General features: G+C 39.3%; 1 protein-coding gene and 1 long non-coding RNA gene across 4 annotated transcripts; one reads left to right on the forward strand and one right to left on the reverse strand.

Annotated features, from left to right (window-relative positions):
* The first annotated feature begins 36879 nt into the window (after positions 1–36879).
* LOC147557204 (uncharacterized) lies at positions 36880–39937 on the forward strand. Of its 3 annotated transcripts, none has more exons than XR_015233891.1 (7): positions 36880–37038; positions 37212–37303; positions 37667–37865; positions 38247–38365; positions 38643–38878; positions 39160–39239; positions 39733–39937. It is a non-coding gene; the product is annotated as an uncharacterized LOC147557204 (long non-coding RNA). The 3 variants fall into 3 exon arrangements; XR_015233892.1 differs by having other exon boundaries at positions 37731–37865; XR_015233893.1 differs by lacking the exon at positions 37667–37865.
* Positions 39938–45302: 5365 nt separating this feature from the next.
* On the reverse strand, positions 45303–48686 carry LOC147557205 (uncharacterized). The gene is made up of 2 exons (XM_086658775.1): positions 46250–48686; positions 45303–46180 (listed from the first exon to the last, which is right to left on the reverse strand). Exons 1-2 carry the CDS (start codon positions 48684–48686, stop codon positions 45303–45305), a joined length of 3315 nt encoding a protein of 1104 aa, XP_086514901.1.
* Positions 48687–60948: the final 12262 nt, after the last annotated feature.

The following is a 60948-nucleotide window of genomic DNA, read 5'->3' on the forward strand; positions in this document are numbered from 1 at the left end:
GAGTGGAGAGGTATTACCATAACCGAAGGAGATAAAAGATGAAACTACCAAGACTCATGTATAACGAGGTTGCAAGTTGATGCCAAGCTCACGCCATCCCCAAACTTGGAACAAACCACACCTTAAAAGTAAAACAAGTAAGAATTGCTCCTAAAATATCAACAAATATCATGAGAATGAAGCACATAAAAAGCACGACCATATAGAACTTTACCACTAAAGCGGGTATACACGATTGCATTGAGCTACGCAATTAGCATTTGATTCTCTTGTTTTCACACAAGAGCACGAGTTATGTCTCGTGGAGGGTTTTCAGAGATGTTACCCACAAACATCAAGGCCCCAACTTAGTCGGCCTAACGATCATATAACAAAAGACGGAAGATTTGAGGGTCAACCGAAAGAAAACTATATACACATGCTAAAAGTCTCACAAGAATATCAAACCAAAAAAGTGCACGTGAGACGAAAAGCGAAAAGAAGCCATCCCCAAACTTAGTGGATTCACGGTCCACTAAGTAAACATGAATGCTAGGGGCGACGACTAAGAAGTCGTCAAAAGGGTCGACATATAAGTGAAGTGAGAGGAGGTCGGTCGAAGACAAAAAGTCATCCTCATGCTTAGTGGATAGAACATCTATTAAGTCCTCACACATGCTAGGAAAGACGTCCGAAGTGCCCCGAAAGGGGTCAACAACCGAGTCTGAGATCATGTGGAAGGTCGAGCTAGGCTCTAAGGGTAATGCAATAGGCTCGGGGACCAAGTCAAGGTCCGTAATTTCCTTAGATAAATGGTCTGATAAACTATCCATTATGTCTCTAACTACTATGTCATCGATCGACGTACTTAAAGGCATCGAGAGCCTCAAAGTTAGGCATAACACCTTCCATTTCACACAACCCATCCAAATAATCACAAGTGCTAAAGATTGGAAAGTTCAAAATTGTGTGATTCCCAAGTTTACTCGTAGAGCTATCATCCTGAAAATCAATAACTAATGTAGTCGATGCATGGTGATATGACATGGTCGAGGGAGTGAGCAATAAGGGTCATTGGTCAGTTCATGCTCAAAGGTTCTATCAGAAGCTTCTTCGACATTTAACTTAAGACTAGAGTTAGGTGTATTACCCTCACTATCATTCATAGTCTCCTCTTGAGTTTGGGTGTGCAAACCCCTTCCTCGTCGATGATAGGTTCCGACTCAATGCTATCAACAATATTGAGAATCCGTTCCGTGATCTCTTTTATATCTCGATTGAATCTAGTTTGATACTTTAAAAATGCTTGGAGAGTATCTTCACACATCTCGTCGTAATAAGGCACATGAGTATAACTAGACAAAGACTCTCGCGGAACACGGATCATGAGACAATACTCGATCAAATGGTTTAAGCTCGCACAAATAGCACAAATCGGGCTAATGGTCTCCATGGTCCTTTCGTCACTAGCATGTAGATACCTAGACTCGACTCTTTGAGTGGAATCATCGAGTCGGAAATTGTCATCACTAAATGAAACGTTCATATATGATCGTCGATAGTCACGAAGACTTTGACGTGGTGGATCAATACTAATAGAACTACGATTATCATCAAATGACAAATCCATACATGAAGGTGTTGTCATCCCAAATTCTTGTCGATAGTCTCGAAGACTCTTACGGGGTTGGTTACCCTTATGCTCATAATCCCTAAGACCAGATCCGTCACGAGTCTGACCGACTCCAGTAATCTCATCTCTCTCTAATTCCAATCAATGGAAATCTTTCTTTTAATTCTTCTTTAACCGAGGTATCATCTTCAACCAAATCTTCTTTCTAAATGGAGCAATAGAGATAAAATCTCTTTCTCTATCTCTACTGTAAAAGACTAGAGACAACTCATCCACTCTATTATTTTATAAAGAAAATTGATTATCTCTCTCTGTCAAATATATCTCAGAAGATCTCCATCTGTTTTAATCCACCGAATCTCATCTTCAATCATTCTCTCTATCTTCAGCTAATCTTTCGTCTCTACAGAAATCAGAATCGAATCTCTCTCTCTTTCCAAGTCATCTTCTTTGTTATCTTCTAAAGAAAATCAATCATCTTCACCTCTTTCTAAATTCTTCAAGTAATCGAATCTCTACAAAACATCATCATTTACTCTTGGTTCATCTCTTTCCTTATCTAAAATCTTCTCTTAATTCTATTTCCATCTCTGTTCAGTTCCTTTCTTTTCCAGAGAGAACGTGTGTCTCTCTCTCTAGATTTTGATTATTAGAGCATCTCCAATGCAAGACTCAATCTTAAAATCTTAAGTGCCACCTAGGCCTTTAGAGTTTTTTTAGAAAAAACCTCTCCAATGCAAAACTCAATTGAGATCTTAAGATGATGTGGAAGCATTAAGTTTTAAGATGTCTCAACTAGAAACTCTATTTTTTAGATCTCTTTTGAGAGTCTTAAGTGTCCTAGTCATCAAATTTAATTTTTGGACTAATAAAAAGTCTTTCTTTCTCAACCACTTTTTCCTATTAAATGTATGTATGACGTGTGTATCTATTAGAGTTTTTTAGAGTGTTGTATTGGAGAAGGGCTTGAATTAGAGACACTCAAGTTAGCCACATAGGAAAGACAATCTCAATTGAGACGCAACACATAAGCGAAATAGAGTTTTTTTTTAAGTTTTGCATTGGTGATGCTCTTACTTAGCAAGAGATAAAAACGAGAGGAAGAGAGATATTAGGAAATATTCTCTTTTGAATTATGGGAATAACTAATAAGATATTAAAGGAAATGGTGATAAGGATGGATGGGAACTTCCTGTTTTGATTAGTTGGCTATCAAGAGAATTATAAGGTGTATCATGGGACATTGTAAGATATTACCACGGGACCCCACTGGATGAGCGCCAAGTGTCCTATAGCAAAAGGTCAATTGGTTTCTTTTTTACCTAAACTTTGACCCGCTCTAATTTGTTGATCCGGTCTCTGATTTGACTTCCGTTTTGGCCCACGAACTCGTCATGGACTCTTCTTTCACCCGAGCATCACAACTGGCCACAAATCGCCAAATACCCTTACCACCAAAATGACCAAAATGCCCCTTTTATCTGTTTTTTGAGCTCAATTCCGTAGAAGACACCTGAACAAGAGAAACACACAATTCATGAGAGTAATTGCTCGAACTGGACCAACTAACCCGAGTTAAGAGATTCATATGGGACATTTTCATGTCTCATCAAACATCCCCAAACTTTGATTTTGCTAGTCCTCGAGCAAAACAAAAAAAATACAACTCAACCCATTTCACCACTTTCGTACAGGATCACGATTGCACTAAGCTCGTGCAACAAGCCGTTAAACCTCTAGGTTGCCCTAAAGGAAGAGTTTTGTCTCGTGAGGGTTTGCAGTGAATTTATCCACAAAATTCAGAAATTTCAAAAATCTATAAGGGTCTAAATATGACATGGACTAAAAATGTTTATCTGGTAGACTTTCGAAAGTTAATAGAAATGAAATGCAAGTCGACCGAACCATACAAATGCTAAAAATCCCTTCACTAGTAATCAAGACTCGAAGTGCACGTGACCAGCCAATATAAGTATTATCTCGGTTCTGAACAGACAAGACCTCGATTACCTTCTTAACACATTTCGCGTCGACTACTGCCCCACGGTCATACACTCAATGTGTAGTATGAATATGAAGGAAAACTCAACACATGAAAAAGATGGACTAAAAGTTTAGTGAATGATTGATCTCTTAGAAAGGAAATAACCACTAATACGGAATGGGGAAGGTAACTAACTCTTCTCACCTGATCAACTATCTAACAATGCTTCCTAGAGGTAAATAGACTCTAATGATGGACTAGACCTCCCGAGAACTCGACGTCTTCAAATCTTCAAGAATAACTTTAAGGATAAACACTTACACAAAACTAAACGAACATTTTTTTTCTTTTCTCGGTTTTTTTTTTTTTTTTTTCACAAACAACTCCGGTAAAATACTCATAATTTCACCAGGACTTTCTTGATATTTTCTTTCCTTGGGTAAATTCCCTTCACTTTGTTTCATGCCTTATTCCCATGGTTCTAAATAATGGTGAGGTTCCTATCTTCCTCTAGTTGACACTATTTTCAAGTTTCCAGACTACAAGAGAAAGGTTTACTTCCTGATGACATCCCTGGTGGTTGTAAAATTCAAACTCAAGAGATCAACTGAGCTCTATTGAATATTTCGATGTTGAGTAGCATCATTCTACTCGGAGTTAGCACAGAAGAGATCACTCAAAACAAAAAGAAAGGCTCAGAATCTCACATCGGTTAAGTCTCCACTAATGATCAATAAAGTTCTCTCAGAAAAGTCTACTCTTCACTTATCTAACACTCACATGGCTAGTGGACAGACAACCTCAAGACTCGAAATTCGTAAAACAACCTTTAGTAAAAGCACAATACAACCAACTAGACTCTATGACCATTAACAAACAAAAACAACTAGACTCACTTTTTCAGTCCAAAAATTTTGAAATTTTGAAAAAATTTAAACCCTTTTGATTGTTTGAAATAAGGACTTAGCAAAAAATTCAATCCCCTATCCCCAAACTTAAACCGAACATTGTCTTCAATGTTCTGAAGACTATGCAAAAAATAACAGGGTGAAGGGAAAGATATCACCTGATTCCAACGTCCTAGCCGTGGGTTGCCTCCCAGAAAGTGCTAAGTTTAACGTCTTCAGCCAGACGAAATAGATGACTCGAAAAATCAAAAGAATTAACCTACTGGATTACAGATAATGTGATTAACTATAAACCAATAGTCGATACATCTGTGGGTCCACCCAAAACACAAAGTTTTCAGTGAACGATAGTCTCACATTTTTGTGAATTGCAGAGAGTGCATGTGAGACCATCAGATAAGAAGGGCAATCCCCAAACTTAGTGGATGCACAATCCACTAAGTAACTATAAATGCTAAGACTAATGTCTAGAAATTTATCGAAAGGATCGACATAATAATGAAGGGCCAATATATCCGTCGAAGGTAAAAAATCATCTGCAAGCTTAGTGGATAGAATATACACTATCTTCATAGACGTTCTTGAGGAGACGTCTGAATTGTCCCAAAAGGGATCAACAACCGAGTCTGAAACCATGTGAAAGGTCAAACTAGATTCTAAGGATAAGGCAATAGGCTCGGGGACCAAGTCAAGGTCCATGGTTTCCTTAGGTAAACAGTCTGACGAACTATCTAACATGTCCCTAACGTCATCAATGTCCTCAAAAACATCTAAAGCCTCGCAGTTATTCATAATATCATGCTTCCTAGCTTTTCATCTAAAGTTGACTCCTTACAAGTATCAAATGTCGGAAAGTTCAGAATAGTGTCATTCCTAAACTTGCTCATAAAGCCATCATTTTGAATATCAACGTCTAGTGTAGTCCTATCATGGTGAGGCGACACGGGTGGAGGAAACAAGACAACATCAGACCTTTCAGGCTCTAGGGTATTATCAGTAAATTCATCGACATTTAACTTAGTACTAGGGTTAGCCGTATTAACCTCGTCATCGTACCTAGCACCTTCCTGAGTTTGGGGTGGTGAAACCCCTTCCTCGTCGGCGAATAACTGTGAATTAAGCATTTTCACCTGTTGAGTCAAGGACTCGATCTCCTGCTGTGTCTGAGTCGCAAATTGTGACATCATCTGCCTGAGACGACTCGTGGACTCTTCAAGAATCTCCTTATAACTATTGTAATTAAATGAAGACTCTTGATCATAACTCCCACCGTACATATTAGGATCATACCTGCCTCTAAAGTCATTGGTCTCAGAATAGTGTGGACTATAAGGTCTCTCATATATATTTGATGTCGGACCATATCCATCACTGATCGGACCATCTCTACACATTTGTTGATAATCTCCGAATGTCATATGAGATCGATCAGGCTCATATGGTCTATTCCAGTCACTAATCAGACCATCTCTACACATTTGTTGGTAATCTCCAAATGTGATACCAGGTCGGTTAGGCTCATTTCTACACATTTGTTGGTATTCGCCGAAGGTCATACCAGGTCGGTTAGGCTCAACTTGCCTATTCCCCTCGTTAAGTCGTTGATAATCTCTTAGAGTCATACCAGGTCGGTTAAGCCAGTCTTTACGCAACTGTTGGTATTCTCTTAAGGTTATATCAGGTCGGTTGATGACGGGTCCCTTTAGATCAAGGTCATCATCATCAACAGGGTACGTCCAACCATTAGAAAAATGTGCCACGATAGTAAGGCACGATCACAAGATGAGAACTGACACTGATGTAACTAAACTTGACTCCTTTCTTTTGGTCCAATTTTTTTTTTAAACACGAACACCGAGGAAGCACTACGAAGATCCTAAAAGGAAAACAACCACAATCAAGCTGACCCAACCAAGTAACCTAAACAAAATCTAGACGACTGACAGGTTGGTCAATTTCACTTAAAAGTCTAGACAACTCTTATATTGTAACAAAGCCTGAACTATAATTGTTATGAGGGTTACTCCATTAAAGTTATACGGTCAAACAATTCTTGGAGATGACCAACGATGAACGTTGTGATAGCCGTCGTACCTTCGGTAACGTTTCCTCTTCTCGAGGTGACCTTTTAAAGAATTGAGTGACTTTTTCCTTTGAGGAATGCCCAAATAAAAATTAAGTCCTTGAATTGTTTCAAAGATCCTATGAGCTCGATACCCTGGAGGCTAATGTCTAAACCAGATTTTAATTTAAGTGAGGTTTGGTATTCGCAACGTTGTTTCCTAAATGGGCAAGAGATCGGTGATGAAATCCGACTCCTATCTTGTAATGGGGTTTGTGCCCTTACTAAAGACGATTAAACTAAGAAGTTCGTCAAATCAATTAGGCACACAAAACAAATACAAGGACCCACTTACAGGGGATTCGTGGGAGATCGGAAAAGTTACCTCCCGTTCAAAACGGGCGACGACCTTTGTAGACGACCCGGGCCACTCTTCCCTTAAGTATCCGAACCCGAGGCTTCGTTTAATTTTCGGTTACAATTTAAAAGCCCTCTAATTTAGGGTCAAAACTTTAATCCAAAAAATAAAATTAAGAAAGTCTAAAGTCTCTCTTTCTCACCAAAATAAATACAAAAAAATAAAAAATAAATAATGTAAATTTCTTCTTTTGAGGTCCTCCTCCTTGTTGCGCCTCCTCTTTAGCTCCTTAGTGCTCTACACATCAAAAATAAAAAAGCAAGTCAAAGTATTCAAAAAGTCAAAACTTACCAAAAATAAAAACTTTCCAAGTTTAGAAAAAAATTTAAAACTAGTCCCCGGCAGCGGTGCCAAAAACTTACCAAGTTGTAATATTTCCGGAAAGACCGGTTCGTTCCTCAGAGACTAGTTAAACTTATTCTAAAACTAGGAAGTAATAAGATTTTTCAAATGTTTTGATTTTGGTTTTAAAATGAATAAAATATTAAAATAAAATAACGGAAATGAAAATAAATACAAATGATACAAGGAACTCAAATGGGGGAGAGTCTTGGTTTTCTGAATTCACCACATAAAGTCATTTTTAAGAACAAATATTTAGACAAGTTAAATCACTTTCTTTTTATAACTCAGAATTTCGGATAATGAACTATCCTAATTCCGGGAGATATTTTCGTTAAAACTCGATTAAGATTTTGAACATGGTTTCATCATCTACCCTAGATAGAGAATTAGCTACTCATAATAAAAGTTTAAAACAAATATGACAAATAAAAGAGAAATAGGGAGGAAAACCAAACTTTTCTCACTGATTTTCCACTGGCAACCAAACGCGCCCCTAAGGAAAATAATTTTCTCGTCTTCTCGGAAGTATTTTCTTTCTGTGAAAATTATTTTCCAGACATTTTTCTCATCTTCCCCACTGATTTCTCTCTCTCTTTACTGTATTTAACTTCTTCTAATATTTCTCTTTCTCAGTTTTTCCTCTCTCTCTCACTAAAAGAGTCAAAACAGAAAGAAAAGAACACATGAAATGATAATCAATGTTTGTATTTGATCTTTCTCAACCTCTCTACAATCTATGTGTCTTTCTCTCCAATACATTTCATTAAAGCAAAGTCTCTGTTAATAAAAAGAAAAGAAAGAAAGTCTCTCACAAAACTCACTCTTCTCTCTGAAATTTTAATGAGATAAAAAGAAAACAAAGGATAAAGAATAAGGTAATGGTAGCTCTGTTTCTCTCTCTCTCTGATTAATAATTGAGCTCGATAGGAGATGATTCCCCAAGCCGAGATACCTTTCATTATGCTTGTTCTCTGTTTTATAGAAGTAGAAGAAGGTGAAGAAAAAGAAAGTAGTTGCCTCTCTGTCTCCAGCTTTTTCTCTCTAAAATCCCTATAAGAAAAATCATGTAATCTCATCTCTTTCTAATTCCAATCAATGGAAATCTTTCTTTTAATTCTTCTTTAACCGAGGTATCATCTTCAACCAAATCTTCTTTCTAAATGGAGCAATAGAGATGAAATCTCTTTCTCTATCTCTACTGTAAAAGACCAGAGACAACTCATCCTCTCTATTATTTTCTAAAGAAAATTGATTTTCTCTCTCTGTCAAATATATCTCAGAAGATCTCCATCTGTTTGAATCAACCGAATTTCATCTTCAACCATTCTCTCTATCTTCAGCTAATCTTTCTCTCTATAGAAATCAGAATCGAATCTCTCTCTTTCCAACTCATCTTCTTTGTTATCTTCTAAAGAAAATCAATCATCTTCATCTCTTTCTAAATTCTTCAAGTAATCGAATCTCTACAAAACATCATCATTTCCTCTTGGTTCATCTCTTTCCTTATCTAAAATCTTCTCTTAATTCTATTTCCATCTCTGTTCAGTTCCTTTCTTTTCCAGAGAGAACGTGTCTCTCTCTCTAGATTTTGATTAGAGGGAATGGATGAAAGATTCAAAATTGGGCCCAAAATAAGAGCCCAACCCAAACTTGAACAAAATTGTAAAGCAGGTCCAATGCGTCAGACCAAGAGATGAAATGTCCGGAAAGTCCTTATTCCTTTCGAAATTTACGAAATTGCCATCAAAAAGTTTCCCAGAAAAGCGAAAATTTCTGAAAAACTAGCTGACACACCAGGCTGTCAGACAGTGTACTCCCCACATATTTACAACATTGCCACCGAAAAATTTCCGAAAAACACGAAATTTTTTGAAAAATAGTCTGACGCACTGACATCAAACCTTGTACTTTCCCACAAAATTACAGAATTGCCATTACAAAATTACCAACTTGCCATTTTTGTTTTTTTTTTCATATTTATTTCTTTTTTTTTTAATTTTCTCCCACACATATTTCTCTCTCTAATCTTAACAAATTTCTCTCTCCAATCTCAACAAATTTCCTTCTTTTTCCCAGATTTATTTCTTATCTCTTTAAAATTAAATTTTCCTCATTTTTGATAGTTTTCCATTGATTTGTTTTCATATTTTCTGTGTACTCAGAATTTGGTTATGCACTAGAAATTTTTGTACTGGGAAATTTTCTTGTTTTCTGGAAATTATCTTGTGCACCGGAAATGGTTCAGTTTACTGGGAATCTGGTTATGTAATAGACATTTTTATACTAGGAAATTTTCTTGTTTACTGGAAATTGTTTTGTTTACTGGAAATTTGGTTATTTACTAGACATTTTTGTACTGGAAAATTTTCTTGTTTTCTGGAAATTGTCTTGTGTACCAGAAATTGTTCAGTTTACTGGAAATCTGGTTATGTACTAGACATTTTTATACTGGGGAATTTTCTTGTGTACTGGAAATTGTTTTGTTTACTGGAAATATGGTTCTGTACTAGACATTTTTGTAGTGGAAATTTTCTTGTGTACCGAAAATTGTTCTGTGTACTGGTCAACTTTAAACCAATTTCTTTTTTTTGTAACCAAATCTTTCCAAAATGTGAAACAAAATAAGAATGTGAAACAAATCTTTCCAAAACGTGAAACAAAATAAGAATGATGAAGAAGATCTTGGATGTACTGGTCAACTTTAAACCAAATATTTCCAAAATGTGAAACAAAATAAGAATGATGAAGAAGATCTTGGATGTATAAATCTGGAAAGATCTGGAAACAAAATAAATTAAAAAAAAGATAGAGATGAAGAAATAAATAAATCGATTGAAAGAGATGAAGAAGATAAATAAGAACATAAAACTTTAAGAGAGAAAGAACTGAAAACTTTGATGTTTTTAGAGATTGAAAGTGATGAAGAAATAAATAAATCGATTGAAAGAGATAAAGGAGATAAATAAGACCATAATACTTTTAGAGAGAGAAAGAACTGGAAACTTTGATGTTTTTAGAGATTGAAAAAGATGGAGAAGATAAAATGTGAAGCAAAATAAGAATGATGAAGAAGATTTTTGGATTTACAAATAGGATTAAAGAGGGAATTGAAACAGAATACTATGGGCGGGATCCAAAAAAAATGGCCGAAATTTCGCCAAAAATGGCGCCATTTTTGAAATTTCGAAAAATCTGAATGTCTTTCTGTTGTGACGTCATGTACGGGAAACTAATTAATTCGCTGACTCGCGTCAGAGTGTCAGAAAACTGGAAAATATCCCGTCCAAGGGCAAGAAAGGGAGGAAAAAAAATAAAACCAGGAAATAGTACTGTTTTCTGACATTTGGACCTGCTTCACATTTTTGACCAAAAATGGATTGGGCTCTCATTTACCCCCCAAAATTTGGATCTCTCACTCATTTTTTGTTTTGATTATTACTTAGCAAGAGATAAAAACGAGAGGAAGAGAGATATTAGGAAATATTCTCTTTTGAATTCTGGGAATAACTAATAAGATATTAAAGGAAATGGTGATAAGGATGGATGGGAACTTCTTGTTTTGATTAGTTGGCTATCAAGAGAATTATAAGGCGTATCATGGGACATTGTAAGATATTACCACGGGACCCCACTGAATGAGCGCCAAGTGTCCTATAGCAAAAGGTCAATTGATTTCTTTTTTACCTAAACTTTGACCCGCTCTAATTTGTTGATCCGGTCTCCGATTTGACTTCCATTTTTGCCCACGAACTCATCATGGACTCTTCTTTCACCCGAGCATCACAACTGGCCACAAATTGCCGAATACCCTTACCACCAAAATGCCCCTTTTATTTGTTTTTCGAGCTCAATTCCGTAGAAGACACCTGGACAAGAGAAACACACAATTCATGAGAGTAACTGCTCGAACTGGACCAACTGACCCGAGTTAAGAGATTCAGATGGGCATTTTCATGTCTCATCAACAACATCATATAATACAAAACAACTCACACAATACTATATTCTTGCAATCAACCTTTCCTTTACACACTTGCTTTTGATATTCTTCTTTCTTTTCTTCTCATGTCTTCATTCTCGGGATATAAGATGATGGATGGTTATGGTGTATCCACCTTCTTCAAGTTGACACTCCTATCGGGTTTCCCAGACTACAAGGGCAAGGTTAATTCGCTATCTTAATGTCACTCCTAGTGACAAAGGAAGTTGAGCTCACGAGATCAAATGAGCTCTTTTGTAAGTTACGAGGTTGAGTAGCTCTTCATTCTACTCGGAATTAGAGCGGAAGAGTAGTCGAATGACATTTTAGGCTTTAAGCTCTCACATTGGTTAAGTCTCCACTAATGACCACTCTAGGTCTCTTAGAGATGTTTCTTCTTCACTAAGATGCTACTCCACATGGCACAACACAAATACTAAAAGACTCGACTTTCATGTAAAGGTCATTAGCAATCCCAAAACTCATCAACTAAAAACATATGCATCAACATCCTTAAACTATCACTGCAATCACATGCAAATCTACTCAAAATGTTCAAAAATTTTCAAATTTTGGCTAATTTAAACCCTTTTGTCTTTGAAACCCATGGTCATGCATTGGTTATGGTCAAATCCCGCATCCCCAAACTTCAAACTAACATTATCTTCAATGTTCTAAGCATACACTCACCAAATGATAAAGAGGCACATCAGTTTAAAGAGAAGAGTGGAGAGGTATTACCATAACCGAAAGAGATAAAAGATGATACTACCAAGACTCATGTATAACGAGGTTCCGTCACGAGTCTGACCGACTCCATACATCCGTCGGTATTCACCCATGGTCATCCGAGGTCGGTCAGGTTCAACTCGCCTATTCATATCACTAGTCGGACGGTTCATATATAAGTTTGAGTAGTCCTAATGATTTCTAGACTAGTGTTGGAAATTCTTAGAATAACGTCATCCTCATCATCATCAAATGACAAACTTTCTATGATATCAAAATATTCAAGGATGCAAACACACAATCACAAAATGGGAACTAACACTTACAAATTAAACAAACACACACAAGTAAAAAAAAAAGGTAGAGATAGAACGCGATACTATCGAGTGCTCCTCTCGTTTCGTCAGTTTTTCCTCTTTAGCTTCTCGATTCCTTCCTTTTCCTTCGCTTTTATGTCTCTTTTGGCTCTTTTCTTGAAACGGTACCTAAAAGAAATGAAATCAAGAAACTACAAAAACGAATAAAACAAAAACGCCTACGAAGCAAATAACACTAAAGTAATGAACAAAACAAACAACCGATATCCAAACTACTAAACCTATCCGCGGAGCGTCGCCAAAAACTTGATGCACCCAAAAAGGTTGCACACCTTAGCAGAGGTATCAAGTAGTAACCGGTAAAACCGGTAAAACCGGAGTCGATCCAAGGATAGGAAGATAACTCGGATATCGAACGATATAGTCCACCGGTCTAGGTGTCGCTAGCTAACTTAGACTAAAAAGAAAGGACAAAGGTAAATGGGGGGGGGGGGGGGGTTTAGATCGAATAAGCAATAAGAGGAAAGCAAGTAAAACTACTTAAATAAACAAAGTAAACGGGCGAGAGAGATTCGAGAGAAGAGTCTAGGGAAATAAGAGTGGGGAGACGGTAAGAATCGACTCGGGTTAAAGTCGAATGAGAGGGATACTTCGATCCACAAGATCGAAGGTGACAAATACTATTAATCTATTCGCATGAAAATATAAATAACTTCACCCACATAGACAATCCTAAGCATCATGTGTCTAACTAAGCATAATCGATCAAACGTCACTAAGCATCGACTATCAAAGTTACACACACTATCTAATGAGTTGAATATGAACAAGTATGACACTAATAAGTATAATACGTCAAACTAAGTATAATCGATCAAAGGTTAGTAAGTATCGATTATCAAACTAAGTACACATTATCAAACTTCTTGTCAGTAAACGATTAAGATCAAGGTATCTAATTTATAAAACTAGACGAAGTCAAATTAAAATCACATGTAAACAAATGATAAGTCATTCATCACATTCAAATCATGCTTCAAGAGTACCCGGATAGAAGAGTTAACGTATCGAAGTCCGAGAATCCATAATGATAAATCTAGAACTATGTATGGTCCGATTTAATGTGTCGAGGTACAATCAATGTTCGACTCCTAAAATTGATGTCTTTAAGTACTACGTATATCTGGAGATCATACTTAGTTAAATAAACGTCATAGTCAGTTAATCCCGAGTCAACGAAACTGTTGTCTAGTCGCCTAACTATGTGAAGTGCTTGAGAAGACACATGAAAATATGACTTAGACTACGATCGATATCGAATACTTGGTTTCATCTATTAACTATGTGAAGTGTTTGACAAGACACATGAAAATACGATCAAAACGATAATCGAAATAAATGAACATCAATTTATAACCAAAACATCAAATCATATTAAACCTAATCACAAATTCATCACATTTCATCTCATATAATCGATACACTAAAGTTAGCTAAACATGGTGAATGAATAAGAAATGACAAGAAAATGAGAGAATCCCCCTTTTTCGATGTGGTTCAAGGCTAAGATCGTCAAAAAAACATTAGTCTTAATGTACTTTACGAGAGTTTTTTAGTTACCTCGACTTCGCCGATTCCCGCCGGGTGAGCTGGGCTGACATAAATAGGCTTGATCCCATACTCTGTTAGAACCTCCTTTATTGCGTCGTTGTTGAATTAGGGCATGTTATCCATGATTAGGACTCTTGGTATTCTGAACCTGGTGAATATCTGGTTCCACATGACTTTAATGATATCTCCGCTTCAAGTCCGTGGCAGTGTTGCGACCTCGACCCATTTGATGAAGTAGTCCATGATTCCTCCGGGTCGTTTTGGGAAGGGACCTACTAAGTCAATCCCCCATTGCGCGAAAGGGAAATAACTGATGATTGGCGTTAATTCGTTAGGATGCTTTTTGAAATCGTTGACTTTCTTTTGACAGGGCTTGCAATACTCCGTGTAATTGACGCAATCTTTCAGCATCTTTGCCCAATAATACCCGGTGAGGGTTAATTGTCGCTGCAACATTCTGGGGCTAGCGTGCTTTCCCGCCGAACCTTCATGCATTTCCCTCATCACATATTTCTGTTTGTCTTTCGTCATGCAGCGCCGTAAGGGGTGTACGAAGGATTTCCTGTAGAGGAGGTCTCTGAGCTTGGTGTACATTAGAGCATTGTGCTTGATTCTTCTTGCTTCATTTGGGGTCTTCGGGCAGTTTTTCAGTTTCGAAGTACTTGATGAGTAGTTTCATCCAGGTGTACTTCTGGGATATTCTTATAGCTAATACCTTTGTTCCCCCGTTGGTGCTTTTCTTTTCCAAAGTTTACTCCGGGCAGGGTGACCTGTCCCTTAATCATCTTTGGTAAGGCGTCAGCCAGTGCGTTTTCATCCCCTGGGATTCTAGTAATAGCAAACTTCTTGAACTGCCTTGTCCTTTCTTTTACCTTTTGTACGTACTTAGCGATGTTGGTTCCTCTGACTTCATAGTCTCTGCTGATTTGGTTTATCACGAGTTGTGAGTCGTTGTAGGTCTTTATATTTGTGGTCATTGCTCCTAGATCCATCCTCAATCCTGCTAGCTAAGAGTCGTATTTTGCTTCATTATTGGTGACCGAGAACCCGAACATTGTTGCCTTGAAGGTTTTTTTCTCCTACAAGGATGAACAAGACGGCCCCCCGCGTCCTTCTGGGATTCACTTGAAGCTCCGTTCCAGAAGAGGGTCCAAACCAGCTTAGGGTCGAGTTCTGTCATTGCAACAGAGCACTCAGAAACGATTCCGCTAGTGCTTGTCCCTTTACAGCGCTCCTTGGTACGTAATTTATATCGAACTCGCTGAGCTCTACAACTCACTTTACAAATAGTCCGCACAGGTCTATCTTCTGCAACACGTTTTTGAGGGGTTGATCTGTCTGCACTATCATGGTATAAGCTTGAAATTTTGGTCATAATTTTCGGGGTTGCCAAGACAAGCACGTATGCTAATTTCTCCACCATGGGATAGTTTTTCTCTGCTTCGGATAATACTTTGGTGACAAATTATACGGGGTGCATCACTCATTGATCGTCTTTATGATCACTGTTGACACGACTTCTTTTGAAGCTGAGAAATAGACTGTTAACTCGTCTCCTGGATTAGCACTGACCAGCAATAGCAAAGGCAGAGTCATTAGGTGCTTTTTCAGATCCTGAAATGCTTGCTCAGCTTCCGTTGTCCATTCGAACTGCGACATGTTCCTAAGGGTTTTGAAGAAAGATAGAGCCTTATCTCCCATCTTTCTTAGGAAAGGGGAGAGGGAAGTCAATATTCCCATTAGCCTCTGGACTTCCTTCGTGTACGAGGGTTGGGCATATCTATCAGGGTCGTGATTTTGGCTGGGTTGACCTCTATTCCCCGATGGTTGACCATGAAACTGAGAAACTTTCTCGATGTTACTCCAAACGCACATTTCTCTGGATGCAGTTTCATGTTGTAAGCCTGGAGCCCCTCGAAGGATCAATTGGGTATCAGGTCTGTACAGACCTTGCTCTTTACAATCATTTCGTGGACGTAACACTCCACTTTTTCCCAGGATGTTCTTCGAAGATCTTGTTGACAAGCTGCTGATTTGTTGCTCCAATGTCCTTTAGACCGAAAGACATTTGCTGATAACAATACAACCCTCAATCGGTTAAGAAGGAGGTATGTTCTTAGTCGGCGCAATGCATAGCCATTTTATGGTATCCCGCGAATGCATGCATGAAACTGAGCAACTCGTATCCTGATGTTAAGGGGAAGCTATCCTTCGGACAGGCATTGTCCAGGCTAGTGTAATCCACACACATCCTCCATGTGTTATTCTTCTTTGGCACAAGTACACACCTTAGCTAGCCAATCGGGATACCATTCTTGTCGTCTTACTCCCGAGGCTAGAAGTTTATCGACCTGTTTGGAAATTTATGTTTGTTTCTCCGGTGCGAAGTTCCCCTTCTTTTGCTTGATCGGTCGGTTGCCCTCTTTAATGTTTAGTTTCTCGGTGATGACGAATGGTTTGATTCTCGGGACTTCGTCTGTTCCGAACGCGATTACATGTCGGGTTGCTCCTAGGAACGCACTTAGTCCTTCCTTTTCGGTATCGGTTAATGCATTACCAATGTAGAAAACCTTCTCAGGCAAATTCTCGATTTGAACAAGCACTATTATGTATGCAGTTTTGTCTGCATCTTTATTGTAGGCGGGATCTGTCCCTTTTGCCTATTTTTGCGTAGGCATCTCTTGTTGACAAAGTAGTACAAGTGATTTTCAAAAGAGATTTCGATTACCGAAGTGATGGCATTAGTGGAGTTGTTCTCGTTGTATCGCTTGTGACGGTACGAAATCGCGGGTGAAGAAGTCAATAGGACCGGGTTGTGGACCGGAAGTCAAACCTTCACCTGGTAATATTTTTGTAGACACTGACGACGTCTTTAGGCTTAACCTGTGACAAGAGACCAAAACACACGTGACCGTAAGACCCTTGGGGCACCGGGATGGTGCCGGCCTAAGGGGGCTCTGACGGTCAAGTCAGTAAACTTGACAAATAATGAATACGAATTATAAACCAGATTTCGAGCTATCGAGTTAAATATGTTATCTGAGCAAGACGATTGTGGGGAGAGAAGGTGATACAATCGGGTGTATGCTTGCCTAACTCTCTGGTCATCGAGTGCGATAAAGTGCTTGCACCCCTTGGTCGTGAGGGTACGAAATAGCGGGTCAAGAAGTCAATAGGACCGGGTGATGTGACACGAAAATGTCACATTTGGAGAGCCTAACTTAGACTAATTAGTCCCTTTTCGAGTGTTATCAATAATATTTTATGTGTTTTTCATGTTAGGTACCTATTTTGGAGTTAACCATGTAAATCGGAATAAAGGAAACGAATTGTCACTATCATTTCATGTGTCGAAAACGAGAGAAAAAGGCTTCAACCAAATCAAATGACAAGAAGAGTCAAAGACGAGTCCAACGGTGAAAACGGAAGTCCATTCCGAGTTCGGACGGGGAAGTTGTGAAAGAAAGAAGTCGAGGTTCGGTCTTAAAACAAAGATTCTATGAAGGCACCCCCTTGATTTCCAAGTGTAGATTAAAGCCTAAGTCTAAAACCCAAGAGCCTAGATATGAAGGAATAAAACCCAAGCCCAAAGAAGATGAAAGAAGGAAGAGATTTTGGAGGCACCCAATGGACCCAAGTTTGAGTCAAAGTCAAGGTTGACTAAGTCTAGGGTTTGGGTCAAATACACTATTCATCTTCTTCCTCATTTATCATTGAACAAACAATACACAAGTTGGAGGGGAGAGAAAAGAGGCTAGAGAGGGTGGCTAGGGTTGAGTGTTCTTGAAGCTTGAAGTTGGGTTGAGTGAAAGAGAGAGAAAAGGGGAGCAAGAGGAACCGGCCTAAGCTTGTCCGGCCAACACATTAGGCCGGCCTAGCTTAGGCCGGTCGAGCAGCAGCTCGGGAAGGAGGAGCTCGGGAGCTGCTCGGGTACGGGATCTTCAGCCACAGCACGGGACGAGAGCAGCCGTTGCACGAGATTTTCAAGCACAGCACGGGACAGCACGTCCCCAGCTCGGCCGGAACTGTGGCTGCTCGGGCTTCCAAGAACAGCTCAGGCAGGAAGCTATCACGGCTCGGACGTGCAAGGACAAGCATCTCACGGCTCGGGACATTTTGGCCGGGACACACATTTTGGCCGGATTCCATGGATTTTGACCGGATTTCTTCATATCTTGGCCGGACTTTTCTAGGGTTTCCGGGCACTTTTTTGGCCGGAAACCTTAGGGCTTTTGCTCCCCATGTCTTGATCTTGCCTCCCATGTAGTTTGATTTGATTTTGGACAAGAAATTTCTAGAGAGAGAAGCTAGGGTTTAGCTTTAATGGAGGTTTGTGATAAATGGAGAAGATGATGGTGGTCGCTATGGGGAACCCAGAATTTGCTAAGGGGAGATCGGCTGCACCTTAACTACTCAAATTTTCCGACGAACCTAGCCTCGAACCACATCGAAAAAGGGGGATTCTCTCATCATTTTCTTTCCATTTCTTATTTAATCACCATGTTTAGCTAACTTTAGTGTGACGATTATATGAGATGAAATGTGATGAATTCGTGATTGTGTTTAATATGATTTGATGTTTTGATTATAAATTGATGTTCATTTATTTCGATTATCTTTCGATGACTCGGGATTAACCGATTTAGACGTTTGTTTGACTAAGTATGATCTCCGGATATACGTAGTACTTAGAGACATCTACTTTAGGAGTCGAATATCGATTGTATTTTGACACATTAGATTGGATCATACGTAGTCATAGGTTTATCATTATGGATTCCCGGACTTCGACACCTCTCTCGCTTATTTGTTGCCCGAATCGAGTCTTACCGTCTCCCGACTCTTGTTCCTCCGACACTTCTCTCGAATCTCTCTCGCCCGTTTACTTTATTGTTTAGTTTTACTTGCTTTAATTGTTTTCTTTATTGTTTATTCAATCAAAACCCTCGTTTACCTTTGTTTTTCTCCTTTTAGTCTAAGTTAGCTTTTAATATCTAGACCGAGGGATAAGACCCTTCGATATCCAAATTGCCTTCCTATCCTTGGATCGATCCCGGCTTTGCCGGATTACTACTTGATACCTCCGCTTGGGTGTGCAACCTTTTCGGGTGCATCAAGTTTTTGGCGCCGCTGCCGGGGATAGGTTTAGTAGTTAGGATAGCGTTAGTTGTTTTGTTCATTAGTTTAGTGTTATTTGCTTCTTAGACGTCTTTATTTTATTTTGTACTTTCTTAATTTCACTTTTTTTTTAGGTACCGGTTTATAGAAAAGAGCCAAAAGTGACATAAAGGCGAAAGACGAGGAAGGAATCAAGAAGCTAAAGAGGAAAAACGAACGAAACGAGAGGAGCTCTTGATAGTATCGCATTCTATCTCATCCTTTTTACTTGTGTGTGATTGTTAGTCTATAAGTGTTTGTCCCATTTTGCAATTGTGTGTTAGTATCCTTGAACATTGTGAGTATCCTTGAACATTGTGAGATCATGGCAAGTTGGTCATTTGATGAGAATGACCTTATGCGAACCCTTTCCAACACTAGTCGACCATCTACAAGTCATCATGACTACACAAATTTACATAGGAATGTTCCGACTAGTGATAGGAATAGGCGAGTTGAGCCTGACCGACCTAGGATGACCATGGGTGAATATCGACGGATGTATGGAGTCGGTCAGACTCGTCACGAGCATGGTTTTAGGGATTATGAGCATGAGAGTAATCAACCTCGTAAGAGTCTTCGAGACTATCGACAAGAATTTGAGATGACCACACCTTCATGTATGAATTTGTCACTTCATGAGGACCGTAGTTCTATTAGTATTGATCGACCACGTCGAAGTCTTCGTGACTATCGACAAGCATATATGAATGGTTCACTTAGTGATGACAATTCCCAACTCGATGATCCCACTCAAAGAGTCGAGCCTAAGTATCTACATGAAGGTAGTGAAGAAAGGACCATGGAGATCATTAGCCCGGTTTGTGCTATTTGTGCGAGCTTAGACCATTTGACCGACTATTGTCCCATGACCCGTGTTCCGCGAGAGTCTTCGTCTAGTTATACTCATGTGCCTTATTACGAGGAGATGTCTGAAGAGACTCTCCAATTAGTTTTAGAGTATCAAACTAGATTTAATCGAGATATAACGGAGATCACGGAACGGATTCTCAAAATTGTTGATAGACTTGAGTCGGAGCCTATCATCGACGAGGAAGGGGTTTGCGCACCCCAAACTCAAGAAGAGACTATGAATGATGGTGAGGGTAATACACCTAACTCTAGTCTTAAGTTAAATGTCGAAGAAGCTCCTGATAGACCCTTTGAGATTGAATTGACCGATGACCCTCATTGCTCACTCCCTCAACCATTGTCATCTCACCATAATAGGACTACACTAGATTTTGATGTTAAGGATGATAGCTCTACGAGCAAACATGGGAATCAAACAATGTTGAACTTTCCAATCTTTAGCACTTGTGATTATTTGGATGGGTTATGTAGAATGGAAGGTGTTATGCCTAACTTTGAGGCTCCCGATGCCTTTAAGGACGTCGATGACATAGTAGTTAGAGACACAATGGATAGTTTATCGGACCATTTACCTAAGGAAGTTACGGACCTTGACTTGGTCCCCGAGCCTATTGCCTTACCCTTAGAGTCTAGTCCGACCTTCCACATGATCTCAGACTCGGTTGTTGACCCCTTATGGGACACTTCGGACGTCTTTCCTAGCATGTCTAGGGACTTAGTGGATGTCTTATCCACTAAGCTTGAGTTTGATTATTTGCCTCGGACTGACCTCCTCCCATTTCCCTTATATGTCGACCCTTTTGACGATTTTTTAGTCGTCGTCCCTAGCATTTATGCGTACTTAGTGGACCGTGCATCCACTAAGTTTGGGGATGGTCTCTTTTCGCTTTTAGTCTCACGTGCACTTATATGGTTCGATATTATTGTGAGACTTTTAGCATTTGTATATAGCTTTCTTTGGGTTGATCCCCAAATCTTCCGTCTCTTGCTATATGATCGTTAGCAGATTAAGATGGGTCTTGATGTTTGTGGGTAGCATCTCTGGAAACCCTCCACGAGACATAACTCGTGCTCTTGTGTGAAAACAAGAGAATCAAAGGCTAATTGCATAGCTCAATGCAATCGTGTATACCCGCGTTAGTGGTAGACTTTTATATGGTCATGTTTTTATGTGCTTCACTCATGATATTTGGTGATATTTTAGGAGCATCTCTTATATGTTTTACTTCTAAGGTGTGGTTTGTTCCAAGTTTGGGGATGGCGTGAGCTTGGCATTAACTTGGAACCTCGTTATACATGAGCCTTGGTAGTATCATCTTTTATCTCCTTCGGTTATGGTAATATCTCTCCACTCTTCTCTTTAAATTGATGTGCCTCTTTATCTTTTGGTGAGTGTATGCTTAGAACATTGAGGACAATGTTAGTTTTAAGTTTGGGGATGCGGGATATGACCATAACCAATGCATGACCATGGGTTTCAAAGACAAAAGGGTTCAAATTAGCCAAAATTTGAAAATTTTCGAACATTTTGAGTAGATTTGCATGTGATTATAGTGATAGTTTTAAGAATGTTGATGCATATGTATCGAGTTGATGGGTTTTGTGATTGCTAATGGTCTTTGCATGAAAGTCGAGTCTTTGAGTGTTTGTGTTATACTATGGGAGTAACATCTTAGTGAAGAAGAAACATCTCTAAGAGACCTAGAGTAGTCATTAGTGGAGACTTAACCCATGTGAGAGCTCAAAGCCTAAATTGTCCTTCGAGTGTACTCTTCCGCGCTAACTCCGAGTAGAATGAAGAGCTACTCAACCTCGTAACTATCAAAAGAGCTCATTTGATCTCGTGTGCTCAACTTTCTTAGCCACTAAGAGTGACATTAGGATAGCGAATTAACCTTGCCCTTGTAGTCCATGAAACCCAATAAGAATGCCAACTAGAGGGAGGCGGATACTCCATCACCATCCATCATCTTATATCCCGAGAATGAAGACATGAGAAGAAAGAATGAAGAATGTCAAAAGCAAGTATGAAATGAAAAGTTGATTGCAAGAATAGAGTTATGTGTGTGTATTTTGTTTTGGTTGATTGTATTTGTGTTATGAAAAAGAAAAAAAAAGGAAAAAAAGTGAAAAAGCGAAAAAAAGTGATGAATGAAAAAAAAAAAAAAAAAAATGAAATAAAGTTGTTTATGTTATGTTTGAGCATGTTAGCTCTTTTGTGTGAGTGATGTGATTGTATATATGTGTGTTTGTGTGTATGTTCATGAATAAGTATTCGAGCAAGAAACAAATGTGGAAGTGCTTGAGAGGTTCTATCATGAAGAAGTCAACATTCTCGGGAATCCACCATCGTCATCCATCTCTAGTATCCGCTAACCTTTAGAAGGCATCTTTAGAGGGTAGAATGGGTGAGAAGGGCGAGTGAGCTTCCCCACTCTATTTAGTGGCTACTTCCTTTTCGAAGATCATTCGTTCCAGAATGTTGTCCTCACCCCTTTTTATGTGTTGAGTCCATGTTAGTGATCACACTCACACATACGAGCGAACCATTCTTGAGCGATTTCATATTTGGAGTGTATGTCCGTGAGGCCGAAGTCAAGGCGAAATGTACTAACTTAGGAATCAACGCGTTGTGGCTTCGGAACATAGATGTTGCTCATTATGGTATGACACTTGCATTTTAGGGTAAGATCATTAGTGAAGGGGCCTTTAGCTTTTACAAGAACTTATTTACTTGATTCATTATGTGTTGACATGTTTAAACCCTTTACTATGTGAACTATGCTTATCTACGATTTGGATGTTGGACCCTTGTGTCTCATGAGACTCGATGTTTGTGGGTATCATCTATGGAAACCCTCACGAGACAAAACTCGTCCTCTAGGGGTAACCTAGGGGTTTAACGGCTTGTTGCATACGCTAAATGCAACCGGGATGCCTCCGAAAGTGAGTTAGGCTTTTATTTTGTTTTATTTGCTCGAGGACTAGCAATGTTTAAGTTTGGGGATCTTGATGTGACACGAAAATGTCACATTTGGAGAGCCTAACTTAGACTAATTAGTCCCTTTTCGAGTGTTATCAATAATATTTTATGTGTTTTTCATGTTAGGTACCTATTTTGGAGTTAACCATGTAAATCGGAATAAAGGAAACGAATTGTCACTATCATTTCATGTGTCGAAAACGAGAGAAAAAGGCTTCAACCAAATCAAATGACAAGAAGAGTCAAAGACGAGTCCAACGGTGAAAACGGAAGTCCATTCCGAGTTCGGACGGGGAAGTTGTGAAAGAAAGAAGTCGAGGTTCGGTCTTAAAACAAAGATTCTATGAAGGCACCCCCTTGATTTCCAAGTGTAGATTAAAGCCTAAGTCTAAAACCCAAGAGCCTAGATATGAAGGAATAAAACCCAAGCCCAAAGAAGATGAAAGAAGGAAGAGATTTTGGAGGCACCCAATGGACCCAAGTTTGAGTCAAAGTCAAGGTTGACTAAGTCTAGGGTTTGGGTCAAATACACTATTCATCTTCTTCCTCATTTATCATTGAACAAACAATACACAAGTTGGAGGGGAGAGAAAAGAGGCTAGAGAGGGTGGCTAGGGTTGAGTGTTCTTGAAGCTTGAAGTTGGGTTGAGTGAAAGAGAGAGAAAAGGGGAGCAAGAGGAACCGGCCTAAGCTTGTCCGGCCAACACATTAGGCCGGCCTAGCTTAGGCCGGTCGAGCAGCAGCTCGGGAAGGAGGAGCTCGGGAGCTGCTCGGGTACGGGATCTTCAGCCACAGCACGGGACGAGAGCAGCCGTTGCACGAGATTTTCAAGCACAGCACGGGACAGCACGTCCCCAGCTCGGCCGGAACTGTGGCTGCTCGGGCTTCCAAGAACAGCTCAGGCAGGAAGCTATCACGGCTCGGACGTGCAAGGACAAGCATCTCACGGCTCGGGACATTTTGGCCGGGACACACATTTTGGCCGGATTCCATGGATTTTGACCGGATTTCTTCATATCTTGGCCGGACTTTTCTAGGGTTTCCGGGCACTTTTTTGGCCGGAAACCTTAGGGCTTTTGCTCCCCATGTCTTGATCTTGCCTCCCATGTAGTTTGATTTGATTTTGGACAAGAAATTTCTAGAGAGAGAAGCTAGGGTTTAGCTTTAATGGAGGTTTGTGATAAATGGAGAAGATGATGGTGGTCGCTATGGGGAACCCAGAATTTGCTAAGGGGAGATCGGCTGCACCTTAACTACTCAAATTTTCCGACGAACCTAGCCTCGAACCACATCGAAAAAGGGGGATTCTCTCATCATTTTCTTTCCATTTCTTATTTAATCACCATGTTTAGCTAACTTTAGTGTGACGATTATATGAGATGAAATGTGATGAATTCGTGATTGTGTTTAATATGATTTGATGTTTTGATTATAAATTGATGTTCATTTATTTCGATTATCTTTCGATGACTCGGGATTAACCGATTTAGACGTTTGTTTGACTAAGTATGATCTCCGGATATACGTAGTACTTAGAGACATCTACTTTAGGAGTCGAATATCGATTGTATTTTGACACATTAGATTGGATCATACGTAGTCATAGGTTTATCATTATGGATTCCCGGACTTCGACACCTCTCTCGCTTATTTGTTGCCCGAATCGAGTCTTACCGTCTCCCGACTCTTGTTCCTCCGACACTTCTCTCGAATCTCTCTCGCCCGTTTACTTTATTGTTTAGTTTTACTTGCTTTAATTGTTTTCTTTATTGTTTATTCAATCAAAACCCTCGTTTACCTTTGTTTTTCTCCTTTTAGTCTAAGTTAGCTTTTAATATCTAGACCGAGGGATAAGACCCTTCGATATCCAAATTGCCTTCCTATCCTTGGATCGATCCCGGCTTTGCCGGATTACTACTTGATACCTCCGCTTGGGTGTGCAACCTTTTCGGGTGCATCACCGGGTCGTTGACCGGAAGTCAAATTTTCACCTGTTAATATTTTTGCGGGCACTGACGACGTTTTTAGGCTTAATATGTGACAAGAGACAAAAAAACACATGACAGTAAGACCCTTGGGACACCGGGATGGTGCCGACCTAATGGGGCTTCGACGGTCAAGTCAGTAAACTTGGCCAATAATGAACAAGAATTATAAACCAGAGTTTGAGCTATCGAGTTAAATATGTTATCTGAGAAAGACGATTGTTGGGAGAGAAGGTGATACAACCGGGTGTATGCTTGCCTAATTCTCTAGTCGTCGAGTGAGATAAGGTGCTTACACCCCTTGGTCGTGAGGAGAGAGAGAGAGATCAGTCATCTTCTGTAATCAGGTTGTAATTGGAGAGAGAAAGATCACTCGTCAATTTCTTGAACAAGTGGTTGTCAGGGGAGATAAAGATCACTCGTTTTCCTTAATAATGTGGTCGTCAGGAGAGAAAAAGATCAATCGTCAGCTGCTTGATCAAGTGTCGCCAGGAGAGATAAAGATCACTCGTCTTCCTTAATTTGGTGCTTGTTAGGAGAGAGAAAGATCACTCGTCAATTGCTTGATCAAGTGGTTATAAGAAGAGATAAAGATCACTCGTCTTCCTAAATCAAGTGGTCGTCAGGAGAGAGAAAGATTAGTCGTCGGCTACTTGATCAAGTGGTCGCAAGGAGAGATAAAGATCACTCGTCTTCCTTAATCTGGTGGTCGTTAGGAGAGAGAAAGATGAGTCGTCGGCTGCTTGATCAAGGGGTCGCCAGGAGAGATAAAGATCACTCAAGTGGTCGTTAAGAAAGAGAAAGATCAGTCGTCAGCTGCTTGATCAAGTGATCGCCAGGTCAGATAAAGATCACTCGTCTTCCTTAATCAGGTGGTCGTCAGGAGAGAGAAAGATCAGTCCTCAGCTACTTGTTCAAGTGGCCGCCAAGAGAGATAAAGATCACTCATTTTCCTTAAGCAGGTGGTCGTTGAAGGATATATCCGTTCGGTCTGAAGGAGATGTCCTTCCGAAGGAGTGTCCTTCGACCAACGTGGCAATGCGATCAATTTGTCAGTTAGGATAACGATGACCATACGGTGAAGATCATCCAGTCCGGTCAAATTAGGGGTCGTAATGCTTTGCTAGAAGCCAACTACGATCGTCGGATCAAGTCGTTGATTCGCGGCTAACATAGACCGGATCCTACAACGGGTTACACATAAGAGTGGTAACTTGATCGGAGAGACTTGACTAGACGGGAACAGGCTAAAGATGGATGGGATCCAACTGGAAAGGCCGAAAGGGTTTGAATGGAGATTCGGAACAAGATAGAAAGAACCGGGCCTTAAAAGGGGTGCCCGGAGGAAGGCTTATTAGGCCGGCCATTTGATGGCCGACCTAGGTGAGTGGGCCAGCCATATAAAGCCTATGGTGGGCTGCCCTGGCCGGCTACACTTAAGGGATTAGCCAAAATACCCCAAAAGGGTATTTTGGTAATTATCTTTTTTGTGACCCGAAAATAGAAAGACATAATCTGAATGAGATTCTAATTAGAGTTTCTCTATATATAGGGTCAGTAGAGAACAGAAAAGGTGTGGATTTTTCTCTAGAAAATATACAGCTCTCTCTCTCTCTCTCAATATACAGCTAGTGGAGAGAGAGGAATATAGAGAAAAAGCTTCCGTTCTATCAATCTAGTCAAGAAGAAGAGTTCTTCTCAACCTTCTAGTAAGTCCTAGCAGTCTGAAAGGAAGGGAGAACAAGTCTATTCACTCGGCGTCTCAAGTAGAGGAGCTACAATTGGAGCTCTCGATCTTCACACGTGATTGGAATGGTTCGAGGGAAAAAACGCGTTAAGGTATTTATCCCTCTTCTAGTTCATTGATTAGTTTATGCATATGATCCTTGGCAATCTAGTGTTAACCTATGATGTTTGAGATTCCGCTTAGAACACTAGATAGTGTATAGGATACACACATATCCCTTCAGTGGTATCAGAGCCGATTGCATGAAACTATCTCTGACTAGTCGAATTAGATTCGAGCTTGATCGATCCGTTAACTAAACCACTGCCTCAGCCCAAGTATGAGAGTCATAGAAGGGGCATAGGTATAAAGCGCATCAATGAATGGCTTTGGGTTGTAATTGGATTAATGAAAGGAGTTTCATGTAATCAATTAGCTACATTCAATAAAAGAAATAAATAAGTTATTTCTGTCATTAAATAGTGGTTTAGTGTTTAATTGACAGTCCAAAAATAATGAGCATTCCAAGTAGGTTTATCAGATACGTGATCTAGTAAATGGAACCCTACTAAGTGAACATGGAATAGATTCATTATTAAGTCCTTAGTCCAGGTCATTGCATGGACAACAATGACTCACGAAGACTAGCATGGGAATTGACTGATAGCGCAGTTTCATGGGCTATAGGAATATGGTATTTAAGTCAATTACATGGGTGTATGATTGGGGAATATACACTAGATAACCCAAACATGAGAGTTATTCAAGGAGTTGAAAAACGTCACGAACTCTTATAGGCAAGATAAGAAGATTCCTTAAACATGAATACTCCACTCATCTTATGTAAGGAATGTCAAACTTTGGTACCGTCAAACGCCGTGCCGTAAAAGGAGGTCCGCTTAGAAAATAACAACCGACCTCTTGGTCCAGGGCTGACTTCTTTAACAAAGGCTCCAAGGCTGACCTCTTTGTTTAATGCACGCGTAGTTTCTTGTTGCTCCAGATCCCCGAAGGTGAATGGGTCAGGCCCGTTTGTCATTTGGTTCATGGCCTTGGCCCTGATGTGGCCCCATTAATCGTGGATTTCTAGGGTCGCTCTTGGTGATGGATGCTCATACAATTTGTCCCCCATTCTTTAGGTCGACGGAGTGCGGAGGCTTAGGGAGTTGTTTTTTATAGTTGTAGAGACTGCTTCGGAGCTTGGTCTCATTGTATTTGTAACCTGTTATGTGTCCCATGGGGATGTGGTAGCGAGAAGTGTCGTTTTCCGTTGTCCGAGGTGCTAGGAGATGAATAATACCACATCAGATTGAGCTGGCGCTTTTGTAATTTTTTTTTACTATTCTTGGTTATCGACGGGCGGTTATTTTATAAAGCGAAATTAGTGCTTTGAACGTTTGTAGGGTAGAGTTACCGGTCAAGAGAAAGTTGGCGGTCAAGGCGGGTCAAATTTGCCGAGTGGTCCTGACGTAAACTTTTAATGAGGCGGGCTCATGTGATGGGACTACTGATAGAGGCAAGGCATCCGTCGGGTAGTCTTGTAAAGTTTTAATGAGGCAGATCTAGAGCTCTTGGCGAGGCATGTTGTAACGCAAGGCTGTCAGTCAAGGCAAGGCTTATATGCCGAGTGCACTTGACATAGACTTTCTTCTTGTGAAGCGGGGCTACTAATTAAGGAAAGACATCTGTGGTATAATCTTGTAAAGTTTTAATGAGGCAGATCCAGAGCTCTTGGCGAGGCAGACCTAGTGTTCTTGGCGAGACTCGTGGTGGTGCAGAGCTGTCAGTCAAGGCAAGGCTTAACTCCGAGTGCACTTGACGCAGACTTAATGAGATCTACTCAAATTGAGGCGGGATTGTAGAGTAGGGTTACTAACCAAGGAAAGGCTTATAGGCCGAGTGATTTTTGATTGTAGACTTTTTACAAGGTTAGCTGTAAACAAGGAAGGCTTGCGAAGAAGGGCTACAGATCAAGGCAAGGCTTACACGCCGAGTGCTTTTGATCGTAGACTTTTAATGAGGCAGAGTTGGTGGTTTGATTGAGGCACGCTTTTTAGGGCATGCTTGTCGTTCAAGGCAAGGCGAGTTTGCCGAGTGCTATTGATGTGGACTTAGTTGTGCTGCCGGGTGGTGCTCCGCCGGTGAATGCCTCTTTATCCATAAGGGTAAGGGTATTACCCTTTATAGATAGTTTATATTGTTTGCGCCTTTTATCCATAAGGGTAAGGGTATTCCCCTTTATAGATAGTTTTAAGACGGGATATTTAGTGTTTGGGTCAAGGATAAGTACCGGTTTTAGTGTTTAGGTCACAAGTTTGTCCGTTATAGGGTCTGGGTCACGGACTAACAGTTGACCCCTTGACTAATGACGATAGCTAACTACCGTCATTAGTCAACATGGTCAATGGTTAGTCCGTGACCCAGACCCTAAAGCCGGTATTTATCCTTGACCCAAACACTAAACACGAGCTGATGTGAGCCGTTCTAAGTCCCATTTGTTGCTCCCATGAAAACCGAGTTAGTCCCTTGAAATCCCAAACTCGAGGGTGCTTCCATGAACGTCCAAGCTGCTGCCACCTTCCATGAGCCGAGCTCAACTCCTTCCTGTGTCGGCGTAAGCATTGGCCGGTAGGCCAAGCTTTTGCCGGTCATCTCTCTCTCTTTCCCTCTTTTCAAGCTCTCTTAAACCCTAACTCTCAAGAACCCTGGAAAAACCCCAACTTTAGAAAACCCTAGCTTTTCCCCCCTTTTCATAATAAAAGGTGAAGATCTGTTCATTTACTCATCTAACAACTTTCGATACAATTGCCATGGATTCACATCTAAAAAACAAGGTAAAATCAGATCTAGAATCTTTCATTAAATTAAAACAATTTTATCATCGATTACGTCTTGTTTGGAAACAAAACTATCTTCTTCGGTCTTCCATAAACTGGAAAATCATCATTCGTTTCCGCCATGGCTAAATTCCAGAACTACGATATCTACGATATAAATATATCAAATGTTACTGATGATTCTGACCTAAAAATGCTTCTTCTTCTTCAAACAACAAAACGATTAGTTATTTTTATTAAAGATTTAGATCTATATTTGAATGGGAAATCAACATCTATAAGTTTATCAGGAATTTTGAATTTCATGGACGAAATTTTCTCTACTTGGTTGAAGAAAGAATCATGGTGATTACTATGAACAACAAAGACCAAATTGATCCATCAATTTTAAGACCTGAAAGAATTGATGTTAAAATCCTTTTTGTGATTTTAATGCGTTCAAATTTATTTCCGTCTTTGGAACGGCTCACAGCAACGCTATTTAGTGTTTGGGTCAAGGATAAGTACTGACTTTAGGGTCTGGGTCACGGACTAACCATTGACCCGTTGACTAATGACGCTAGTTAACTGCGTCATTAGTCAACGTGGTCAATGGTTAGTCCGTGACCCAGACCCTATAACGGACAAACTTGTGACCTAAACACTAAAACCAGTACTTATCCTTGACCCAAACGCTAAATATCCCTTTATATTATACCTGCATTGTGTTTGGCGTGGCCAAAACTTGGGGTGTTTTGGCGAAGCGTGGCTTGCCTTGTTTGGGTGCTCGAGTTAGTACATGCTTCGCTGTCATGAAGCGTTTGAAATTTGTGTTCCACTGCTTTTGTAGGGTGATATCCCCTTTGTCCCCCTAGTCTAAGCATAGAGCTTTAGAATTTTTAGGGTTAGATTAAGTTATGTGGCGTTAGAGCTTTTTGCTTGTTTTGACTTGAATTGAAGCATCATTGTAACTCCAATAACTTTGTATTACAAGAGAAATGTTCATGTGGTTCGAGCAGTGTTTATCAAGCAGTGATATTGCATTTTTGACTTTGAGTTTTTATATGTACTGACATGAGTAGAATTGAGGTCTGAAGCAGTCCGGAGCTGGCTTGTGGAGTTGAGGTGACTTAAGGCAGAGCTGGGGTTTGAAGCAGTTCAGAGCTGGCCTGCAGAGCTAGGTTGTAGGCAGAAAAGCACAACCCTGCTTTACAGGCCTCCAAGGGCAACCAGCTTCGCAAAAATAAAGATCTTTAGAAATAAAACAAACATGTCTTATTCCGCAGGTCTAAAATAAAGGCCTGGTAGCCAAAGCTATAACCAGGCAGGGTCTGCTTCGAGGGGAAAAAGGTCTATGGGGAGTTGATGCACAGATTAAGTGAAGCCCTCTCAGAATCATCTCTTACCGCTTCCATGGAGTCCAACTTGCATTGCTTACATACCTCCATCTCAGGATTATAGAAGAGCCGAGAGCACTCCCACCCAAATTAATTTGAAGCCCAACTTGCATTGCTTACGTACCTTCATCTCTTCACATTTGTTTTTCATGTTCTGGAACTGCAGTTTATCCTTCTCCCTCTGCGCGACGTGTCCAAGCTCCCTAGTCTTGAAAGCATTGACTTCCATCACATAAGCAGCCGACCACGCCTCTTGATAATTGAAATGGAGTTCCAAAGACGTTCTCTCCGAATGGCTGACTTATAGGTCAGTGTTTTTTCCGCTCTCTCTCACTATGATTAATCGCATCTCGGCAAACTGTCATGGTCGAAACGATAGCCTACATGAAGACAAGCAGTCAAGTAAGATAACAAAAACAAATGGATCAAGCAAAACTTTTAAGATAAATAAGATATTAGGTCTCAAACTTGGTGACGGAAGCCATCCACGAATCTGGAAATAAGTAGACGAAAAGGTTTTGGCAAATCATCGGAATGAGATTTGCCCTCGTGCGACTGCTTGGGAAGTCGGCAGTTGGAGTGAAAGGGGATTCCCCTACAGGAAGAGTTCTACCAACAAGAGAACCTTGAGGAAAAGAAGCAGTGGCAGGGCTACCTAGCTCTAAAATGGTGATTCTTGCAGTGCTCCGAGCAGGTCTCTCTGCAAGCTGCTTAGTCCAAGGCTTCTTGGAAGAGGAGGACGTCAGAGTAGCGGGTTTGCCTTTCTTTTTCTTACAATTTGAAGAAGCTAGTAGCGGCATGAATAATACCTCAAACAAACTAGGCATGATAGTCAAGGAAAGTGTTTGGATCGATCCCTCTTTTGCTCTTTTCCAAGAAATAAAGCTTCTTCAAACACACTCCCTTCAGCATCAAGAATAATACCCGGAAGATTAGTGACGCTTACTAAGGAACGTGAAAGAGCATCAAGAATAATAGCAAAACAACCCAGAAATATGCAGTCCAAAACGGCCCCAAATTCACTAGGATTCTGGCCACCAAGAAACACGAATACATCTGCAAAATTTGATCTTAATCGGAGAAGATCTCACCATTCTTAGCAATGAAGACTGTGCATGCTTAAAATACTCGGCAAACCTCTTTCTCCCTTCTTCTCTTGTGCATTTTTAATTGTGCTGCTTACTTCTAATTAAGATTAAGGAAGTATTTATAGACTTCCTTTTAACCCTAATTCCACCGACCTTAGTAACCGACCCTAAGAAACTCGACTTGGGCCCGGGTTTGTTTCCTAAACCAAACCCAAATAGGTTTCCCCACTAGGAGGAAAACCCAACAAACTCCCCCTCCGTCTTGGTGGAAAAACTGCCAACCCTGTTGTCCCCTTGAAAGCCCTGGAAACATCCAGCTCCACTTTTCCTTTGCAACCCTGAACAACCAGTCTCGCTATCCCTCGGCAGACCTCCAGCTTCCCCTTCGGCAGAGCCTTCGTCATCATATCAGCACCATTTTCGTCTGTATGGACTTGAACTAGCTCTAACTTCTTGGAAGCAACCACATCATGTATCCAATGATATGTCACGTCGATGTGCTTCGAAGGTGAATGAAACGTCGAATTCATGCCGAGATATATTGCACTTTGACTTTCACAAAGCAATACATACTTATATTGATTGAATCCGATCTCCTCAAGATAATTCTTCATCCACAATAACTCCTTACAAGCTTCAGTTGCGTCTATAAACTCAACTTCAGTGGTAGAAAATGCAACGCACTTTTGCAGCCTTGACTGCCATGCTACAGCTCCCCCTGCAAATGTTACCAAGTAACCCGAAGTAGACTTCCTTGAATCAACGTCCCTAGCCATATTAGCATCAAAATAACTGACCTTTAGTGACTGATCACCTCCGAAAGTAAGCTTCAAACCAGAAGTCCCTCGAAGATATCCCAAAATCCACTTCACTACAGCCCAATGTTCCTTCCCTGGATTAGAAAGAAACCTACTAACAATACCAACCACATGATCTATGTTACATCTGGTACACACCATAGCATACATCAAACTACCCACTACAGAAGCATATGGAACCCTCTCTATAACTTCCAACTCTGAATATGTACTCAGACTCTGTTGACTGGTCAATCAAAAGTGTCCAGCAAGAGGCTTGCTGACAGCTTTACATTTGTCCATGCAAAACCTTTGAAGTATCTTCTCAATGTACTTTTTCTGAGATAAGTGAATCAACTTGTTCTCTCTATCTCGAACAATTCTTATGCTAAGAATCCGCTTCACTGGACCCAAATTTTTCATGGCAAAAACTTGCTAAGATGTTTCTTCAAATCCTGGATTTTCCCAGAGTTCTTGCCTAATATCAACATATCGTCAACATACAGCAACAAAACATCGTCAGCAAATCTATGAACAAACACACAATGATCTGAAGTAGTGTTGTTATAACCATGTTCCCTCATAACTTACTCAAACTTCTTATACCACTGTCTCGATCCCAGTTTCAATTCTTCAGCGGCAAACATAGTCCTCTTTTCCCTTCTTCACAAAGCCTTCCGGTTGCATCATGTAAATCTCTTCCTCCAAATCATCATGGAGAAAATCAATCTTTAAATCCATTTACTCCACCTCTAGATCAAGGCTCGTTTCCAATCCAATTGCAACCCGAATGGATGACATCTTCACAACAGGAGAGAATATTTCATCGAAATCAATTCCCTTCCTTCGGATGAATCCTTTCACCATCAATTTTCTATAAACCTACCTGTTAAGCAATGCCCTTTTACCTTGAGGCAACTTCACCAGCTCAAACGTATGGTTCTCCTGGAGAGAATCCATCTCGTCTCTAATGCATTCCACCATTCATGTTTATGTTCATCTTCCAAAGCTTTAACAAAGCTTTCAGGTTCTCCTCCATCTGTAAGTAACACATACTCAGAACTCTCTCTCAAATCTCTTTACATTAGGGAGGCTCTCGGTAGCTGGTGTTCCATCATAATCGTCACCATGACCACCGATACCATCTTCTTGTGCGGGAGCATCAACACCTGGTGTATCAACTTGAAGCTCAACCTCGACATGACCATCGACAGATGTAGAAGGAACAACTTCCAAATCAATCAAACCTTCATAACCCTGAGTTGGATTTCCGGACTTGTCAATGTCCCTGATCGTTTGATCTTCCATGAACAGAACATCTCTGCTCCTAACGAGCTTCTTCTCCACGAGGTCATAGAACCTATACCAAAATCATCCTGACCATAACCGACGAACACACACTGTCGCAATTTCATCTCCAACTTCGACCTTTCATCTTTGGGAATGTGCATAACGCCTTACACCCAAAGACCTTCAGACGACCATAAGAAATATCCTTACCGGTCCATACCCTCTCTAGACTATCACCCCCCCAATGAAGCACTTGGTGACAGGTTCAAGACATGAACAACCGAGCTCAAGGCTTCTCCCTAGAAAGTTTGCGCCAAGCCTGACTGTGAAATCAAACACCTAACTCTCTCGACAATCGTCTCGTTCATCCTCTCAGCCAACCCATTCAATTGTGGAGTCTCGGGTGGTGTCTTCTGATGCTAAATACCATTTTCCCTACAGTAAACATCAAATGGTCCAGAATACCTTCCACCGTTATCACTGCGAATGCACTTCAGCTTCTTACCTATCTGTCTCTCAACCGATGCCACAAATTGCTTGAAATACCCCAAAACCTGATCTTTGGACTTCTTAAGATAAACCCACAACTTTCTAGAGTGATCATCAATGACCGTGACAAAATATGATGCACCACCTAGGGATTTTTTCATTAGACCACATACATCTGAATACACCAGATCAAGTATCTCGGGTTTCCTAGAAGATCCAGAAGACTTGAACGAGAGCCTATGTTGTTTCCCTGTAAAACAATGTTCATACTTTTGTAGTTGAAAATCAAAATACCTGTAATGGCATCCTTCTTGGATAGCACAGACAATCCCTTCTCACTGACGTGATCGAGTCTCTTATGCTATCCATGGCATCACCATTCTCCATTGCCATATTAGCATCCATGGAGACCTTAGCTTTCATCCAATAGGACGATGAAAACTTATCACCTCGAGCCACAACCATAGAACCCCGTGAAAGTTTCTACTTACCCCCTCCGAATAAGCTATAGAAACCCTCATCATCAAGTCTCCCTGAGAAATCAGATTCAATTGAATGTCTGGGACATGCTTAACTCCTTTAAGCAACAACCTACTACCAATACTAGTCTCCAAAAAAATATCGCCAATGCCAACAACCTGAGCCAAACCATCATTACCCATCTTCATGGAACCATAACTACCCGAAGTCCAAGATTAGAAAAACTCCCGCTGCGATGTAGCGTGAGTAGTCGTTCCACTATCAATAACCCAACTGGATTCATGACATGCAACATTAATAGCATCACTCTCACAGAGTATAAGAAACTCATCTTCAGTGACAGTCACTCTCTCTTCACTATCTTCTTGCTTCTTTCCTTGCTTATTCTCTTTTTGCAACAACCAGCAATTCAACTTTAGGGGCCATTTCTTATGACATTAATGGAACTTTACATTCGCAAACTTGTTAGATTTGCTCATGCTTCTGTTCTTATTGGACTCTCTATGTGAACTTCTCCCCCGCGACCCAGTAACCAGCAGATCTAATTACGAAGAAATAGGATTTGGATGCCTCCTAGTTTCTCCATTCAAGACACTGTTCTTCACTAACTCCATTGAGATAACTCCTTCGGAAGTAGATTTACAAAGAGACATCTTGAACACCTCCCAAGAATCTGGTAACGTACTGCTCCAGCTTCGACCACAACGAATGAGCATTAGTCTCATTCTCAATATGATGCAACACATTATCATCTACCCATTGCTTCATCAAACCACAAACTTGGCGATGTAGCAATGTTCACTGATCATCAGTCTTCTCATCAGGGTTCTTCTCATGAAACACCTGAACATGAAATTCTTTCACAAAGAGTAAGTCTTTTATCTTACCCTTTCATAGATGATAATTATCGCCATTCAAACTTATCATTCCACCCATATTTTCCATCACTAACAAAAATTAACCAATAACCAAATTTATCACAATCCATAGAACTCTCTAACCTAGAGCTTTGATACCACTTCTTGTGTAAAACTGGTCGAGTCGACGCAGCAGAAATATAAATTTTTCCCTTTTGTGTTAGTTACGAGGATAATATAGAAGAATAGTGGGAGCAATAAACAAAGAACTAAAAGTAAATAAGACCACGATTTTTAACGTGAAAAAACTCCTCAATATGAGAAGTAAAAACCACAGGACTAGTAGTCCAACCAAATCAACTATAATAAGCAATGTAGTTACAGACTACGTCCACCCGAGACTCGGACTCCAAAAGGAAGCAAGCTCAAACACGAAGAAACACGAAGAAACGCTCACAAGAAAGAACAAAACAACCTAGAAATATGCAGTTCAAAACGACCCAAAATTCACTAGGATTCCAGCCACCAATTAATAATCACACCGTACAAATACTAGATGAACAAGTCAAAAATACCATTGTAAAATCCCATGCACTGACCTTGGCCAAATTACCAAAATGTCCTCGACTCCAAACGACCAAAATACCCACTACAAAAATCCGGTCCTTTTGTAACGCATATTTGTAACGGCTGTGACGTAAGCCGTTACAAATAAGTCAGATATAACGGCTGTCAGCTTGCCGTTATAAAACTTGGCTTATATATAACGGCTCGTCCCTTAGGTAGCCGTTATAAAAAAACCAAATTGAGTTGGCGCGGAAGTTGGCGCGTACATTTTTGTTATTGTAACGGCCTTTGTAAAATAACTCCGTTACAAAAAAGTTTTAACAGTACAACCCTGGGATTTTGTGTTATAACGGAGACCAAGCCGTTACAATATCGTGTAGTTGTAACGGCCTTTCTATTTTCTGGCCGTTATAACATCTTTAAGCCCTAATTTCTAAAATCAGGAACTGTTCCCTCTCTTTCCCATTCGTTTTTGCAGAGAGAGAGTGAAAGCGAGAGAGAGAAAGAACAACTGCAAGGAGGAATCGATCCCGCCACATCTTTAAGCCAGATTTCATCTCTAATTAGGGTTAGTTCAATCTTTCATTTTATTTCTTCATTTCTAATTAGGGATAGTTTAATCTATCAAAAAGATTTTTTTTTTTTAGGTTGAATGGAGGAACCCCACTGTTAATTTGATCTCCTTCCTGTTCTCTCATCTTCTTCTCATCTCACATAAATCTCTCTCAATTTCTTTTGCAGGTACCTCTCTTTTTTTCCCTCTCACGCACAACCTCTCTCACATAGGGTTTTCAGTTTTCAAAGTTTTCTCTCTCTGGATTTAGGGATTTAAGGTACAGTTCCATTTCTTCTTAATAATTGTTTGTGTTAGGTTAAATTGCTGTAGATGCTTCTCTCTTTAGAAAGTTTGATTTTAAATTTGTTGTGTTAGTTATTTTGGTTAAAATGTGTTTGTTTTTAGGTTAAAATGTTGTAATAGTTTTAGGTTAGATTTCTGTATTTGTTTTGATAATTTCTTACCTTCATGGCTGAAAATGAGAGTTCATCTGAAACCCTTGAAAAGTCCCTTGCTTTCTCTTCCTGAAATCATCATCTTTCGTGGCTTTCACTGCATCTATATCTCATTCTCAGCTCTTTTCTATTCCTAAAGTTATCATCTTTAATGGGTTTGTGAATAAACCTCATTTCTGTTTCAGTCAAATACGTATTCAGTTCATAGTAATCGATGGAAATCAATTGTTACTTCTGTAACTATAGCAGAAATAACAGTCGATTTGTGGAGGAAACGAGTTTGTGGAGGAAACGAGTTTGTGGAGGAAATGAGATTTGTAGCCATGAAGGTAAAAAGGAATCTCAGGAACAGTCCTACACGAAAAAGGAACCATCGACTGAAGGGTATGTTAGGTTTTTTGTAATAGTAAATTAGTTTAGGTGATTGTTCATGATATTTTTATGCGACTTAGTTTAAACATATGCTTGCTATGCTACACATTCGACTTTATGAGTTTTTTATATATTCGATTTTGCTGTTATGCTACACATTCGACTTTGTGAGTTTTTGTTATATTTATTTCCTATTTATCTTTTGATGCTAAACCAAATAAGAGTCTTTCTGCTTTCCGAAAAGAATTTTGCCCCAGGTTCTCACTGAGTTCACCCATTTCATTGCGAGTTTGATGTATTTGATTAAATTACTCTCTAAATTGTTGTATATTTTACTTTAATAGCTTCTGTCGGACGAATCTGAACTTAATTCTATGTTTTTCCTGCTTACAGTAGTTTTATCTTCGGATGAAATTGAAGATTTTGGTCGACGAAGCTGATTCAAACTATATGAAGTTTGTAACTAAGTTTCAATCAACCAAACAGTGTCAATTTTAAAGAGGAAACAAAAGGTATGTTACTGTTTCGTGATGTTACCCTTTTGAACTTCATGTAGTTTTTTTATGTTATTGTTTAGTGATGTTACTCTTTTTTCTGTTACTCTGAGATTATTTTTCTCTCCTACTTCGATATTTTTTTACTTAGAAATATAAAGATAACTGACTAGAAGTCGAAGATAAAGAATAATTTTTTGAAATCAGGTTGGAGTCAATTCAAATTTGCAACCAAATTTCAAATATGAAATGTGGGCTCTAATTATGGTCTAAACTTATTTTTGTTTGTTTGCAGCCTCAGACGATTACTAGGAATATGGTGTTTGTGTTTTTGCAGTACGATTATCCCAATTTTGTGTTGACCCATTTGGACGGTAGCCAGTTGCACATCAAGACCAACCATGGGGAAGTTGTGAACATCGAGGAATAGATGAAGGGAACCAAGCTAAAACTCTAGAGGCATATGAGGAGGATCAAAATATGTATGGTGGGGGCCAGAAAGTAATGCCCCCTTCCCCCCGAAATAAAGAGGTTAATGAATTGATTTTTGACTTTTCTTTGAACTTATTCCTGAAGATGTACTTATTCGATTTAGCTATTGAATCAGGCGAACACTCAACTGATGTGACGAATAAATACCAAAACAGTCATTCAGTCGTAACTTATAATCGTTAACATAGTTTGCTTGGTCTATAACGCATATGACTGTACTGTCCGTGCCCCATGGGCACGGGTTACACCCTCGTTAATTTATATGTGCTGAACGTGTATTATAATACTGAGGTTCTGATATGTACCCTCACCATTTGCAGCAGCAACTATAATGAAGCCCGTGGAAGCTGAGATCGACCTTGTGGTGCGCATCACAGTGGGAATTACTCAACATGACATGGTAAAGTATATAAACTTGTTCTGCTTTCATGTTCTTGTTCTGCTTTCTATTACAAAACCAACGACTTTCTATTACCTCATAAACCTTATTGTCTGATAATACAACCGAATGAGATATGAGATAAACAACCATTAGGGAAATCAGACAAGAGTCCTACAGCAGTCGACCTTGAGTTCATTTCGTAGGATCCACCAAACTTTCCTAACTTAAACTCGTAGCATTAGAGTCAAAAGAACTAGTACTACTAGTTATTAAACTTATTAGTTATTGAATACATGTTGTCTTGACCGAGACCGAGATCAACTACACAGTCTCTTATACTCTACACTGTTATGTTTTATTGATTTGTAACTAGCATTTCCTGATTTATTGATGCTGGATTTGAAACATTAGAGCTTAATCGAATTAGTGTTTCCTCTTATACTCGATATTGTTATCTCTTATACTCGTAGCATTAAATATTGATTCTCTTTTTCTTTTATTCCTTTTTCAGGATGAGAAAGACAAGAAAATTTGAGATCGTTGGAGCTTAATCGAACTAGCATATATTTACTAATGTTTTGGTTAATTTGAATAATTTCTTTTTAGTTTAGTTCTTACATTTATGTGTTTAGGAAGTACTATGAAGTGTTATATATATATATATATATAATCAATATTAAGAGTATGAAATCAATATAATGTGTTTTGTTTGATAATTTGTTTTAGTTTGAGTTATCTTGTTTCAGTTTTCTGATTTTCAAACAGGACAACAGTAAAAGCTGTAAAATATTGCAGCTGGATACCACATAATTTAACAAATTTTTTTTCTTCAGAAATGAACTATTTGTAACGGCCAAAGTTTTAAATCCGTTACAAATAGTAACATTTGTAACGGCCTTTTGTGTCGAAGCCGTTACAAATAGGTATGCAAATTTGGCGCCATCATATTTCCCGCCAGTTTGATGAGCTCTTGTATAACGGCTAACCCACACAAAGCCGTTATAAAAAGTGGAATTGTAACGGCTCCAGGCCGTTACAACTGTATTTGCAACGGGACTTTTTATAACGGCTCGTTTTTTTTATATAACGGTTTTTAGCCATTACAAAAGGCTTTTTGTAACGGCCTTTCGGGCTATTTGTAATGGCTATGGCTGTTATAACGTTACAAAAATACCATTGTAAAATCCCATGCACTGACCTTGGCCAAATTACCAAAATGTCCTCGACTCCAAACGACCAAAATACCCTTTGTATTCGTGTTTAACCGTTTTCATACCTAACTCTGCAAAAGACACCTAATCAAGAAAACCAACCATTTTTTTATAATAAGGACTCGAAACAGACTAACTTGGCTAAATTAAACGACTCCGATTGGACATTTTCATGACCCATCAAACATCCCCAAACTTAGATAAAAGAAAAACCTAACTCACTTTCAGAGGAATCCCGGTTGCATTTAGCATTGCAACAAGTCGTTAAACCCCTAGGTTTCCCTAGTAGACGAGTGTTGTCTCGTGAGGGTTTCCAAAGAATATACCCACAAAATTGAAAAATATTTCAAAAATACAATAGGGTTAAAAAACACTCAAAGTCAACTAAGACGGACCAAAAATGTTTATCTTTTACAAAATTTTAGCAAGCTAATAGGAATGAGTCAAAGTTAACAACACTATACAGACGTTAAAAATCTCTTCACTAATAATCTAGACTCGAAGTTTACGTGACTAGCCACAATGAGAATCACTTCAGTTCCGAACAGACAGAGCCTTGATCCTTATCTTAATACATTTCGCCTCGACTTTGGCCTCACAAACATACGCTCCAAAGGATGAAATCGCTCAAGAATGGTTCGCTCGTATGTGTGAGCGTGATCACTAACTTGGACTCAACACATAAAAAGGGTGAGGACGACATTTTAGAACGAATGATCTACGAAAAGGAATATAACCACTAAATGAATGGGGAAGCTCACTTACCCTTCTCACTCACTCTACCCTCTAATAATGTTTCCTAAAGGTCAACGGATACAAGTGATGAGATGGATGATGATGAAATCCCGAGAATGTCGACGTCTTCAATGTTAGAGATGTTCAAGCAACTTCCAACTTAGTTTTTTGCTTTGAACACTTATTTAACAAAGTAGAATTCACAAGAACTTTTTTACACAAACTTTCTATTTTTTTTTTTTGAATCTCACCACACAAATACCAACACTAGTAATCTCAGCAATCAACTTTTTTTCTTTCATACTTTTCTTTCACATTCCACTTTCTTTACTTTTCATGCCTTCATTCTCGGGAGTCATATGACGAATGGATGGTGAAGTATCCGTCTTCCTAAAGTTGACACTATTATCGGGTTTCATGGACTACAAGAGTAAGGTTTATTTGCTATCTTGATGTCACTCCTAGTGGCTATGGAAGTTGATAGGCCTAAAAATAGGTCTATTCCCGCAAGTATACGGGGTCAAGTTATAGTATTTCTAATAAGTCGAGTATCGTCCCAAGAGACAAACTAATTTATCTAAATCTCGAATTAAACCCCCTATCAAACTTTTGATTTGATTTAGAAACTACTATGAAAAAAAAGAAAGCTAGACTAATAGACTAATAAGAATTAAATTAAGATGAGAAGAAGAATCTAGGGATTTCGATTTCACCACATAAATGGACTACTTATGACAAGCATTCAATCAACAAATCAATATTTGTTTATAACTCAAAACCTAGCTTAATGAACTAATTAGGTTTCGGATAATATTCTTTAATAGCACAATTCAAAATCAAGAATGTATGATTGACTACCATATAAAACTAATTTCCTACACTATCATTCAAGATCTAAAAGGTATATCTCATCTAATAAATCAATAAAAGCATGAAATATCTAATTATAATACATGAATGATAACAAGGTTATAGAATCAACATGAAATGACAATCAATAGGCATTGAAGCTCAAAAATAAGGATTCATTGATTTATAACATATCTCAAAATAAGCCCAAATATGGGTTTCCTCTACACCCTAGATACAAAATTTAGATACTCATGGAATCTAAAATAATATTCATTGAATTCATAAAATAAATGGAATTACAAAAGATTAGTGGAAAGAAATCACCAAGAATGTTCCCAATCCATATTCCCATGTATCTCCATTTTGATGTCCAATTTAAGCTCCAAGTATCTCAAGAATATTGCTCAAAACTCCAAATAATAGCTTATTAGAAGATAAAAGTAGAGAAATTTAGAAGAGAGATAGAAGAAGAAGAGATTTTAGAGAAGAAGTTATGGAGAAATTAGAGGGTTAGAAGAAGAAATTAGAAGGAGAAAGAAAATCTAGAGAAAAGATGAAGGTGGTAGAGAAAAGAATGGTGGCTAGGGTTTTTAGTTGAGAAGAGGTAGAGAAAAGGAGGCTAAGAGGAGAGAGGAAGGCTAAGAGGGGAGAAGAAGGGTTAGGGTTTTACAACTACAAGAAGGAGGAAAGAGGGGATAAAAAAAAGAAGAGGTTGGTTGGTCTTCTAAAGGTGTTTATATAGGATTAGGGTTGAGTTGGGGTTAAAATTGGTAAAAAATGGAAAGCTGAGGGTCAAAATTGGAAATCTAGGGGTTAAAAGCACAATCTGGTCGGCGGCTAGGGTTTATAATGGGTTTCGGATGATTTGGTGTAGCCGGTTGTGAGATAATAAGATGGGACAACACAGCAACCGTTAGATCTTGAAGCGCGCGGATCAGGAGGGACGGGAGAGAGCCACGCGTCCAGGAGCACGCTTTTAAGTTGTTTCGGGTACACGGAAAATGCAGTAAAGCACGGGAGTAATAGCAGCCGCACGATTTCAAAAACACGGGAGTGAATGGATAAGATTAAAACGTGGGATATGATGCACGGAATTAAGTTGCAAACGGGAGTACTGGATCACGCTCATAAGGGCCACTTCGCTGCTTAGCGCGAACACGCGATTTAGATGCTCCGACCTCCGAACTACGACACGTGTCCCTAAGCATACCGCGGGCCAGAAACTTGCCCGAACTTGTACCGAATGCTGACCAAATGTTGACCTGACTTTGACCTTGGTTTATTCCTTCGTCCGGACTCCGATTTGACTTCCGTTTTCTCCTACGGACTCGTCTCGACCTCTACTTTTCAACCACGCACTGACCTTGGCCAAATTTCCAGAATGTCCTTGACTCCAAATGACCAAAATACCCTTTATGCATCTTTTTCTCATTTTTAACCGTTTTTCACACCTAACTCTGCAAAAGACACCTAATCAAGAAAACCAACCATTTTATTACAATAAAGACTCGAAACAGACTAACTCGGCTAATTTAAACGACTCTGATGGGACATTTTCATGACCCATCAAACATCCCCAAACTTAGATTTTGCTAGTCCCCGAGCAAAACAAAATAAAAGAAAAACCTAACTCACTGTCGGAGGAATCCCGGTTGCATTTAGCATATGCAACAAGCCGTTAAACCCCTAGGTTGCCCTAGTGGACGAGTTTTGTCTCGTGAGGGTTTCCAGAGAATATACCCACAAAATTCAAAAACATTTCTAAAATACAATAGGGTTCAAAAGCACTCAAAGTCAACTAAGACGGACTAAAAATGTTTATCTCCTAGAAAATTTTAGCAAGCTAATAGGAATCAGTCAAAGTTAACAACACTATACAGACGCTAAAGATCTCTTCACTAATAATCTAGACTCAAAGTGTACGTGACTAGCCACAATGAGAATCACTTCAGTTCCAAGCAGATAGACCCTTGATCCCTATCTTAATACATTTCGCCTCGACTTTGGCCTCACAGACATACGCTCTAAAAGATGAAATCACTCAGAAATGGTTCGCTCGTATGTGTGAGTGTGATCACGACTATAGACTCAACACATAAAAAGGGGTGAGGACAATATTTTAGAACGAATGATCTACGAAAAGGAATATAACCACTAAATGGAATGGGGAAGCTCACTTACCCTTCTCACCCACTCTACCTTATAATAATGCTTCCTAAAGGTCAACGGATACAAGTGATGAGATGGATGGTGATGAGATCCCGAGAATGTCGACGCCTTCAATGCTAGAGAACTTCAAGTAACTTCCATATATAGCTTTTTGCTTCGAACACTTATTTTACATAACAAACTAAAGTTCACATGAACCTTTTACACACACTTTCTGTTTTTCAAGGATTTCTCTTTCTCTTTCTTTTTTTTTTTTTTTTTTTTTTTTTTTTTTTTTTTTTTTTTTTTTTTGTGAAATTCAACTATAAACAATACAAACAATGTAATACCAACACTAGTATTCCCAACAATTGACTTTTCTATTTTTCGCACTTTGCTTTCACATTCTTCTTTCTTTACTTTTCATGCCTTCATTCTCGGGAGTCATATGATGAATGGATGGTGGAGTATCCGTCTTCCTAAAGTTGACACTATTATCGGGTTTCATGGACTACAAGAGTAAGGTTTATTCGCTATCCTGATGTCACTCCTAGTGGCTATGGAAGTTGAGCACACGAGATCAAATGAGCTCTTTTTATAAAGTTGCGAGGTTGAGTAGCTCTTCACTCTACTCGGAATCAGCGCAGAAGAGTACACTCAAAGGTAATAGAAAGGCTCAGAAATCTCACAAGGGTTAAGTCTCCACTAATGATTAATCTAGTTCTCTCAGAACCGTCTACCCTTCACTTCCATAATACTCACATGGCTAGCACACAGACGACCTCAAGACTCGAAATTCATGAAAAAAACCTTTAACAACCGGATAGTACGATCAACTCGACTCTATAATTATTAACAAGCCAAAAACAACCATTAGACTCACACTTTCGGTCCCAAAATTGAACAAATTTTGAACCCTCTTTAATTTTCGAAATGAAGGACTTAGCAAAAAGTTCTTCCCTATCCCCAAACTTAAACCGAACATTGTCCTCAATGTTCTGAAGACTATGCCAAAAATAAAAAGATGAGAGGAAAGATATTACCGGACTCCACTGTCCTATATCAGAAGCATGGGTTGCCTCCTAAGAAGCGCTAAGTTTAAAGTCTTCAGCCAGACTAAGCTGATCATCGGGAATCACTTCTGATAAAGCACTAAATTCTTCTCTTTACATCTAACCAACACGAGAGTGAGGTGATGTAGACATTCATCAAATGATGACCCGAAGACTGAAAAATCATCCATGAAGACTTCGAGAAACCTTTCTACCATATCAGAAAATATGCTCATCAGACAACGTTGAAAAGTAGCGGGTGCATTACACAACCCAAACGGCATACGACGATAAGCATAAGTTCCAAATGGGCAAGTGAAGGTTGTTTTCTCTTGATCTTCAGGAGCAATGGCAATTTGATTATACCCGGAATAGCCATCTAAGAAACAATAGTAACTATGTCCTGCCAGTCTCTCGAGCATCTGATCAATGAATGGAAGAGGAAAATGATCTTTCCTCGTGACCGTGTTCAACTTCCTGTAGTCTACACAAACACGCCACGCAGTGGTCATCCTGGTGGGTATTAACTCATTGCACTCATTCCTAACTACAGTAATGCCTGACTTCTTGGGAACAGTTTGAACAGGACTGACCCAAGTGCTATCTGAAATAGGGTAGATAATACCCGCATCTAATAATTTCAGGACTTCAGATCTCACAACTTCCTTCATATGAGGGTTAAGTCGACGTTGCATCTCTCTCGAAGGTTTAGCATCTTCTTCTAAGTAAATGTGGTGCATGCAAACTAACGGACTTATACCCTTGAGATCGGCTATAGACCATCCTAGTGCCTCTTTGTGTTCTCTTAGGACATCTAACAATCGACCCTCTTGTTCTTTCTCTAGCTCGGATGCAATAATAACAGGTAGGGTTTCTGAAGATCCTAAAAACGAATATTTCATGTTCTCAGGTAAAGGTTTCAACTCTAAGGATGGTGGTTTCTCAATAGGCTGAGACGACTCTGAGACAGAGGGTGATTTGGACTCATCACTTGCCGATGGTTGAGTTGTCTCTAAAGTTGATGCCATACTTGGTTCAGAGATTGCGAGGGATTCAGTTTTCGCTTTCCATTTCTCAGTATCTAGTAATGGGGTGGAATCTAATAAAGCATTCACCTCATTGATACTACTTTCCTCATCAAAATCTAAACCAAAATAGGCCAACAATGTTTCCAACGGGTCATCTGATAAAGTTGTTGGTAAGGAATCCTGAACCAACATATCTATCAAATTTAATTCGTTAAAATCATCAACATCATCGGGGTGAAGTCCAGCATGGAAGATGTTCATCTCTACAGTCATTTTTCCAAAAGACAATTTCAACAGGCCGCTACGACAATAGATGATAGCATTGGATGTAGCTAAGAATGGTCGCCCTAATATGACAGGTATTTGACTTTTGGAATTATGGACTGGCTCAGTATCTAAAATGATGAAATCAACAGGAAATAAGAATTCACCAACTTTGATCAAAACATCTTCGACTATTCCACGTGGGTGCCTAACAGACCGATCCGCTAACTGAAGGACCACAGAGGTTGGTTTGATCTCTCCTAATCCCAACTGTAAGTACACAGAATAAGGAAGAAGGTTAACACTAGCACCAAGATCCAATAGAGCACGCTCTATTTTATAATCTCCTATGGTACATGGTAATGTAGGACTTCCTGGATCCTTGAACTTAGGTGGAATATTTTGTTGGATGATCGAACTAACATTCTGAGTAAGGAAAACTTTCTTATGGACATTCATCTTACGCTTACTAGTACATAAATCCTTGAGAAACTTGGCATAAGCTGGGATCTGTTTGATCGCATCTAATAGAGGAATGTTGATACTAACTTGTTTGAACAACTCCATTATCTCCTGAAATTGAGATTTCTTCTTTGACTCGACCAAACGTTGAGGGTATGGAGCTCTAGGGACATAAGGCTCGGATACTAAGGGTGGACTTTCTGACTCAGGAGCCTTTTCAGGCTCATCCCTCGAGACTCTGGTTGGCAACGAAGACGGCTCGTTCTCTAACTCTTCCTCTTCAGGAGCTCTCACCTTGTTGTCCACAATTCTACCACTTCTAAGGGTTGTTATCGCATTAGCTTCATCTGGTGGTGGTCTACCCAATAAACCTTTTGGGTTCTGCTCGACTTGACTCGGAAACTTACCTTTCTCTCTCTGACTCAAGGCTTCATGAAGTAGACCTATTTGGGTTTCTAGCTTAGACAAAGATTGTTGGTGAGATGTTTCTAGCTTAGTCAAAGCTTGACGGGTGGATTCCTGAAACTCCTTCTGGTTCTGAGCTAGCATATGCATGGTGTCCTCTAATGATGTCTTCTTTTCGGGTGGGTGTTGGACATTGGGCTGAGCAAACGGGTTGCTAGGTGCATTAAACCCATGAGGGTTCATAGAACTACTAGGCTGACTCTGGTATTGACCTTTAGACCAAGAGAGATTGGGATGATTTCTCCAGCCTGGATTATACGTGTTAGAGAAAGGATCATACTTCTGACGATTGTCTTGCCTAGAGTTTTGATAGAGAGCATGAGCTTGTTCTTTGTTAGCAGACTCAAAGAATAAGGCACATTTGTTCCCCGTATGAGTAGGGTCTCCACAGACTGAACAAGGGTAAGAGATGGGTTCATTTCCAACACTCATGACATGAGTGGGATCCTCCGTGAAGATTTTAGGTTGATTCATCACTAAGGCTTCCAACCTTCTGGTAATGGCGTCAAGTTTGGACTCAGAATCATCGATCCTATAAATCCCGCCCTTAGTTGGATTAGGCTTTGCCCAAGTGATAGGTTCTCTAGAAGTTTCCCATTGTTGGGATTGTGCGGCTAGTTCCTCAAGAAAATCCATGGCCTCATCGGCGGATTTGTTGGAGAACCCGCCATTACAAAATGACTCAATCATGGAGGTGGTAGGATAATCTAGTCCTTCATACAACAGTTGGACTAGTTTAATTTTTTCGAACCCATGATGTGGACACTCTAGAAGAATGTCTTTGAATCTCTCAATATAGGAGTAGAGAGATTCTCCTTGGAGTTGCTCGAAATTAAGCAAACTCTGCCTTAAAGCTCTAGTTTTATGCTTGGGAAAGAATTTTTCTAGAAAGACACCACTAAGTTCTGCCCAAGTAGAAATAGACTCAGGTTGTAAGGCATACAACCACGACATTGCTTTATCCTTTAGAGAAAAAGGGAACAACCTTAATCTAACGGCATCAATCGAGTTAGGGACGTTCATGGTCTTGCAAACGTACTCAAATTCCCTAACATGATAATACGCGTTCTCGTTCTCTAAACCACGAAACACCGGAAGCATATTGATGATTCCCGACTTTAACTCGAAATAAGCGTTAGTCGGGGGTAGCCTAATGCATGATGGTTGGCTAACTCTAGCCGGATGCATGTAGTTTTTGAGAGTCATAGGTTGATCCTCGACCCTAGCTTGATCAACGTGATCCTCCATAGACTCGTTTCAAGAAAGGTTTTCAAGTAAAATACTCAAATCAGACTCTTTAACAAAACGACCTCTCTTATCACGTAACCTAGGGGGCATAAACCAAGAGACAAGACAAGGGACTCTTTTTGAAAAAAAATTTTGAAAAGAAAAGAATTAAGGAAACTACGAAGATCCTAAGGAAAACAACAAAGCAAGCAAGCTGACTCCACCAAGCAACCTAGACACAATCTAGACGACCGGGTAGTCTTTTTCACCTAAAAATTGATCTAGACAGCTTCTACTTCTCACCAAACTTGAACTATGATTCTTATGAGGAGTTACTCCGTCACAGTACAACGATCTAGAATTGTGTTCTTGGATCGTTCCCTCTTCCTGGGAAAACTCCAAATACTAATCAAGTTCGAGATTTGTCAAGAGTGTCCTATAAGCTCGTTACCCTTTGGCCAATGTCTAAATCGATTTTTAATTTTAAGTGAGGCTTGGGATCGGCGATGTTGTTACCTAGATGGGCAAGAGACCGGTGATGAAATCCGACTCCTATCTTGTAATGGGTTGATGCCCTTACTAATATGATAATTAAACTAATAGTTCGACAATCAATTAGCAAGCAAGAAACATCACAAGTACCCACTTACAAGAGATTCGTGGGTGATCAAGAAGTTACCTCCCGTTCAAGACGGGCGACGACCTTTGTAGACGACCCGGGCCACTCTCCCGTGAGTGTTCGAACCCGAGGCTTCGTTTTGGTTTTCGGTTACAATTTAAATGCCCTCCAATTTAGGGTCAAAACGTTTAAACCAAAAATAAAAACTAGAAAGTCTAAAAGTCTCTCTCTCACCAAAAATAAAATAAAATAAAAAATACTAAAAATAAAATGTAAATTTTCCTTCTTGAGCTCCTCTCCTTGTTGCGCCTCTTCCTTTGCTCCTTAGCGTTCTACACACCAAAAATGGAAAAGCAAGTCAAAGTGTCCAAAAATAAAAACTTACCAAAAATAAAACTAATATAGAAATGAGATAAGACAAATTCAAGCTTAGTCCCCGGCAGCGGCGCCAAAAACTTGATAGGCCTAAAAATAGGTCTATTCCCGCAAGTATACGGGGTCAAGTTATAGTATTTCTAATAAGTCGAGTATCGTCCCAAGAGACAAACTAATTTATCTAAATCTCGAATTAAACCCCCTTTCAAACTTTTGATTTGATTTATAAACTACTATGAAAAAAAAGAAAGCTAGACTAATAGACTAATAAGAATTAAATCAATATGAGAAGAAGAATCTAGGGATTTCGATTTCACCACATAAATGGACTACTTAAGACAAGCATTCAATCAACAAATCACTATTTGTTTATAACTCAAAACCTAGCTTAATGAACTAATTAGGTTTCGGATAATATTCTTTAATGGCACAATTCAAAATCAAGAATGTATGATTGACTACCATATAAAACTAATTTCCTACACTATCATTCAAGATCTAAAAGGCATATCTCATCTAATAAATCAATAAAAGCATGAAATATCTAATTATAATACATGAATGATAACAAGGTTATAGAATGAACATGAAATGACAATCAATAGGCATTGAAGCTCAAAAATAAGGATTCATTGATTTATAACATATCTCAAAATAAGCCCAAATATGGGTTTCCTCTACACCCTAGATACAAAATTTAGCTACTCATGGAATCTAAAATAATATTCATTGAATTCCTAAAATAAATGGAATTACAAAAGATTAATGGAAAGAAATCACCAAGAATGTTCCCAATCCATATTCCCATGTATCTCCATTTTGATGTCCAATTTAAGCTCCAAGTATCTCAAGAATATTGCTCAAAACTCCAAATAATAGCTTATTAGAAGATAAAAGAAGAGAAATTTAGAAGAGAGATAGAAGAAGAAGAGATTTTAGAGAAGAAGGTATGGAGAAATTAGAGGGTTAGAAGAAGAAATTAGAAGGAGAAAGAAAATCTAGAGAAAAGATGAAGGTGGTAAAGAAAAGAATGGTGGCTAGGGTTTTTAGTTGAGAAGAGGTAGAGAAAAGGAGGCTAAGAGAGGCTAAGAGGAGAGAGGAAGGCTAAGAGGGGAGAAGAAGGGTTAGGGTTTTACAACTACAAGAAGGAGGAAAGAGGGGATAAAAAAAAGGAGAGGTTGGTTGGTCTTCTAAAGGTGTTTATATAGGATTAGGGTTGAGTTGGGGTTAAAATTGGTAAAAAATGGAAAGCTGAGGGTCAAAATTGGAAATCTAGGGGTTAAAAGCACAATCTGGTCGGCGGTTAGGGTTTATAATGGGTTTCGGATGATTTGGTGTAGCCGGTTGTGAGATAATAAGATGGGACAACACAGCAACCGTTAGATCTTGAAGCGCGCGGATCTGGAGGGACGGGAGAGAGCCACGCGTCCAGGAGCACGCTTTTAAGTTGTTTCGGGTACACGGAAAATGCAATAAAGCACGGGACAAATAGCAGCCGCACGATTTCAAAAACACGGGAGTGAATGGATAAGATTAAAACGTGGGATATGATGCACGGAATTAAGTTGCAAACGGGAGTATTGGATCACGCTCATAAGGGCCACTTCACTGCTTAGCGCGAACACGCGATTTAGATGCTCCGACCTCCGAACTACGACACGTGTCCCTAAGCATACCGCGGGCCAGAAACTTGCCCGAACTTGTACCGAATGCTGACCAAATGTTGACCTAACTTTGACCTTGGTTTATTCCTTCGTCCGGACTCCGATTTGACTTCCGTTTTCTCCTACGGACTCGTCTCGACCTCTACTTTTCAACCACGCACTGACCTTGGCCAAATTTCCAGAATGTCCTTGACTCCAAATGACCAAAATACCCTTTATGCATCTTTTTCTCATTTTTAACCGTTTTTCACACCTAACTCTGCAAAAGACACCTAATCAAGAAAACCAACCATTTTATTACAATAAAGACTCGAAACAGACTAACTCGGCTAATTTAAACGACTCTGATGGGACATTTTCATGACCCATCAGAAGTTAAGCACACGAGATCAAATGAGCTCTTTTTATTAAAGTTACGAGGTTGAGTAGCTCTTAACTCTACTCAGAGTCCGCGCAGAAGAGTACGCTCAAAGGTAATAGAAAGGCTCAGAAATCTCACAAGGGTTAAGTCTCCACTAATGATTAATCTAGTTTTCTCAGAACCATCTACCCTTCTCTTCCATAATACTCACATGGCTAGCACACAGACGACCTCAAGTCTCGAAATTCATGAAGAAACTTTTAACAACCGGATAGTAAGATTAGCTCGACTCTATAACTATTAACAAGCCAAAAACAACCATTAGACTCACATTTTCAGTCAAAATTGAAAAAATGTTGAACCCTCTTGAATTTTCGAAATGAAGGACTTAGCAAAAGTTCTTCCCTATCCCAAACTTAAACCGAACATTGTCCTCAATGTTCTGAAGACTATGCCAAAATAAAAAGATGAGAGGAAAGATATTACAATACTCCACTGTCCTATATCAGAAGCATGGGTTGCCTCCCAAGAAGCGCTAAATTTAAAGTCTTCAGCCAGACAAAGCTGATAATCGGGAATCACTTCTGATAGATTGGATTTTCGATAAAAACATCCACGGTTTCGGGTTATATTTCTAAAAATTGTTTTAAACGTTGACCATTGACTTAAAAAAACACCACTTTTATCCTCGATATCAACAACACCGTGAGGATACACAAATTTGACAACAAAAGGCCCCGGCCATCTAGAACGAAGTTTTCCATGAAATAAATGTAAACGAGTGTTGTATAAAAGAACCTCTTGACCCTGTGAAAATGATTTACTCAAAATGTTTTTATCATAAAACACCTTCATTTTATGCTTATACATTCTAGAACTCTCATATGCATCATTCCTCAATTCTTCTAACTCACTAAGTTGGAGTTTTCTCTCTTTACCTGCGTTGTCAAGTGAAAAGTTCATTTGCTTGATAGCCCTATATGCTCTATGCTCTAAATCTACAAGGAGGTGGCAAGCCTTGCCATACACCAATCTATATGGAGACATTCCAATAGGAGTCTTAAAGGCTGTACGGTAAGTCCATAATGCATCGGTTAGTCGTAATGACCAATCCTTTCTATTTGGACTAACTGTTTTCTCAAGAATGCATTTAATTTCCCTATTGGAAACCTCAACTTGACCACTTGTCTGTGGATGATACGGCGTGGACACTCGATGAGTAATACTATACTTTTTCATTAGAATTTCGAACTGCCTATTAAAAAATGTGTTCACCCATCACTAATAATCGCTCGCGGTGTACCAAGACGAGAAAGGATGTTTTCTTTTAGAAAATTGATCACAACTTTGTGATCATTCGTTTTGCAAACAACCGCCTCTATCCACTTAGACACGTAATCAACTACGACTAGAATATATAGATTGCTGAAGGAGTTTAAAAACGAACCCATGAAATCGATGCCCCATACATCGAAGACCTCAATTACTAGAATGTGATTTAGGGGCATCATATTTCTACGTGAAATACTCCCCAATTTCTGGCATCATTCACAAGCTACACAATATGCATGGGTATCTTTGAATAAAGACAGCCAATAGAAACAACTTTGTAAAATTTTGGCGGTCGTCTTTTTGCTACTAAAGTGACCCCCACATGCATGGTCATGACAAAAGGAGATGATGTTGATTTGTTCACTATCAGGGAAACATCTCCTAATAATCTGATCGGGGCAATACATAAACAAGTATGGATCGTCCCAGAAGAACCTTTTTACCTTGGACAAGAATTTGTCACTGTGGGGGTAAGAATTCGTGGGGTCAAGATGCCAGCGGAGACCGGGTCGTTGACCGGAAGTCGAACCTCTACCTGTTAATAATTTTGCGGGCACCGACGACGTCTTTGGACTAAACTGAAGGAGTTGAAGGAGATGTCCTTCGACCAAGGTGACAATGCGAACAATTTGTCGGATAGGATAATTGATGTGGAAGATCATCAAGTCCGATTGATTTAGGGATCGTAGAGTTGTAGCTAGAGACCAACTACGATCGTCGAATTACGAAGTAATTCGTGGCTAACTTCGATCGGATCCTACAATGGGTTACACATAAGAGTGACAAATTGATCTAGGATATGACTAGTGGGAGTGAGATATGATCATGGGAGTGTCCCATAAACATATCTCATAGGCCTAAAAAGGAATTAGGCAAAGATAGTACAAAAAGGCCAAAAATAGGGTTTTTGGGCCTAGGCCGATTCGGGCACTTTTAGGCCTCGGATTGGGCTGATCTTTGGAGGGACGTTTCCTTATGTTATGAACATTAAATCTGCCAATTTTGGCTGGGTTTGGACGTCATCTTCTTAGGGAATTGAGAAAATACCAATAGTTGCTATTTTCGACTATTTCCCTAAATCTTATTCTAAAGGGTGTTTTAGGAAACCTAAAAGGAGGTGGATTCTTATTAGGGTTCTATATAAACACTCTTAGGGCCGAGAATAAGGTGTGGAATTTCTCTCTAAGCTTTCTTACTCTACCACATCAAGTAGAGAGGAGAAAGTGAGCTAATTCCCATTACTATTAATCTAGTCAAAGAAGAAGGTGTTCTTCTATCCAACCACCATTGGTGTGCTAGCTATACAACATGGTGGGAGATCAAATTGATTGCTCGTGTCCCAAGTAGAGGAGCTACACTTGAAGCTCTTGGTCTTCTTCAATCAATTCAACTAGTTCGAGGGAAAAGCGATTAAGGTAATCTACTATCTCCATTAGATTAATTACTAGTTTTGCATGTGATCCTGGGGATACTAGTGTAGACATTAGATGTCTTATTTCCGCTATAAACACTAGTATAAGGGTATAAATCCCTACAGTGGCGTCAGAGCCTCTTGCAATGAACTAGTTTTTGCTAAGAATCGAACTAGTTCATATTAGATATGATTGATAGTTTGATAAATTAAGTTTATAAAAGTATTTTAAAAGTGTTTTAAAATTATTTAAACTCACAATTTGATATTATTGAATGGGACTCAATGAATTTCAAATTGAGAATCAAATTGATGATTAAAAGTCTTTTAAAAGTCTCAATTTGATTGAATTTCAAACTAATCCATGCTTGATTAAATTGATAGTTATGTTTAAAAAGGTTTTAAACATGAAATTTGATTAATTTTTGAATTGGATTCAAAGATTTTTCAAATTGATTTCAAAATTGTTCTTTGAAAAAAGTTTCAAAAGCCTAGATTTTGATCCAAAATTGGTTTGATTAAGAGTTGTTTTTAAGTTTTGGAAACTTTTGAAAAACAAAATTTTTGGAATTTTAGAAGTGTTCTAAAAAGAGTAGTTTTGAGTTTGGGAAACTCCCAAAACAAATTTAAAAAATTTAAAAGTTTCTAAAAGTTTTGAAAAATTTTAGAAGTGTTCTAAAAGGAATTTCAAAATTTTAAGAAAAGTTTTAAAATTGGAAAATAGCAACTTAGAGTTGCAAAAGAAAAAAAAAAAAAATTTTTTTGGAAACTAGGGTTTTCGGACCAGAAGCTCCTGGATGCGTCCTCTGGACGCGTCCAGAGCAGCTGCTGAGACGCGTCTAGGACGCGACCAGCAGCTGCGACAGAAGCTTCTGGACGCGTCTTGGAGACGCGTCCAGAGCAGCTACTGGGGATGCGTCTTGGAGACGCGTCCAGGTCGCGTCTAAGACGCGACCAGCAGCAGCGTTTAGGACGCGTCCAGAGCACTCGACCAGACGCGTCTGGGAGGTTCTGGGTGTCTCGGACTAGTCCGAGACACCTAGTGCTGGTCCGGTCCAGCACCAGACACGTCTAGGACGCGTCTGGTACATGGACTAGCGTCCTGGCTCCGGCCAGGACGAGACCAGGCCTAAATAGGCCTCGGCCAGGACATGCCGGCCTATGGGCCGTGCTATGTCCGGACCTTGTCCGAGCCCTTTTGTGGACTTGGGCCGGGACTTGTCTAGAACTTGTCCCGGGCTTTTTCGAGGCTTTTCGGACCACAAAAAGGGACCATCATTCGAGTGGGAGTTTTTGCCAAATTTTCTTCCGATTCCAACCAAATAATTCCAAAATCAATCCGGGCCATCCAAGGGCCCAAAACGGATTTCTCTTTAAATTGATTTATGAAATCATTAAGAATCGAACCAATATTTTTTCCGAAATTGACCCGGGCTTTCTCGAGCCCAAAACGGAGTTTTTCTTAAAGTTGATTTTAGAAATCATAAAAGATAAAATCAGAACGCACCATTAGTTGAATTCTTCAAATTTAGACTTAAGGTCCGTAATGTGACATGTGATGTCAACAAAAGTATCTCCCAAGATAATCATGCATATATAGTTCTTAGCCTTGATATATTATATGATTGCATGTGATGAGAATGCGGGAAACTAGTATGGCCATAGATTTATTTCTTTATTCTTGTTTTAAGCACGGATGGGTGCATGCTTTGTAATTAATTTTAATTTCAAGTTTATACGATCTGGGAATCGTTAGAGTCTTGTAATTAGAGTTTAAGGGTCTATAAGTCCATTGAAGAAACTCGAGGATGAAATTCAAAGTCGAGTGGGAGAAATCAATGGAGGTTCAAAGATGGCGATCTAAGACGAACCAAAAGGCGAAACAAGAAGAAAACCAAAGGAGATTAGATCTTCTAGGTTAGGGGCCATACTAGGATCCATATCTGCCTGATTTACTTTCTCGCGCGCATTTACTTACTTTTTACGCTTTATGTCGTGGGTGTCAGTTAGGCTAAATAGTTCACTATAACAAACGCCAGACTAGCGTAAAAGTACCCAAAACGTAATCTTGAGTAATCGCCTATCCAGATTAAGACACTCGTTGCGCCCTTGTTCGAGGAAGGTGGGTCGGCCTTCGCAGAGTACCTCCTCTACCTTGGGACAATGCGGGTAGGTCTATAGAAGAGGCCTACACGCCTAAATGGTTCTACTCAACGAGATCAGCAAGAGAGTCTTGGATACTCGAGGCAAAAGGATAGATTAGTCATTCATTAATGAAATCTATCAACCAAGAGTCATAAGGTATGATCAGTGAAGTAGTTCACTCACCCGGAACGACGGAGTCAAAGGGTAGGGCCTTCGTCCGCTTTACTCCGAAGAACTGGGGTCTTGGAATCACTTATTCAATCGGGGACGATTTTTATTGAATAATGTGGGAAAACTAAGTTTTTCAAAAACGATAACGAGTTTTAAAACTTTGCCATTTCTTTATGCAGTTTTAAGATGACACAAACGATTTCAACATTGAATCACACCTAAGGGAGGTGCTAATCCGCTTCCTAGAATGGAAGAATGAATCCGAGAATAGTTCTCAGATTCAAAAGGAAGGTCACTAGAATACCCAATCCCAATGTTGACTCATACAAAAGAAGGTCAAAAGCCATTTGCAAGCAATCGTATAACATTCTCTTTGGAAGAGTAATGAATGCTAGCATAACCATTAAGACAAACTAAGGAAGAAATTCCTACCGAAGTCATAAATGGAGAGGTACGAGACCTCCAAGGCAATCTGAAAGTCATCCTAAGGGAAGACAACAGAATACATCTATCACCCAATTCAATATCGATTGAACAAAGATTGATAAAGACCTTAGATGAGTCACTCAGGTTGTTACAAACAAACTGAGCAGAACATACAGGAATATCCAGTCTAAGAAAGGTTCTTGAGATTTGGTACAAAGAATCTAAGAAAGAGATCTTGAGATTCAAAAGGGCAAAAGGATTAGTCAAGTGAGACAAACATTTGATCAAAGAAAAGCAGTTGCCGAGTACATGATCAAGAGTATTCCTCATTACTGTGAATGTTTCTAAAACAATGGCTATACCATTTAAAAGGAAACTACCTTTAGCACCTGGAGGACAAAAGGAATGAAATTATGAATTCCGGTTCCGTATTCTTGCTAACAAAGTTAAAAACAAGTATCGTAAAATTCCTTCATCAGGTATTTAAGACCAGATGAGCGGCTCAGTGTGAGCTTAAGGGAATTACATACTTGACTAAAAGAAGTAACGATCCAAGAGGGAGCAGAAGCAGTAATGCTAGGGATGCTGAAAGGGATCAAAGTCTTCTTTTAGACACTGATCTAGCTTAGAACTTAATAGTGATTATTTTGTTCTTCTAGAAACACATGATGTTTTAAACCAGTGGTAAAATTAACTGAAGGTTAACATTGATAATGGCTAAAATCAAGAGATTCAAACTCATTAAACTTCAGCATTGTCAATTAGGTCTTAAGGACTGAATTGACTAAGTCACCCTTTTCAAAAGGCATAGAGACTGGTAATCTATTAGGACTCATACAGTGTTATGCAGACCTATAAGTTTACTTGCAGAAGCTAACGAGAGAAACTTCAAATACGTACTCTGACAACTTCATGAAGTATGGAAACGTACAAATCATAAAGTATAAGTCGGAATGTTTGAAAGGTTCAAACAAAGTACAAACCGAAGTAAAAGAATCATTTTGACAAGAGAGTTTAAGTCATCCGATTAGATTGGAGTGATAAAAACTTGAGTCAAATACTAAATAACCATCAAAGGAGTTGAGAAAACGTTTCCCAACTCGCTCCATGGAACACATCTGAGGGATGGTGGATTCAGTGGGAGTAATCGAACATTGTTATGCATAATTCGATCAAAGATGGGTTTAAGCCAGTCTTCCGAATATTTTGGGACATATTCTATAAACGATTTTTTCACACTTACCAAAGTCCGTCTAACAGCTAAGCTTGTAAAAGCATTACAAAATTAGCTAAAGTCTGACGCAATTTCTTTAGAAGAAATTTGGGCTTTTTCCACAAGCAATCAAGAGAACAAAGTGTTTGTTGCTCATGATAGTATTCTTCTAATAATTAGCACACCTAGTAGTCTGGGAGAATAACACTAATTATTACAAGAATAAGTGGGAGAAAAGTACAAGTCGATTTAATTCGATCATGAGAAAAATCATGAAGAGTCATGAAGAACAATCATGAAAACTTGTACAAGACGATTAAATTCGACCAAGAGCAACAAACTGCGGCTCCTCGGAAAAGGAAAGGTTAAAGATATGATCTTGTAAACCCACCGCACAAAAGCGAATGTCATTCGCAGGAGAACTCTCAAAGCGAGTGAAAGTGTCTCTAAAGGAATATCTCAAAGTAGTTGAGATAACTCCAAGATTGTTGTTCAAAAGCCCTAGAAAGGTCAAAATAAAATCTTAAAGACTCAGAAAATAAAGGTTATTTCTGAAGAGATAAAAGACCTGCGCAGAAACGGAAACTGACTCTAGATTTTTGCTAAGAAGCCAAAATCATCGTGGAATCCATATCTCGTCAAGACATGAAGCTTGATAATTTAAGTCAACAGAAGACCTAAATTGGTTTTCCAAAATAGAAAACTGAGAAGGATGGAAACATTCATGTTTCCCGAAACGAGACAAGAAGAATAAAGATTCTTCCAATCAAGTTATGTCCACAAGCATGCTTCAGAAATCTATCGACGGATTAAAAGCACGCAAGAGTTAGAATCTTCGATTCAAAAGGCAATCAAAGAAGTTTGATTTCTGAGGAATGAAGAAAATCTTGAATCACGAAATTTCAAGAAGGTAAGTGGGAGTAAACAAACCTTCCGGGTCCGTATGCAGAGTACATACAAAAGATTGAGTACGACATAAGGTGTTGTATAACAGTAACGAACTGACTCAATAAAGGACCACACACAAAAGGATAAAATGCCATTTTGGGCATCTGAAGATCTATAAGCATAGATCAAAAGGATGATAGGATTAGAGAGACTCAGTACGCTGAGATGCTTGAGATCCGAAACAGAAAATCTAAGACTCGGAAAGTCGAAAAGATTTCGACCCAAAATCTCATGACAGAGGGCGTTGCAAAACTCGGAGTCTGAAAAGACACCGATGAGCTAGCACGCATGAGAGAGACATTTATGTTCGAAAACATAAAGTCAATCATGTTGGACATGATTAGCATTTAAACATCCGAATTCGGATTGGAAAACCGAAACACTACTTAGTACATCCTAGAAGGCTAAAGGATGAAGTAGTACAAAAATTTAACATGTCATCGTAGCAAACTTTCAGACATGGAAGGAAAGTAGGCTAAAAGTGTTTAAGCCGGAAACTGTTGCAAATACTAAACAAAGAATTAAAAGCCTTAACTCTAGTAAAAGTTACTAGATATTATCAAGGTTGAAGTTAGCAATCTTCAAATTAATTGATAATAAGCAAAGTTTAAAACCGACTACCACGGTAGTCAAACTAAACTGTCACCTAAGACATAGTATGAGATTCATACACAGTTTAAGGCATGAGGTATAATTTTAAACCTCGACAAAGTAAAATTGAGTGGGTAAAAGGAGTTTTACAGAAGAGGCTCAGATTTACAACTCTCGTTATCAGAAATAATAAGAGTTATTTCACCAGTCGTCTAAATTTGGTTTAGTATTTAAACGACAGTCCATCGATAATAAAACGTTCCGAATAGGTTTATCAGATACGTGATCTGATGAATGAAACCCTATTAAGTGAACTTGGAATATTTATTATCAAAAACCCTGGTCCAGATCATTGCATGGACAACAATGACTCACGAAGACTAGCACGGGAGTCGATGGGATAGCGCAGTTTCATGGGCTATAGGAATAGTATATTCTATTCGACTACGTGGGTGTGTAAAAGGTTTATACACTGGATAACCCTCAAATGAGAAGTACATCACTCGTGATGAACGTCAATACTTCTCATAAAGACAATTGGAGAGATTCCTCAAAACATGAGTGCTCCACTCATCTTATGAAAGGAATGTCCGACTTTGGTTCCGTCAAACGCCGCGCCGTAAAAGGAGGTTATAAAGACGGATACTGGGAAGGACAGGATAGACATGAAGTTAAGTGGGAGCGCAAGAATGGATTGTGTCACCCTAATCACATTAGGTACAAAGTGTCTCATGGCCACTTGATGAGTAGCAACTGAAAATGCGTGGCCGCGCTCAAACGGATTAAAAGTTAATCGTTTGTCTTTTACAGTTGTACTCGGATATCAAGAAAGTCTGAATGACGTGACGTATCAGATGGGATACTAAATTGACACGGGAATCGAGGCATTGCACTTGTTCTAAGTCCAAGTGGGAGTCTGAAGGAGTTGAAGGAGATGTCCTTCGACCAAGGTGACAATGCGAACAATTTGTCGGATAGGATAATTGATGTGGAAGATCATCAAGTCCGATTGATTTAGGGATCGTAG

This window comes from Eschscholzia californica, unplaced genomic scaffold (assembly GCF_041429995.1).
Source record: "Eschscholzia californica isolate CP2 unplaced genomic scaffold, dmEscCali1.0.p SCAF_2, whole genome shotgun sequence".
NCBI classification, from domain to species: domain Eukaryota; kingdom Viridiplantae; phylum Streptophyta; class Magnoliopsida; order Ranunculales; family Papaveraceae; genus Eschscholzia; species Eschscholzia californica.

Coding starts and splice junctions, on each gene's coding strand:
- LOC147557205 (XM_086658775.1), bottom strand. CDS start 48,686: ATGGAGGATCACGTTGATCAAGCTAGGGTCGAGGATCAACCTATGACT. Junction 46,181..46,249: donor CCTCGCAATCTCTGAACCAA/GTATGGCATCAA, acceptor CCTCTGTCTCAG/AGTCGTCTCAGCCTATTGAG.